Genomic DNA, 72,089 nt, shown 5'->3' with positions numbered 1-72,089 from the left:
TCTGATTCAGTGGCTGGTTCCAATGAGGTTTATTCACTGCGCAGTGGAGAGAAATCATCACAGCGAGTTGAAGATTAGGGTCAGCTCTAGTCAGAAGATATATCTTGGGTCATAGGAAACAAAGCGCTAACCAAAAGGGCTATGCTAATTGAGATAAAGCAACAAAGGGCAACACACAACCAAGATGATGTTGTTCTGCTCTTAAGTTATAAGACCATTTGTTTAGACAATTTACACTAAAAGTATGAAGCCACCTAAACATGTAAAATAAGGCCCACGCTACAAAATACTTTAGTTCCCCTTTGATTGAATATTGTAGCACAAAGTAGAAAGCCTAGACTTCATATTTGCAATGTATCCATTGGGAGGCATCTCGAAGACGTCATGGGCTAAGGAACCACTTGTGCAAGCATTAGACAGCCATGATCTGTTTGTATTTTGAGATGGTCACAATATTAGATAATGTAATCTAACTGCATGGAAGTCGTAGCTAATGTATGGTATTGGTCTTGTAAGCCCTGCATGTCAAGAGCCATGCTCCACATGGCCATGAAGCATGTGTAGACGTTGAAATGCTGTTTTTTCTTTTTGGGCCTTGACATTGGTCCACGGGGAATAAAAACACAAATTGCCATGCCCAGTGCTCTTCCTCCCCCAGCCTTTGTTCAGTCATTAGATTCACGCATTAGTTTTCTCATTCCTTCTCCGACTTGCAGGTGCTGTTTTGATGACATTTCCTGGATTTGATGTCCAGGTTCCCTCCTCGGTCCGGTCAGATCCCTCAGGAATGCGACACAAAGAGGAAAGTGGGTCAGTGTCTTCATGTCCCTTGTTGTTGATGATAGCGACAGGCTCGGCTCGGTCTCGGCGTCCCTCCCTCTGCCCGTGTGCTGTTGCAGGCTGGTAATGACTGTAATGGAGGTGCTGGTAATGAATGGGCGCCCTCTCCATCTGCAGCACCTGCCTCCCTCCTCACACAGAGATAATTCAGAGCAGGGAGGCGCCCATTGTTCACACGCAACGATTGATGAGATTGTCAGCCAGCCTGTCCACACAGCGGGGGGTAAATAAACATCCACACCTTTTATCAAAGTGCACACACACGTACTTTCATGGAAATTTGCTCCATGTAGCAATTTCAAATCACAAACACATGGTACGCAATATTGTGTGTGTTTTCTTTCTGCTGCAGTTCAGTGCAATTAAATCAAATAATTACCATAACTGTATATCACAAATATTATTGCCTTTTACAAACAGAATAACCATGATGCATCACCTGCTATTAAAGGGAATAGCCCAATGGTTTGTAATGAATCCCAGTAGGCAGTTTGTTTCCATTTATTCATTTGAAATACTTTTTTTCTGAAGCAATCCAAGACGCAGAGAGGCCTTCCAGGAGAACAGAAAGGGGACCAAGACCAGATCTTTGAGGTTCCCCAGTGGTAACATAAAGATCATGTCACTTTGAACAATTCCTGAACTGAATAATCAATGATGTAGAGATTAAACTAGCTGGATGTCTAGTTCAGATAGGATGCACAGGAGGATGTCAACAGCAGCTGCAACTGTGACCTCAGGGTTTCTATCACTGACAGCAGAGCAGTTTCAGAAAGATGGCCGCTGTTGAAACAAGACTGATTGAGTCAAGTGGTGTCGTGGCTGGGATAAGCAGTACAACAGGATAATACAAAAAGATAAAAAAGCAGCCAATGGATGCAGAGCTGCTGTAAATCAATGAGTCAGTCACAAAAATGAGGTGCTGGTCTTACATGAGTCTGACAGGCCGGTAGCAGGCAACAGTTCTCACAAAAAAGAAAACGCTACAGGTACTTTACGTTTGCTTTGAAGCAAAGGCAAAATCATCCAAATAACGTTGATGAGAAAGAACATGAGAGGTATAGTGGGAAGTGATGTGGGAGCCGAAGAAAAAGCTGGGGATAAGATTGAGAGCTTCCAGCCCAATTAAAACTAAAAACCAACCCAATTTAATAAAAACCAGTCCAAATCATAACCTTGGCAGAAAACCTGTGTAAAACTGCAAAACCATTACATGCAATAGAAAACAGATCATCAGGGAAGCAAAGCTTCATACCTTCATCAAATAACCAAAGATAAAATGTTAGATAAATATGCTACCACAACCCAAAAAGACTGCAGTTAGAAAAATACAAACATGGTGAAATGCACCCATGGCGTCGTGGCGAAACCACAATAACGTGATCGAATCCTGCCATGAAATGTGAGCAACAAAAAAAACACAACTTATTAAATTATTTATTACTAATTATGGAGGAATGAAACTGCCAAAAGCAAACATAAATGAACACAAATTATAAATAAATGAATATGCCATGATAATGACGTCATAGTAAATAGTTCCTCCCTTATTCATACAATTGAATACAACTTATGTCAATCAAATGGGTAATCAATGAGTGAGTGGAAACAACAAAAGCTTACTTTTGACCATAAAATGACAGCTTGTTTGGTGTTCAAAACCCTGCCAAACTTTTGACAGAAACAGCAGTAGAAACATCTACCAGCCCAACGCTATTTTCTCCAGGCTGGACAGGGGCGGTGCAGAAGACAAAAACAGTCTTAGAACATATCAAGGTTTCACTGTATCTGTTATTCCTCATTTATTATCATTTACAACGACCCTTAAGAAATACAACTGTTTTTCCTGGTTAAACAAGCATCTTATAAATTTACATAAAATTATGTCCTAATATGGCAAAGCACTTGGAGTGTTTTTTTTTATATCACCTTTCTTAGTCTTCTATAATTCAATATTTTTCAAATTACAGTTTTACAGCATAATTCAATATCAGAGATAAGCAAATACGCATGAAATAATAGCCTTTAATTTCCAGTGAAACCACTTAGGAGTACCATTGTCTGGTACCATGGAAACCAGTGAGACTTGTCTCCAGTTTTCGCCATGAGATGGGGAGTGGGTTGGCCTCTTCAACAGTAGCAGCCTGCTGAAATCTACTGGGGAACGAACTCGTGATCATGGCCATGAATGTCAGAAAGATGACTTGAAGGAATATCGCCTATCATATACAGTACACATCCAACAGTAGCAGTAGTTTTGACATATTTTGCTCTGGAGCTATGTGTTGCATAGAAAGACGAGCCTACTTCTACAGGCCATAAAAAACAATTAAATAAAAAAGCATAATTTGCAATCTGTTGGATCATGCACAAAGAAGCCCGCAGCACATCCTGGATGTTACAACCCTATGGTGCACACCTCACTCACCTATAGACCACACATTACTACAGATTCACCGACCTGCAGATCAAATATAACATTCTCTTTCCTGAAGCATCACCACATCTCATCTCAAGGTGTAAAATAGGACAATGCATTGACAGTAAAACGTGTCAACTTGTGCTTCAGATGCTGCTAGTGTGTGGGATCCATAGAAAACCGTTGGCACTTTTATTTTGACAGGTGTCGCACACTGGAACGTAATCAGTATGCACAGGTGGCGTTTGGAGATGTTCAGTCTCTCCTACACTTGTGTAAGTCTAGTGTGTCTCGCAAAGGGGGGTTATCTATTACATCCCTTTCGGCACAGTCATTATTTATGTGTATGTTGATATAAAGATTGTTTTAAAAAATTGTTATATTTTTTCAATTTTTTATTGTTGTGGTTATGCTAATATTTTAGTTTTTGTATATTGTACACATATTTGATCATTTTGTACTTTGATGTTGAAGCAGAAATGTTCCTAAAACTTTCATCACAATAAAGTGTCTGAGTTGAATTTTAATTGAATTATTCAAGCTTGAGGGTGTATTAATATTTCAAAATTGTTGCGGAGAAAGGCAGGGATAACTGTAATGTTATATCTTACAATGGTTTGATTTAGTAAATGCCTCTGGAAAATGATTCCAACTACCCCAATGAAGTCGGTGTCTCTTAAATAAGACATGCATGCACATTCTGATTGTGTATAGTTTGATGTACACAGACAATGTTGGTTCAGGCTCCAGCTGTACAATGGACAGTATGAGTGGCTCACTGAATACTGACTGAATATTGTCAATGAGTCACTTGGGTTAGAACAGGACAATTCGATTGGATTTCTTGGTGGCCAGATTAAAAAAAAAAGTGCAAAGGGTCTGGTCACTTCATTTTCCATGTCAGAACTGTAGAGCCAGGAATTGAAATGTGTTCATAAAAAAATTCATTTGACTTTCTTAATCCCCCCTGCTTAAACAGCCTGCCCTATCTGAGGTGACATACTGTATGCTTGTATGGCTGTTTCTTACAGGAAGATATGATATCTTTATTTCATTACTTTTTACCACTTGTATGTTTAAAAAAAAAAAAAAAAGGTTGCTAAAGGGCAGAACTCCTCTCATATGCTGCCAATTAAAAAAGCCAGAGTTAGAACATTCATGGCAATCCACCGTGATATGCCTGACAAAAATAATGTGTTATATTTGACATCCCTTAACAGGGAAACAGATTGGTTATGTTCTGCTCATTTGCATTAATAATTCAAACAGATTCTCAAATAAAGGAAACAAATGGCTATTTTAAAGCACAAATAACGAGCCTCAGGCTATGAACTGCTAATCTGTGTTTAAAATGGTAAAATACTTCCTAGATGATGCCTACACATCTCTGTATTTATGTTGTTTTACTTCCTTATTTTAGGATTCTTTTGATTCTGATTCATCATTTCCTGTCTCCATTTGGTGTACTGATATGACTCAATGTGTTGATTGATGGTTGGATAAATAAGTAATAGATGGATGAAGAAACAGATGGATAAAGGAACAGATAATGGATGGATGGATGGAGGAACAAATATATGGATTAGTAAAACAGACCGATAAATTGATAAAGAAACAGATACATGAAACAGATAGATGGGTTAGGGATCAGATATGGATGGATGAAGGAACAGAGATTGATGAGCAAGGGAACAGATAGATGGATGGATGAGGAACAGATACGTGTATGGATGAGGGAACAGATAGATGATAAATGAGGGAACAGATAGATGAATGGATGAGGGAACAGGTACGTGGATGGATGAGGGAACAGATGGATGGATGAGGGCACAGATGGATGGATGAGGGCATAGATACGTGTATGGATGAGGGAACAGATACGTGAATTGATGAAGGAACAGATACATGGATGGATTATGGAACAGATGAATGGATGAGGGAACAGATACGTGGATAGATTAGGGAACATATAGATGATAGATGAGGGAACAGATAGATGGATGGATCAGGGAACAGATAGATGGATGGATGAGGTAACAGATATGTGGATAGATGAGGGAACAGATAGATGAATGGATGAGGGAACAGATAGATGAATGGATGAGGGAACAGATAGATAAATGGATGAGGGAACAGATAGGTGATAGGTGAGGGAACAGATAGATGGATAGATGAGGGAACAGATAGATGGATAGATCAGGGAACAGATAGATGAATGGATGAGGGAACAGATAGATGGATAGATCAGGGAACAGATAGATGAATGGATGAGGGAACAGATAGATAAATGGATGAGGGAACAGATACGTGGATAGATTAGGGAACAGATACGTGGATAGATCAGGGAACAGATAGATGATAGATGAGGGAACAGATAGACGGATTAGGGAATTGATAGATGGACAGATTAGGGAACAGATTGATGGATAGATTAGGGAACAGATAGATGATAGATGAGGGAACAGATAGATGGATAGATCAGGGAACAGATAGATGGATGGATGAGGGAACAGATATGTGGATGGATGAGGGAACAGATACGTGGATAGATGAGGGAACAGATACATGAATTGATGAAGGAACAGATACATGGATGGATTATGGAACAGATGGATGGATGAGGGAACAGATACGTGAATGGATGAAGGAATAGTTGATGATGGGTGATAGACCAGATAGATGGAAAGATGAGGGAACAGATAGATGGTGGATTCATCCGTGGAGGCAGGAGTTTGTCAGACTCGGTCGTTCTAACCAGAACAGACAGACACAAACAACATTTTGTGGCTGTTTTTATCGTGCCGTCCCATTTCTTGGTAAATGTCAGTGACAGAGTTCCAGATTGGGATGAGCTGCCCACGCTGCTCGTTCTGTAATTAGAGAGGAAGAACAGGACGAGAGTGTGGAGGAGAGAGGAGAGTGAGAACAAATCAGTACTTCATTTAACAGCTGTGGTGCGTTTGTGTGCGTGTGTGCTGCTTTGTGTACATGTGTGGACATTTGCATCTGCATGCATGCTGCTCCAATTACAACACCTATGCTTTAAAACACAATCAGCGACACTCCTCTTCCCTCTCATTACCTGAATCTGTTTTGTTTTTTTCAGGCAGCTTTTCAGGGACATTGCAAAATTACCCAAACACACATGTACCTCATCAAAAAGTCCTCCCACTCCATCCTTCAGCAGCTAAATTCATGCACACGCCTGTACATATAGACACTCAGAAACACACCGTTCTTCTTTGTTTTCTGGGCTGTGCTCTCTTTGTTGGAACCTCTTTTGTTCATGGTTCAGTAACAGCACAATGCCATGCTAACCCAGCAAGTTGTTTACCAGGACGCAGAATACAGACATTTCGTAAAGCTCCCACTGACAAACAAGGAAGCATCTGTTTATACCTGTTGAATACAATCGCTCTGTGTAGTTATCAGCCTCAGTTATGACCAATAAATAATGACTTTATTCCAGTAGAGCAGCGTTTTTTGCACCACAGTCCTCTGAGAAATTCATTATTTAGACAACAATCTGCAGAGGCTGAAGGAAACTGATGTCCCTGTGTAGGAGGCGTAAATTCAACAGAAGCAATCTACACCACCTTAAACGTAATTATCAGAGGAGGAGGAAACATTCATTTACTGCGTTACTCTTCTTTGCTCCGAAACAGTAAACGGTTTAACAATAGTAAGAAAGCTTAACAGAAGGGGAATCCTGTAGCCAGTCCCTGACCTCCAGAGTGTCAGTAAAAGATTTCTGTTCCTGCTTGAAGAATTTCTATTTCATTCGATCAACGAGCAAAATGCACCGAGCTGTCTGAATAGGATGTTTTCATCGTGTGGTAAAGCCATGAGAATAGCAGAGCACATCAGTGATTTAGCGCCACGCAGCATTGACCTGGACAGAACAGGCGAGCGGCGCGAGCACAGATACAAGTGGTCCTTGACAGTAAAATAGCTCTGAGCCACTTGATGACTGGCTCACCTCTGCTCCCAGTTCAGCACAGTCAACATCAAACCAGTCACACAAGTATCAATGGGCACCGCTGTGGGGAGAGAACAATGTGTAATCTTTCCTATTTTACATTTTGCTCTGGGTCGAAAATGCATAAAATTTAAAGTCAATCTCTGTCATGTTAAAGCTGTTCAGAACAGCAGTGAACTTTGGATTGTACCACAGGATTAAAGAACTTAATTTCTTCTTCGAGGACAGCAGTCAGCTAACTCACTCTCTCTCTCTTAAGCCGCAGTTTCAATAGAAAGAACTCTTTTGTGCCAGGAACAACTTTTAAGGGAATCAAAAGTTCTCTCAGCTCTTTGTTGTCTGTGTTTCCATCGCTAAAAGAACAGGTTACACCCATGACGTTTATTTTTAAGGTTAAATGTCTTAAATCATCTTGTTTTAACTTAACCCATCACCAGCAATACATGATAATGAGTTTTTCTTGTTTATCATCATACATCTTGAATATTGCAGACATCAAACATCGCATCCACAGTTTGTTTGTTTATTTATTGTATGTATTATTTATTTGATAGGGACAGATACAATATACATAGACAAACTGAAAACAGCCATCCAATGCAAGTATCCCACACCAGGGGTCACAGTATACCTGCATCTGCCAGCAGGTAAAATGTACCTGCTATTAGAATGTATTCATTTTCAAGGTAAAATGTTCATTTATTTATCACAACATAGCAGCTTTGTGTGGTCGCAGCAGCTTTGAGTGGTCGCAAAGACTAGAAAAGCGCTATATAAGTACAGTCCATTTACTGTCCATTTAAGTTGTATAATAAAATGCTAGATGTGGTGTCTTTGTTCAGCTTACAAAATGACAACATGACAATGAAATATATAACAATAAACTTTATAAAGCACTTTGTGAATGAGGTGCTTCACAGAAAACAAACCAAAGAGCAGCAGACAGTCCAGAGAGCTCCTCACCATCAGACTCACCTTCACTCGAGGTGCTGAGTAAATCTAAGGCCTGATTTACATTCATGCATCTCTTCCTCTTATCCATGTTGAATTGGAGAAAATCTGGCTTTATGTTGACATTTGTTAACAATAGGGGGCGCTACTGAACACACACACACAAGAAAAGTCAAAGACTGGGGTAGGAATATTTCCTGGAAAAACAGTGACATTCAATATAAAGACGGGTGCGGGTAAATTTTACCCGTTGGTGGTTCTAGTGTTATAGCGTCTGCTAGTTTGCAACACCTGTCTCATGAAGGGCTTTTAGGAAACTGAGAGGTTACTAAGAGAAAAGTTAGAAAGAACATGTATTAAATACAAGATGATACAATTAAGCACACATTTAAAAACATTACATTTAAAAGCTAGACATGAGTGTAGGTTTGTTGTTGAATAAACCAGGACTTGGTAACTCTTTTAAAAGTGTTGTGCAGCAAATTTCAAGTGATCAGGTAGCAAGTTCCAAGACTGTGTTCTTTTCACTGAAAATGCTGTCTGAGCAAAAGATGTATTGCAGAATGGCACCTTACAATTGCCACTAAAAGCTGCCATGGTGGATTTGCCAAAACTCACAAGCAACTCACTTCACAGGGAGGCTTAGGAGAAAGTCCATTCAAACATTTAAACCTTTAAGCCGACCTTCCGTTTGAAAGACGACCGACTCTACCACTGAGCCACAGCCACGATGTCAAGCAATTTCTTAACTTAAAGCAGGTAAGCTTAGCCATCTTTTTAGCATGACTTTTAAAATGTAACAGAGAATCTAAAATAATCCCTAAATACCTCATCTCTGGTACTGGTACTTGTTCAATGAGCTCACCTTTAATTTTAACATTCAAGGATTGTTGCAGGAAGCTTTTTGATGGAAAAACAGAGATTTTGTTTTCTTAGTGTTTAGTGTTAAACAAGAATCATCAAGCCAGGCTTTTTCTACGTTTTTTGGTAGCTTACCTGCAACAGCATCACAGGTTTTGCCAGATAAATGGACGACTGTGTCGTCAGCATACATCTGGAGACCAATATCAAGGCATATTTCTGGAAGGTCGTTAACATACAAACTGAAAAAGATGGGACCTAAATTACTTCCTTTAGGGATTCCTGTTTCAATTTTCTGCATGTAGTGAGAGACACAAAGAAATGTGAAAAAAAACTCATTTTTAATATTAAGATATTTCTGAAAAGGTCTCGGGCAGTGACTCCCAAAGTGTAGGCTGCAGCCCCCTGCTGGGACTTGATGGTACTGCATGTGGACCGCAAGAAGTCAGTAACATAATTTTTGGATTTTACATTTAATTTTTGACAATTTGCACTTATTTTATTGCTGAACACATTTACATTTAAGTGGATGGGTTATAAGTTTGCACTGCTTTGTTGTATAGGTCAACATTCACGTAGAAGTCTTCTGTTTATGAAATAAAAATGTTAGGGGAAATACATCACCTTGTTCTTATGTGTTGGTCTGAGTTGTGAAATAAAGGTTTGGGTGGTTTTAGGAATGGCTGATCTTTGCTATAACACGGATATTTACGTGAAGGGAAAGCATATTTTCTGATCCATGATGACAGAACATGGTTTTTCTGAAGCCTAATATGTTACAGATGTAAGAGTGCTGGTCAGATAAAGGCTCCTACTGGTATTACAGACCTGTAAACCTTCCCACAAACATCACTGCACTTCATATTTTTTTTAAAAATATGAGAAAAGTTCTTTAGTGGGTTCAATTTTAGGATGTAAATTTATACAGATGGAATCTGGAGTTGGGATTTTACATCTCTAAATAGAATCCCTAAAAATCTTGTGTGGATACTGTCTGTGTCTCCGCCTTGGATGGTGCCATACTTAGTGCACGCTTGTCTGCTATCTGATGGTATGATTTATCTTCATTTCAGTTTAAATATAGACTCTTAATTGAAGAAGGTCTATTCACACAGGTGATGGTCTTTATCAGGAGCTGTCAGCAGACGTTCTGCACCGAAGGGTTAACTGCTGCTTCATTCCACAGCGGCCCTGCTCTTTGACCCCGCTGTCTCTCTCTTAATGAAGCCACAGGCAAGAAGCACTACACGCACTGTCAATGAGAGTACCCATGCAGCCATCACTCACTCGCCCCGCTCACCCACGCTATTCATTCAGTTTGGCTCTAGCTCATCCCTCCTCGACTTCCTCTCTCGTCCTGTCAGTATGATTGAAGTAGCAGCATTTGTGTCTTTATCATGCTGCCCTGACAGACGCCTCTGGCTCACTACTACTACAAATACTACACACACACACACACACACACACACACACACACACACACACACACAATCATATACATACATTGGAGCTGCGTTTGTAGAGATGAAATATTCCTTTAAACTTCCATGTGATTGTTCTCAGATGCAGTTGGATGTAAACACGCGCCCACAGGCACAACTTGAAATACACAGCTTTCTTCTCAGGGATGTGTTGTTATGTTAATCCACCAAAACACATCCGACTGTATGTATGAACGTGTGTAAGATCTGCAGGCTGGAATAACTTTACGGGTGTACGCGAGAGTAAACATATACATGTTACTTAAATGACATACACAAGAAAAACTATCTCTAAATCTAAAAAAAAAACCCTCCAAAATGCCGTGTTTACTTTTGTGATTTTTTAACACAGAGAACCTGATGGCTTCAGGGAGTCAATAAAACAGCTTCATCTCTCCAAATGGCCTGTGGCCCCGGTGACAACAAAAGTGGATCTAATGTACTCGCTTTGCAGTTCCTTCTCTGACAGGCTGCAGTGGTCCGCCTGCTCTGATGCTTTGTGTGACTCTTCAACTCTTCAGCCCCAGAGTCCACTTAAGCCGCTTTACCCGCTAACACCCGGCTTTTTTGCTTAATGGGAAAGGCTACAATCTGCATTCAGACCCGGGTCAAATGACTCTGCAGTAGACCCGGGTAATTATCTTCTTGGCTTCTCAGCATTGAACACAAAACCCATGTCGACAAGCTAATCTCCGCCCCCTTTCCGGCACGATGCTATGCTCCTTCAGTAACTTCTGCGACTCCTTGTCATCTCAGCTACAACTTCCAACCATCTCCGTACAAGCAACAATTGCTCTGTGGTCCAGTTCTGATGCTCACGTGCACATTGTGGGCGCTTTCAGCGTTGGACAGGGGTCAGCATGGGCACCCTGACTGGTCTGCAGCTGCACAGCCCCATACACAACAGACTGTGATGCTCTGTGTGTTCTGACACCTTTCTATCAGAACCAGCTTTAACTTTGTCAGCAGTTTGAGCTACAGTAGCTCTTCTGTTGGATCGGACCACACGGGTCAGCCTTGGCTGCCCATGACCCTGCCGCTGGTTCACCTGTTTTCCTTCCTTGGAGCACTTTTGGTCGGTCCTGACCACTGCAGAGCGGGAACACCGCACAAGAGCTGCAGGTTTGGAGATGCTCTGACCCAGTCATCTAGCCGCCACAGTTTGGCCCTTGTCAAAGTCGCTCACATCTTCACACTTGCCCATTTTTCCTGCTTCCAACACATTAACTTTAAGGACAAAATGTTCACTTGCATACAACATATCTCACCAACTGACAGGAGCCATCGTTATGAGATAATCAATGTTATTCACTCGACCTGCCAGTGGTCACAATGGTATGGTTGATTGGTGATCACACATCCATTCGTAGTTCAGAAACTACTCTAATCATTCACACAACAGCTATACCTTTGGGATAAATTTGAGGGTCAGTGTCTCGCCCAAGGTCACTTTGACACAGAGGGGGGATCGAAACAACCACTGAGCCACAGCTGCCGCACGGATTAGTAGCTGTGTTAGATAATATTTGTGTTTTTGCATTTGAGAGAAGAATAGAATTTGCATGTAAGTAAGAAACTTATAATCACCCAGCAAAAGTTCTGTTTCATAAACTACAGATCAAGACCACGCTTTTTAGAAAACTGCTGAGTTATTTCACTTTCAGATCCAGTGTAAATGTTGGAGAAATAAAAACACAGCTCTCCAGGTGTGAGCTTCCTTAAAAACAATCTAAAAAATTGCTCGCCTGATTCGAGCAGCATGGGCTCCGGACATGTGGCTGCATCCAGTGAGCAGATAAAGAAATCAACAGAGAAGCTTTCAAAGAGAAGCACTACAGGAGCAAAAGCAAACGGTCACCCAGCTTTTTGAGTGGGAGGTGGGCGGGTGAGTGGGTGAGTGGGAGAATGATGGTGTCTGTGAACAGTACAGTTTTAACACAAGCTTTACATCTGAGCGAAATATTTAGCGGCCGAGTCCTTCAGTATTCCAATGTTGGTTGTTTTTGAAGCATCCTACCATCCAGGCAGACGATCAGTTTGTTTCACTCTCAGGAGAAAGTGATATTCACTCTGTGAAGACTGTTTAAAACTGTAAATCTATCTAAGTGAACTTATTGTGTCCTGGAAGTTACATCATAACGTGACCTAAAAGTTCTCTGCTTTGGTGTGTTGTGTTGTGGTGACACTTTGAGGGCTGAGCCTCAAGGACACAAGGTCCATCCCCCTGTACTAGAGTCTGAAAGGTGATAAAAAGTTGGCTTAATTACGGTAAAATACTAAAACCCTTGCAATCGGGACTCAATTTGAGGTTTTACCAACCACAGAAGTCTCAACATAGCACAGTATAAAGACTGATAATGTCAGTCGGGGTGGTGCTCTGTGGCTGCCACCAAGGAGACCACCATATTATTCTAACTGTCAGTATGATTTGTTTTCTAAACCTCAAGTAGTTTTTGTGCCCAAACCAAACAGGCGGTTTTGCATAAACAAAACAAATAAAAACTAATTGAAACTGATGTTAAAAATACACTACCTTATGTGTCTGTATGAGAAGTCAAAGAAGGTGTCACATGGCATCGGTATTGATGATTATCTTTGGACATTGTTTATCCTCTATACTAATATGTGTCGCAGCATCAGAGAGGATAGAACCATTGTAAAGTATGCAGATGATTCCGTTATTGTCAGTATTTTGTGAAACAATGAGACCAGCCATGGCTCGGTCATCACTGACTTTATTGAACTGTGTGAAGAACCGTTCCTTCAAATGAATATCTCCAAAACCAAAGACATGGTAATCAACTCCCGGAGACTCGCCCACACGCCGGAAGTCACAACTATGACGGGTCAAACAGTGGAGTGTGTCCAAACTTACAAATATCTTGGAACAATAATTGACAGTAAACTGAACTTGGAAGCTAACTGTGAAGCTGTGTGTAAAAAGAGACACCAGCGCTTGTTCTGCTTGAGAAAACTGTCCTCTTTTCACACTGACAGAACCCTGGTGATCTTATTTTATCGTGCTTTTATTGAATCTATTTTATCATTTTGCTTGGTGTCAAAGTTTGGGAACCTGTCGCTAAAAAACAGAAACAGTCTTTCCCAAATTGTGAAATGGTCAAGTAGGCTGACTGGAGAGTCACAGCTGAACCCAGAATCCCTGTACAGCAGACAGGTACAGAGGATGGCTGGCTCCACTTTAAATGACCACTCCCACCCTTTAAATGGGGATTTTCAGCTTCTTCCTTCTGGATGAAGGTGTAGGTCACCAGCCTGTAAAACCAAGCAGTACAAAAATACCTTTGTCCCATCAGCCACCAGTGACATCAACAAGTTTAAGCAATATCCTGTACTATTGATGCACTATGTATGGATGTCTTCAGATTTTATCTTCTTCTCATCATATCTTGTCTGATGACACTTTCCATTTTATCTTGCTTTTATTTACCTGGTTTTTACTAAGGTTGTATCTTTTACCTGGTATATTATTCTTCTTATATTTATCTTGTTTTTACTCAGGGTTTCCCTTTTAGTCTTGAGCACTGTTGTCTGTTCTGAGCTGTCTGTTGTGTGTTTGTAAAAGGAGGCCGGCTCACTCACTGCACACCTAATCTACCTACGGGTACAAATAAAGTAACCTAAACATTCATAGTAATACACGCAAAATATTGTGCATAACTTGTTGTAATATATCTAAATAACTGTTGTATGAGGATCAATGCATCAAATGACCACAAAGACACAAATATTTACAATAAATAGACACACAATTATCACAAAGAGACACAATGACGAAGTCTGGAAGCGTGATTTCATGTCTGTAGTTTGCAGCAGTTTGCTGTCTCTGTCTGGCTTCAGTGTAGGAGGGGTGGAGCCCTTTTCATGTGTCCAGCACTGTCGTCTCAATGCTATAACCCCTCGATTCCACAGGATCCCTCACCAATGTGCGCCGCGGTCCGTCTCCGGCGAGTCCCAGAAGCGTCTCTCCGCTCTGGTCCGCTAAAGATACGCGCTGGGTCTATTTTTGACGGAGGCCGCTTCAAACATGCTTTAAGCTGAACAGAGCAGATCGTTCCAAACAGGAAGTCACACATGAAAACAGCATACAGCATCCGGTCATTTCAAAATAAAGATCTTGTGATCTCGCGAATACAGCTGCTTGGGCCAGCGCTCCGCTGCGCTGCGGACTACACGCGCTTCCTGTGGGCGAGGGCTCGCGCTGTTGACGGACCAGAAAGGCGGCGCAGACGGAACGCGAGGGGTAAGCTCTTAGGAGTTACAGCAGCTGCAGGTATTTATTGATACTATTTCACATGTAAGTTGTTTATTTGGCCTTCATTTTTTTACGTTTAAGAAACAACAGAAATATAAATAATGCACAGTTTTTATTTGCCTAGAACCTGAATGTTAAATTTGAGCCTGAACATATTCTTGCTCAAATGTTCCTCTATTCCAAAGTTTCTGCCGTTCACTCTGATTGTTTCTTGCATTCAGAGTTTGCTGTTCAGGAGCCAACTTTCAAATGAGTTGTCGGAGTCACAACATGTCTCCTCATTGTTCATCTCCTGCAGTTGGTTTCCAAACAATCTCAGTACAATGGCGTCCAGCAGACGACACATAAGAAGAGCTTGTGCCTGTTGTGCTGCAGTGGAATCATACATGGATGAATAAATGAAGCTATCTCAGGCATGTTTGCAGCCCCTCAGTTATTGTACGGAATAATGAAGTGACCTGAAACCAACTGCTGCCTGAACGCTGGGAAATGTAAACACGTACGATTTGCTTCACAATATGATCAGCACACACGGTACACATAATATAGCTGTGAGGCTTAGTGAGCGAGGGCTTAAAATATGCAAAACCATCATTATGGTCCTTCAACGATAATGCTTGTTGCTTGCAATTACTTGCTTCACAAGTATTTCAATCTGAAATGAGGGCTCTGCCACTGATATGTGCTCTGGATGCTGGCTTGTGCTTCAAACGAACATTTGTCCCCTGGGCATTAGTGGGAGCAAATCTTACCCGTACAGACAGGAAGTCAGTCAGAACAGGAGACGCAGAGAGGAACTCAATCTATATAATGACGACATCGCACCAAATGTTGGGAGACGTTCATGATTTTTGTATTAATTTAAATGGCAAAGAATATTTATATCTGTTCTGTAATAAAGAGCTAAAACCAGATGATGCTTATTACACAACCTGCCTCCATGTGGCAGTAATCACTGTTACATTATGTACCCCAGCTAAAGCTGACAGGTTTGAACTCCCTGCAGGGCCTGTCTGACACCGTGATCAGTGTCCTGACGCCTGGGTACTTTGAGTTTAAGGGAAAAATCCTCTGAAACACCTCAATGTGTCGAGCACAGTACGAGCGCTCCTGCTGCAAGTCTGCTTTGCAGTGAATAACTCTGTGTATAAAAAAAACACTTTCTTGCTACAAACACTTGTGAACAACACAACACTATTGGCCAATAGCCAGCCAGAGTGAAGATTAACAGGTGAAGTCTATCAATCAGGTGTCAGGTATGAGAACCTGTCGTCGCCTCCCCCCCGTCTCTGTGAAAACAAACACCACGGCTGTGTTCGAAATGCTGTACTATATACTACATACAATATACTACATGCTATATACTACATGCTATATACTACGTAGTATACACTACATGCTATATACTACATGCTACATACTGCGTTCGACGGTAGTATGTAGTGTGGATGAGTACTGGAAATTTTCTCCAAATCAGTACGACATCCGGGTGTTTTTGGCACACTGCACATTTTGCTTTTGTTTGCATACTACATGCTACATTTTGTCCAAATCAGTACGTACTGCTAGGACAGTATGGCATTTCGAACACACCATATGTGAGACGGCAGATGACACAGAGAGATCGACGGAGAAGTTTCACAAGACTGAGAAACTAAAGAGACAATTTCCAGTAAAGCTAAACGCTAGTAATAAGCACAATATTCTTTCCTCCATCAGCCGGTTAGAAATGAACCATCAGATCAAAAAGGTTAAAGGTTAAATCCATTTAAAGGATTAAAGTTGAACTTCATGTTAAACTTTATTACAAGGTAATTACTGCTGTGAAATTAATTTTTTCCTATTGAGCTCCTTGTATGTGTCCATTTCTATTTTTACACTGTTTTCAATACAAGTCAAATTTAGTTTAAGACTTTAAACTGTCTGCTCCTAATATTACCCACCATTAATGCTCTGAAGTCAAACCTATCTCAACTAGCCTATTTTGAAAGTGATATACTTCACTATTGTGGTCTGCTAGATCACTACATATAACCAGTGTTACACAAGTATGACCAAGAAAACATTTTCAGTTCAAGCCTTGTTCAGCCACAGGTCCTGCCGTCACTGGTTCCTCCTGATGCATCCGCTGCCTCCCTGATCCCTGACCAGGACCTCTGAGTCTTTTCATGGTGTTGCACTCACTGGTACGTATGAACATTGATAGAATAGGTTGTGTGAAAAGAGAGGAAACAGGCCTAGTTTTAACACAACCAAACAATGGGTCAAATGTATGATGTCAGGATGTTGGGGTTAAGGGAGTTTATATGCAGTTCCACCATCTAACAAACATTTCTGCTCCCGAACTAAAGGCCGGATCGTGCTTGTCCATGTCAGCTTGTTCTCACTCTCGAATCTTCAAAAACTGCACGCAACTCTTCAAAAAATGCCTTGTAGGCACCCATCTGATGTGATTCGAGCTTATTTATTGTTTTGTGTGAAGTTAGGTGACATAGTATTAAAAGTCCTCCTGGGGTGGCTGTTGGCAGGTGGGTCAAAGAAACACTGGACTGCAGGAGAGCCAGATGTGATTTCTGTCTAACACTATTATTCTTTTCAAAGTTAGCTCACACGTTAGCTAGGTTAGCCATAACGTATTAGTGACATCACGTACGGTAGCGCAGTTAAGTAACAAATAATGTACACCCGTGCTTTACAATATTTTTCTCATAAACATAGCCAGGTCTTTTTGGTGCCTGAAGATAACCAAACTGTTTCACTATTTTAATCACATGTTGAATAATACTTTTATTATTGCTAGCCTCATTAAGGAGCTGTGAAGGCGCAAAATTGACCCCAGGGAGATACCTAGATGGTCATAATCGGAAGCGTAGTGCCACTGACCAAGCTGACGGGCCGTCCATGTATTCTTCAGTGAACATACACGGGTGTTTTATGGTCCACAAGCCTGTTTTATACCTGCATGGATTCAAGATATGAAGGTGTTAACATCCCATTTCCAACAGGAAGTTGAACCAACCAGTCCTCCTAAACAGGAAGTATGAATGACAAAATATGGTCTGGTCTGAGTCAACCACACTTTGACAAAGGATGGAAGATACATCTATTTACATACACTTTAATGCTTAAAGTAATAATTTTCATGTAAATAAATGTCTGTTAGTCACTGTCTATCGCCGAATGAGGTAACACAATGGTGACAGAGCCTATGGCCCACTGATGAAAGCCTTTGCATTTGCCCATAATGTGTTTGTCCATAATCACAAGCGACGCCCAGTTAGTGACGTGTTTTCCATCAGCCAGCAGTGTTTGGTCTGCCAGAGAGGGTAGGCTGAGCTAAGCGGCTGCTTTTCCGGTCTCTGCAAGTGTTGGCTGAAGAAAAAAAGAAAAGATGGACGACTACAGATACAACTTCAAAAATAAGTGAAAATCCAAAGAAAAAGAAACAAATTCGACGGCCAGATGAAGGCAAACAAAAAAAGGAAAGCGACCGTCAGCGAGGAAAATCAAGAGTTACAACCGTGACAAAGGGAGCCAGCCATAGATGTCTAGTTAATTTGTCCTCCCACAATTGCCGGATATTGCCATCAGACGGCATCCAAGAGAACGAGATTGTCACACCATATTATGAAAATGAAAATAGTACCAAATCTGTCACCAAGGTGCTGATTTTAAAGAAAATCATAAATGAGGACTCTCGTGGAGTGTAAGGCAAGAAAATGTTCCCATTTTAAGTTGAAAGTCTTTCTGTGTGTTTAAGTTTACTGAATTACTGGATCAAGGAGTATCAGGTGCTATAAAGGTTATCTACTTTCATTGGGATGCTTGGCAGCTGCCAGTTCATCAGTATCGATGGTTAATTCATGGCACAGAGATGGTTTTGAATGGAATAACAGCTTTTCATTTCATGAAGGCCATCACTCATGTTTATATGTTTCTGCAGTGACACAGGCTGTGCAGGGTTCAGGGTGACTCTTATGTCCACTGCTGCCTGGTATTATCTGTGAAGTGTGTTTAGTGCTGCAAACTGAAAGGGCTTTCATTGAGCTAAAGGGTTGTGGGTGGTGGCCTTCATGTTCTGTCTTTTGTGTTGTCGTGTTATTAATGCAGCATCTACCTTTGGTTAATTACATGACTGGTTACCACAATGGTCACAGAGCAACGCTTATGCTTTGTAAATGTGTAATTGGTTTCAAAAGACAATGACATACATGGAATTAAGTGTAGGATTAAATGACTAAATGAAGGTTTTTAAAGCTTCTGAAAGTTGGCTTGAAACACTAAAATGAATGCATGATATCAAAGTCAAATGAAGCATCCACAAATGAGTAAAAGTTAACACTATGCATCTTTTGTTCTGCAGTGCTAAATGATGGATCTGTATCGTTAGCTAGTGCTATGTTATTGCAAAACACCCCCCGCTTACACTCAACAACCTAAAGCTATAGCTGCTGTGTGACTTTTCTTAATAGGTTTGCTGAATAAATTGAATATTTTTTTATAATAAACATCAAAGCAAAACAGGTTAAACGCAAATGCAATATCAAAGTTTACAGAAACAGTATTTTGAAATGTGTATGAAAACTAAGTCTGCCCCGAACCTGGGCGTCACAACTGATGACCAGCTCACCTTTAAGGTTTATGTGGCCCCGATTGCTCGGTCATGTCAATTTGCCCTGTACAACATGAGGAAGATCAGACCCTACCTTACTGAGCATGCAACACAACTGCTGGTACAGGCTCTCATGATATCACGCACTGATTACTGCAGCTCCCTACTGGCAGGCCTTCCTGCATGCACATTCAAACCTCTGCAGATGATCCAGAACGCAGCAGAGCGATTGGTCTTCAATCAACCCAAAACAGCACAAGTCACTCCACTGCTCATATCCCTCAACTGGCTCCCAGTCGCGCTTGCATCAAGATCAAACCCTATTGCTTGCGCCCTCATCCAGGTCTACACTCTGTCCCGATGAAAAGCACCTGGTGCTCCCATCACAACAGGGCCCTAAGTCTAGCTAACTAGACTCTTCTCCTCAGTCGTCCCCCGGTGGTGGAACGAGCTACCAAACTCCATTCGGTCCGCAGAGTCCCTTTCACCTTTAAGAAGAAGCTAAAGACCCAGCTCTTTATGAACACTTCTGACCTTAATGATATTGATGCTATTGATGATGATGACATCGAGGACGTAGTTTATGCTGACTAGGCTTTTCATGATGATGATAATGACTACACTGATCTTGTTGATGTTGCTGCTGATGATGATTATTATAATTTAAAAAAAAAGGAATGTGCATGACCTGGAGGAATGACAACCTCCACACACTACACTTACTTTATAAACTCTTACTATTATTGACATAAGAGCCTACATTACCCCATCACAAGGCTTCCAGTAACTTTAAACCTTAGCCCCAGGAGTGGCTTCACAAAGCTTAATAGAGATGTAGGTGTGTAATGTGTACATGTCAGCTCTTCTGGGAGAATCTGCAACCTACGATAACATTATAACATAACACTTTTTTTTTTTCAGAGATGTATTCATGTATATTTGCAGAGCAATAGTTTGTGCATTACACCAAGCTGGCGAGAGCAGTTGTTAAAACATCCCCACACTGGAAGATATTTCCCTTCTTCCTCTCCTTCTGAGGATATTTGATTTACACACACACAAATCTACCACATCTCTCTCCTCCCGCTATAAAGACAGACGATATCAGCGCATATATCAATGTAATCAAAAATAATATGCTGTCTCAGGGTGAGAAATCAAATTTCCTGAGGCGCACAGAGGGGTTCATTTCCCAGCACTGCCACTTCACCGCAGTCCAGCCGGTCACAGCTGCAGGCTGGAGGACACAACAGCAAGACTTTATCAAGGCCAAATACACACAAAGTCATTACAAGTCCGACAGGATGGCCCTCCTGCAACACAGTGGTTATCGGTGGGAATCAATGACAACTACGTGTACCAATTCCCTCCGCTTTATTTAATCCACTTCCTCTATAACCCCTCCCCTTGCCATTAAAGCTCCTGCCACAGCAGCGATCTCATCACCTTAGACTAATCGTGTAATCTTCCAATACAGCCTCTGATATCAATGAGAGCTCAGTTATATTCATAAAAAATCCATTACTGGTCGCCTCATTCCTCACTGACCAACAAAATTGGAGAAATCAGTATAGTAGTGCAAATTGTATTAACTCACCATGGGCAAACGAATTATGGGCTGAATACAGTTGGAGGCATCCCATTATGTACACGACACAAGTGGAGGTTTCCATTACTGAAGCTGTCTGCCTGTCGAGACCATCGTTCACGGAGAGTAAAGAGAACACCCAGATTTACAGGGTTATTCAGAGGGTTATCAGCTCAGTGAACTGTGTAGTATCTCTTTAAAGGAGCCAGATATTCTGCAGTGGACGGGTTCAGTATGCAGGAATGTCGTGCAGGTGGGATCAGACATGTCTCTTTTCAGTATGAAAGCAAAGTGAGATCATTCCGGGTCAGGGTTTGTGGCTGCGTTGCACAATCACAGAGATTTGTTGCTTTATGTTATTAAACTCTGATATAGATTTTGAATGTTGGCGTGCTGAAGTTTGTAAAATGTCATAAATGCAGGATGATTATATAATGTTCAATATTTAGAGGGAGTTTATAATCTGTCCACGAGCTGCAATATTGTAAGCCTGATAAAATAAATACTGAAAATACATTTTGCTGTTTAACGAAACTTTGTGGATTAAATCCAGAGGTGGAAGTAACAAATTACAAGTGCTCACGTTACTGTGTTTGAGCTTTTTCGTGTACTTTTTCGAGTGTTTTTCAAAGTCAGTAATTTTACTTTTACTTAAGTATGTTTCAAATGAAGCAAAGCTACTCGCTACATTTGTACATCCATCCGTGACTGAGTAAAATATTTATCTACGGATATCACAAGCTAGAAAGAAAAACTGACTTGGACCAGACACCAATCAAATGCATTACGTTAAAAACCGGCCAATCAGATCAAAGTGTCGTGCATCGCATCAGAACAGTGGTGCTGGAATCTAAAGCAAAGAAGGAGAGCTGGGCTGCAACTCCCCGGTCCTGACGCATAACGTGAGTGAACCATCAATGGGACAAAAGAGAGTTTGGAGGAAACGCCACCTTTGACACACTGAAGGTTTTGTTTTTGTTTAAAAAGAAACAGCCGTTAGATCGCTCTCGTCAAAGCCACCAGACTCCATTAACAAAAACAGTGATTTTACCTCGCAGAACACGAGACTTGCTTGTCTATCTCTGCCTCGTTACATGTTAGTTTAGAACCAAACTAACCCTCAAAAACACCACACAACCACGCAAACAAACTGACCTATCGAGGCCATCAGCAACTCCGTGTTCTGCGAGGAAAAATGACAGTGGACAATGTTTTTGTCAATGGAGTCTGGTGGCTATGAAGAGAAGGATATAACTGCTGTTTCCGGCCCCGGGTTTAACTCCCACACTCGGCCCTTTGCCGAGTGTCATCCCCACTCTCTCTTCCCTTGTTATTGACACTATCCACTGTCCTCTCTGTCAATGAATGCATAAAAGGCCCAAAAAACAATCTTAAAAAAAAAAGTTGCATTATAACTGGGAGCTACAGATTACACAACAATCTTTCATAACCTGCTTTATGAAGCCATTCATGGCACTAGTTGGAACCTATTACATTAACTACATAAGCCTTTACATTGTTCCAACTGTGCAATCAATTCCTCTCTTCCTTTTCAGTTCATCGATATGATGCATGTGTCAGGTAACATTGGCTAAATGTGTTTATTATAAAGATGTATTTTCAGTCACATAAATAAATAGAGAAATATGAATAAAATCTGACTCCAATAACATTTCTGACATTTTATAGAGTTAAAGACTTTAGTTATAGACATTTCGAATAAAGGATGTAATTTCTAAACATGAATTATAGACAGTGTTTTGCTGGACTGCTACCTGATGGTGCTATCTTCTAATCAACATGCATTTAAACCATAGACTGTATAAAAAGATGGACGACATGACAGCTCCCTAAAAGTGAAGCCAAACCCTCTCTATCGCCCCCTGCTGACTGGCTGCAGTATAGCTCATAAAGCCCGCCTCCTCCATGTTAACAGATGGGACATGAGTCAAAATATGAAATCAAAATACACGCCAAATACATTTTTAGGAAACATGGTTTCTGTCATTATAGTTAGTTCTTATCATGCTGATTTATGTCCAAGTGTTCATTTTTCTGACAAGTTTATTTTTAATTAGTTATTTGATGCTGTCAAAAGGGGGTGTGACCTCATGATTGACAGATCTGTTGACAAATGGGGCTCCTGCAGCGTTCTGTTCCCGAGCAGCAGAGTAGAGGAGGAACGGCTGGAGGAGACGTAACTAACACTAACACTACAGTCATTGAACTTTCCATAAGTGTGAATATCTGCTTCAGAGCAACACAAGAAGCTGCTCTGCTGCAGACTGAGCCCAGCTGAGGCTCCAACACATTAAAGTGCAATGAGAGGAGGGGGAGGGAACATCATGACAACGATACCCAAACTAAAAAACTTGCCCTCCAGCCCGTCTTTGAGTCTTAAAATGTTTTTCAATAGTAATTTACATTATCGTCAGTAATCTCACTGTCACTATCACTGTCCAATATTAATCAAGGACTGAAAAAACTTTAAACCAGCTCAGGGTGAACATATTGCTGTATTGATATTGTGTCTGTCATGTTAGTTTCCTTTCAAACAGTTCTTGTTATGTGTTTAGCTCTGGATGGACTCACTGTTTCTGTGCTCAGACTGCTCACACAGCTTGGCAGTAGGAAGCAGTCAGGAAACTCCACCAGGCCTCGGCTAAAAAATGGCGTCTGGCTTAAAGAAGGATTTCTATATTTTAATAACGACAGCAGACACATAAACCTGTATATGTTAAAACATTTGTAGAATACAGTGAATGCCTCAAATTTCAAGTGTGACAGCAGCTTCAAAGAACTGTTAAATCCTTCACATATGAGACTGTGTGTAAAATCGAACACAGCAAATAACAGGCATTATGTAGAGTAATGTATGATTTTATTCTATGGCATGGCTCATCTGACTATAATTTCAACACACCAGAGCAGCCATATAATTTATGATGTTTAAGTAAAATGTACAGACAATCCGGCAACCTCCACGCTAACAATCGTCCTGATTTGTGTTATTTCAAAGCAATGTCCTGATTGTTTGATGGTTCTAAAGATGATCTCTCCAGATGTTCCTGTGGTGTGAGGGATGGTAAGATCTGCTCTGAAGAACGTTGTGGATTTCAAATCGTAAATATTAAACATGTTCAATATGTTTAGGAGAAATGACCGGATGCTCTATGCTGTGGATTGTCACGTGGAACCAAACGACTGCGAAGCAAGCTGACTGAAGGAGAAAGCACAACAACCGCAGCCATGGCAACAAAAGCAAACGTGAAGCATAACTTAACTCTTCCTGCCCGTCTTCCGCCATGTTTGTTTACTCTAAAGTCTTTTTTGACAGCGACAGATTTAGTGAGATTTCCAAAGGCCTGGAACCCACAGGATCCGTGTCGCTGCGTTCCGTGTGCGCCGCGGATCATGTCCGTCAGAGGGCGTGCATCCTACCCCACAGGAGATGTTTCTGGACCTCAGCGCAGCAGAGTGCTGGCCCAAGCAGCTAGATTAGCGAGATCACATTATTGCGCGGGAATTGTAAAATTACGTGATAACATCAATGCTTAGACAGAACAATGCACAAACAACAGTTCAGTTAACGCCTCCGAGGTTGATTATCGGCTCATTTGGAGATCATTCCGTGATTTTTGTGCTTCTATGGGTGAGTAAACTACTTAATAAAAAACTACTTAAAAACGGGAGTCTGTACATGGTGTTTTATTTTGAAATGACCGGACGCTTCGGAGACAGAACGCGACGCATGCTGTGGAAGGACAAGCATTGACTAGAGTGGGCGCGATCAACTCTGCAGGTCGCAGTGCACATGAAATGCGATGGACACAGATCCTGTGGTGTATAGCCATTGGTGTGTGGTGTGCTGTTTGGGTCATGTCGTTGCTCTCCACAGACTACAGGAACAAAACTGTTCAATCTATCATTATCTGTCGTCACGTGTGGGCTCTCTCACATTTTAAAAATCTTTTAGTGTGGGCCAGCCTTAAATTCTATACCAAAAGCTAATTCATTAGCTCGCTAAATAGATAGTTTCACAGTATTTCCCATAGAATAATTTTCCATTTGCAGTAGAATCTGACTGGAGTTATTTATTTACCAGACTAGAGGAGCTAAAAGAGCAAGTGGAACGTAGTGGGCACATATGACAAGAGGTTTATTTCTGCTGTAAAGACATTTTCACATGGGGCTCTATGGGGACTGACTCACTGCTGGAGACAGCCTCAAGTGGACACTCGAGGAACTGCAGCTTTTGGCACTGTTGCATTGCCCTAATCTTTAAGGTTGCCACTTCTTTTACACTCATTTACTTGTATTTGGTGGATGAGGAATCAGCAGGAAGCAGTGCCCATTAGGACAGAAAGTAAAGTAAAACAGAAAGAGAGTCTGGTTGTTCTTTTGCTGAACTGAACCTTTTTTTAAAAGCGTGTTGTCTCTGTAACGCTCAGTCTGCTTTGATGTCTTCCCTCTGCCTCCTTTTATTCCTTCCTATAACGTCTGCTCCATCCTCCTCCCTCTCACTCTACACCACTCTCACTCTTTCTAAGAGTTCACTCTCCATCTACTTCAACTCAACTTTCCCACCTCCCTCCATCCGTCTATCTCTCTCCCTCTCATCCCCTCAGCCTCCCTCTTGCTGGGATGTGGTTGGCATGGCAACGTAGGCCTCCTCTGCTGGAGTGGTACTCAGGCTAAATGGCTAGAATTGGAAGTAAAGTGTGTGTGCGTGTGTGTGTGTGTGTGTGTTTCCGAGTGTTCAAAAGCACAAGCTTACTCGTGTTCCTGCAGGGGATCTGGTGCGGTATGAAAGAGTTTGCATTATGCTGCAGAGAATAAAGAAGCAGACAGAGGAGTTCTGGACTGTTTGCCAGGTTATGCAAAGAACTGGCCTGGAAGCGAGCCTCTTCCTCCACATTCACATTTAAAACTGCTCACTTCTACTTCTCTTTCCCTCTTTACCTTCTTAACCCCCACCACCCCCACATCTCCCCCTTCAGCTATCCTTTCATGCTACGTGCTGATGTGCCCCTGCTCCATGCAGAGAGGTAACTATAGTGATGCCATTTTTTCTCCTAAGGTTGTGTGATGATGAGAAACGTGTATGTAGGCCACCTTCACCTTCAGTGCGCTCATACCTGTGACTGGTTGTATTTTCTGTCTTCAGATTTTCACACATTCAGATCGAGTAAGTGCTCTTATTTGAGCACCTCAGACGGCAGCAGAGCCGCCTGTAACGTAACACAACCACTGTTTTATAAAGAGGTTTGGCAAAGTCCACTGCCAGTCATCACCGGAGCAGAGACTGGAGTCTGGAGCACACCGTCCTGCATCACGCTGCCCTCTGCTTCTAACGCTCTTCTTCGTTTCCATCACAGCAAGTCTGTTGTGACTTTACAGAGACAGCCTGTTAGACCGTTTCTCATATATTGCTCTGTGCACAATAACGCAGCTGAAAAAGTGTGACATCCTCCGCAAAATTTCTTTGTTTCACTCCAGCCAACTTTATCCTAAAGGCTCATGTTGTGTTGAGTTATAAGGCAAATCGAAGTGTGACTCACTAACAAGAACTTAGAAGATGGAATGAAAGAATAGGAGCTATTTACTAGAGTTTATTTTGACTCAATCCTGCTGCCATAAATAGTCACTGCACCAACCAAATAGGGGTAAAAATAGTACCCATATTTCCACCAAGTCTGTTTTTCATGGCAAGCTTTTAAGAAATTACTGAGCCTTATGTAAAAATAAAACTAAGTCGGGATGAATTGGTGAAGAAGTAGCCAGAGGGTGACCAGTTCATGTCCCGGTCCAGACCCAGTATGGAAATTGGGACTGGTAGCTGAAGAGGTGCTAGTTCCTTTCCTGGGCACTGTCGAGGTTCCCAACTGCTCAGGGTGCTCGTCCGTGTGTCATGTGCGTGTAGCATGTTTCTAATAATAACAGAGTGAAAAATTTGTCCCCTTCAGGGATTTATAAAGTATATCTTCTTCTTCTTTAACAATGCCATCATCCATCACTGACAATGGAGACCTCTTCCATAGTGACATCATTATGTAGAAGCCCCTACCTCCTCAGTTCATTCTTACTTTCATGCCTTTCTTTCTCACCTGTGTTGTTAAATCAGTTTTTCCACACAGTCAGAGAAATTAAAAGTTTGCTCATAAAGCCTCACCACACGAGGCGTCTCGTGCTCTAGCGGTGCAGTGTGTAACATAATGTAACCACTGTTAGGTTAGAACGTGGTTTAGCCGGCTTCCCTGACATTCATCGCTGGAGCAGAGAGCGTGAGATGCTGTCCAGTCTCACGCTGACCAACTGATACACAGGGTGTTGTTACTTTGTGGCCCAGGTTATCATGATTACAGCGTGTCCTGCTGATGCTCCTGCTTTGCTCTGTGTACAAAGACACAGCTAACAAACACAGCACTGCATCCAAGTCCACAAGTCTGCCAGTGTGTTTGACTGATGAGGGGTAAACTTTGATCATAGCAATAATTTGGCATAAAAGCTCATTTCAAAATGTATTGAGAGGATCTATTGATCAAAGCAGTGATTTATTTATGCTGTGGTGCCTGTGGTGAGCAGTTAACTGACACGGCTAACTGAGATATGATGTGCTGGGATGCGTTTCGCACATAAGTAAAAGAAAAAAAAACAAAACACCACCAGTAAAACTTTAATAAAGATTAAAATGAAACTTAATTTAAAAACCGTTAATTTAAAGCTGCTCTGATTAGATAAGTCAGAGAAAGTTGTCCTTTATCATCTTTGTTGGGGTTCATTAATTATCTCCGTCTTTGTTGCTGAGCAGTCATTGATTTCTTTGTGACATCACCTGTCAATCAAACGTCATTAGCAGCACCGTGATGTCTCATTCCAGCTGATGTCCTTTAGATGAACTCTGAGTTTCCGGCATCAGCAGCGCTGCAGCTGCTCACGTCACACGTTCACTGCAAAATTATTGAGTTTATTCTATGACACAATTTCAATACATGTGGTTTATTAAATGGGCTAACCTTTCAGCTTAGGCTGTACAGATTCTAAGAACATGAAGCACATTAAAAAATAATCCAGGAAATGACATCTCAAGTAGAAGAAATAGAAATGTCTTCACTTCAGACCATTTCTCTTGCAGAGTTAAATGTGTGCATCTCTCCTCTAATCGGTGCGACTTGCACGTATACCATGACGTGATCTGAGCATGTGCAGGGTGTTTCTGTTCATCCTGTCTGTCTGCTGCTTCATGTGATCATGTTTTATGCACTTATTTGTTTTAAATAAGGAAAAATTGCACAAAAGCAAACAAAGCATAGCTCATAGATTGATCAGTAAATCAAGACAACGTTCCTGATTTGAAATATCTCACTTGGAAGGTGCAGCACTTCTGAAACAACTGCCTCTCCCCGCTGGTTTTCTCCCAGTGCTTTTGGCAGTGGCTTCAGAAGATGTAGGTGTTTAACAATGTCAACAAAGTAGCCAGAAGTTGTGCAATTTTTCTGAAGCCAGTGTTTTGTTACGGCCTTCACGCTTGCTGCGAGGAAGGTCTCATCTCTGCTCAGCCCATCGGGGATAAGGCAAAGATAGAGGGATGTGAATGTTGTACTGATTTTCGAGAGCATTGTTGTCAATTCCTTCCACAAAGGCGGAGCAGAGGGACAAGATGAGACACAATGTGCATGATCAGCATGTGTATTTTAGACGTCAGATAGATCAGGGAGGGCTCCAGTCCGTGCTGGGTCGTTCTCATGTCTGTAAAGATGCTACCAGAGAAGAACAGACGTCTCCTGTGAAGTCAAACAAAGAATTACTGCTGTTATTTCATGCACACTGTCAATACTGATTGATAATAATCAGGTATCAATGATTCATGAGGTATTCTTTTTTTAATCATTGGTCACTTTCTCTTTCACACTCAGATTTGCACACACACACAAGTAGAGCAGAGAGATGTGTGGGTGTGTTTCTGTTCCGCGTTTGTCCAGTAGGTGGGAGTAGCACTCTGTGTGTGAGCCTCCAGCTCCTCTCATGCAAACACAGCGCTCAGTATTCAGGCTGGATGACCCGTGAGTCCGTCCAGCAGCTGAGATGAGCACACACACACGCACACACACTGACTCTCACCTTATTATCCCCTCACACACCCACAGCCCTCTCTTCACGTCTGAGCGGCAACATGCAACATTTAAGGCATTTTGGACTCATGTTTCCTGTTTATCATCATTTTCAGTAGCAGCACTGTACGCTGTTGTGCTGGTCGGTGCATTGCATAGGTCTCCATGGTAATAATCACAGCATGTGTGCTTGTTGCTGTTGACAATAAACATAACTCTCCACGGGAGGCTGACTGTTTCAGCCTAATGAACAGGACGTACCGGCTGTCAGGCACCATCCACTAACAGTCACATTTAGAGGGAGTGAAGCTGTCCACTGGGAGGCTTAAAATAATGCACATTATGCTCATAATATACACACAGCCTCCCAAAGGAAGCCAGGTAATGTGCAAGAGAACAGCTTTACCTCGCCAAAAACACTGTAAACCACTGAATCTGCTGGCTGCAGACCTCCAGTGTGTGCTGCCTGTGCGCACAAGCGTGTGTGTGCGCCTCATGGAGTTGAGCCTGCACGCCTATTAAATGCAAAAACCAGTTCTTTTCTTTGTTTGAACAAAAACAGGATTTTTCTTTCTTCCTCCTCCTGTCCCTCAGTCTCTCTCCTCTCTCTGTCTCCTTCCTCCTCCTTTCTTCCCGCAGAATAATCCCACATCCTTTTGAGTGACAGTCGCAATTTCCTATTAAATCTCTGGAATCCTCTCAGCTGTCATTAAAATTCTTGCCATCCTTTGGGGAGGCGGGGGCGGAGCGGGAGAAGTGGGACAAAAGGGACAAACATGAAAGAGAAAGCAGGGGTACAGATTTGCCTTTGATTTTCACCAATAAGCGGCTGATGTAATAAGATATAAAACCGCCGTGCTAATGAGGCTGGGAGACAAAGGCTCACAGATAGACGGGGACGTGGAGAATGAGCGCTACGTCTCAGGCTTCCTGCGTGACTAATATTATTTCAGATTCCCAGCCTCATCTGGAAAATGATTACTCTGTACCTGTGTTTCAAGCTGATTCTTATCTCCCCGTCAGCTCTCACCATGTTTCATACTTTTTCCTATATTTCCAAGCTCTGCATGGCTCTGTGTCTTTCCACCAGCAGTCTGATAATATGTCTTATTACATGACAAAGGCTGCACAGATATTAATCCTGTATAGGATATATCCTGTGCGGCTGCAGGATTCAGTGTAGGGAGGCTCATCACAAACTGCAGCTGCACAGAGGACATCATTAAAACTATAATATATTATCATTGATAGAAACGTACATCTGGTAAATGGGAGAAAATATGTTTAAACAGCTACAATTGTAAATATTTAGCTACAACACAAACATACTCGTCTGTATATCAGACTAAAGATTAAAGTACATTTTAAAACTGACAAGAGGTTTAATATAACAAATGTCGTAAAATACTAGCAGGATGGAAACTTCGCCTCTGCTCAAACACTCTGAGTTCACACTGACGTAAAGAACCAGAGTTAATCCAACAAAGAGATTCTGATTCAGGACAGCTGTGCCGATGACTGCCATTTGTAGTTAAAGCCAAAGAACCTCGACGGCGGTGCTGGGGCTGTGATTCGGCTCCTAAAGGGTGAGGAGTGCATAGATTGGGTCCAGACCTGGTTTAGCCTTGAATGTGATCAGTAATGATTTATGATAAACTCTGAAATTGACTGCTAGCTAATGAAGGACGGCTGACGTAATGGATAAATGGAGTGGTTATGATTTACAGTCTACAGTCTCCACGTCAGCAGAGGACAATAAAGACATCATTATTGGTGATACCGTCTTGGAACGAATATGCATTTTTTTTTGTTGACATGCATCTGAAAAAGTGAGATTGTCTTATGTTCGGGGTCTACACTTTTAAAGGCCAATGTACATTCACAACAGTAGGCGGCGCCACTTATCCGTAAAGTTAAATTAACAACAACATGATGCCAATTTTACAGTAATTGTTGCCCCAAATCGTAAAATGGTGAGCCCACAAAGATCACTGTGGTTCTGAGTAGCACGGCTAGCCGCAATGCTCCTACCCCGTCCTCCTGCGCTCTAAGCGGGCTTAGCCCAGCTCTCTGCACCTTGGTTAGGCTCCTGGGAGCCCCCAGGACAAGGCCTGCCCTCCCCGGCCTGGAAAAACGCCGCAACAGGCCGCTGCTAACAGTCTTAACTAACAGATGCTAACAGAGAAAATTTTACCGTGGTCCTCAAAGCGGCCGCTTCCCAGAGACTGACATGACAGTGTGTGAGTGTGTTAGTGATGAACTTTGTGTTGGTCTGAGGTTAACGTTCACACGTATGGAAACGTCAATGACTGTAGTGATTGTTTTAATTGCGTTTCCTCTCGCCGTTCCTACTTTACTCTGCTAATCCATAACTGATCAGCTGATCAACTAATTAAAAATAAACTTGTCAGAAAAATGAACACTTGGATGTAAATCAGCATGATAAGAACTAACTATAATGACAGAAACCATGTTTGAGTAAAAATTATTTGACGTGTATTTTGATTTTATAGCTTGACTCATGTCCCATCTGTTAACATGGAGGAGGCGGGCTTTATGAGCTATACTGCAGCCAGTCAGCAGGGGGCGATAGAGAGGGTTTGGCTTCACTTTTAGGGAGCTGTCATGTAGGCCATCTTTTAATACAGTCTATGCTGATTACAGACTGCTCTATAGACCTCACCTCGATGGTTTATGATTTATTTAATTTAAATGTGAAAATGTAAAAGATATAGAAAACATAATTTTATTTAAAAGGTGAAATAAAATTGTTTTCTATATAGAAACAAATTTGCTCTTCAAAAAGAGTGGGCCGTCTTATAATCAGACGGTATTTCGCATACTTACACGTGCGTACTAGCTATTAGATAAAACTGATTTTACAAAATGAGATCCTTTTTTTAATCCAGATTTGCTCTCCCTCTACATCCCTCTGCTGGCCCACAGTGTTTTCCTATTAAAGCAAAGGGGGAACATGCATCATACTGTGCATGATGACAACAGTTAGAGCGCTATGTCTTTAGTCTGGTGTTATGTTTTATCCAGCAGTGAGTCTCTGCAAATACAGAATAATGCCAGCCTTACCTTTAATATACTGACTACCTCATACAGCACTGTATGCTGCTGCTAAGTGGCCGTCACTGTGTGTCCAAACACTCACATTTTTATATAAATCTCTCAGGCTGGTTCCTCATCTGTGCACATTCCTGTTTAAAAATCTAAATCAGTACCGAGCTTTCACACGGCTCTACAGATGTTCCACAGATTAAAATTAGAATTAGGGAAAAAAAACTTTTACATGACACCTGAATTTGACAAGAACAATTAAGGAGTGCATTTGTGCATGCAGGTGGTCGGAGGTCAAAAAAGACCTTTGATTTGATCCGTTTTTAGGTTAAGAAAACTTGCAGACACCAAACTAAACCCTGACTGATGAGACAGAGATGTAACACTGAGATAACTCAATTAACAACCGTGCAAACACACCCCAACAAAGCCATCATTTCTCTTCATGGACTCAGCCATTTGCAATCAGCGTGAACTGTATTCAATTAGCGTCTCTGCAAGCATCCCTCCTCTTGTGAATTAAATGACACAAATCCATATTCAATGTTTTGTAATGATTTAATGACGAGGGCTTTGCGTGCCGCATGCCATCTCGCGTTGCAATTGACCCACTCAATTAGTCTCACATTCAGCCCCGCAAATCTCCACATCAAAAGACGGAGAGGGGGTGTCGACAGCGAAAAAACAAAACAACAAGCACGAATGCAATCCCCATTCTGATACGTCTCTCTCGTCTAAATGAAAAATCACACAGTGATGTGTAAGTGATTTCGCAGCGGGCTCAGTCGTTGGGATAGGCAGTGCAGGAGGAACAGCTGAGTGATTAAATGGAGTTGGGACGGTCTTGGCAGCTCGCCTCGCCCTCCTGCACCCCACTCCTCTCCTAAACCCTCTTTCCTTTTACCCCCTCTTCTCCACCCTTCCCCTCCATCATGCTGTAGTTTTTGTCCTCAGTTAGCTCCCTCTCCCAGCTCATTACCCCGTCGCTTTTCCTTCCCCTCACCTGTTCCTGGCGTTTCCCGGCATCATGAGGCGGCGCCCCGGCCGCTCAGTGTCGTGGAGGGGAGCTAATAATCCATAATTTACAATAACACTCGTTAATAATTAAGGGAATTGGAGCGTTCAGAGAACTCCAGCGCAATTACCCCCAATGCCAACGCTGCGGCTGCGAGGGCTCGCTCTGCGGTTTAGCTGCTTTATTACAAAGCTGCAGCATCGAGCGGTGGAGGGGAGCGCAAGGGAAGCCAGCGGGAAGCGGCCCGAGATTGACCTGCAGGGTGTACGGCGGCATGATGAGCAGTGGGATTACGGCCTGTTAGAGCAGTAGACTGTGTGCTTTATCTATGCACAAGCCTGCTATCTGTGTTCACGGCAGGCGGAGGGGGAGATAAAGAGGAGGCACGCGCTCGTTGTGGCTTCATGTGACAAGCAGATTGTCGGGATCGTAGATCTGTTGGAGCATTTAACCCAGGGCGCTGCAGTGACATAACAAATAAAATTTGACAGGCACAGTTGAAGGGGGTCCTTGAGCGAAATTTGATAGGCAGACAGAAAGGGTGGGGTGGTGGTGGGGGGGGTCCTTCAGCATGAGCTTGACAGGCAAACAGAGAGGGCACCTAAAGAGAGGAAAGCTTACCTATCAGGGGCTTTGTGCTGGCTCCTATGAGCACAGTACTGGAGCCTGTGTGGAGCAATCAGTGCAGCCGTATTGGACTAATTAAGTCTCTTAACGAGCTTTGCTAACGAGGACCCAGTGACAGAGCTCTCCACCGCACGAAAGCGACAGGAAACCGAGAAACGTCACCTCCACTTTCCTCTCCTGCGTCTGTGAGAATGACACCTGAACCCTGGGAAGCAACTGAAGGCTGCTGAGTGGCCTCTTTTCCCTGACTCACCGGGGTCGGGGTTCAAGCGTGCCTCCCGTAGTCCATCTCCTTATCCCCTGTGGCAACCCCCGGCAACCCTCTCAGCCTGGCTGCTCGACTGGCTGGGGAGTGAATTGAGGCGGGTTTGGCAGACCTCCAGGTCAAAAGGTTTGACTTGAATATCCAGCCAGATTCGCTACGCTTAATTACCTCGTTTTTTTTTCCTATAATCACATTTGACACACTAACTCTCCACCCCCCACGCCCCCCCTCCTGCTTTTGCCCAGCTCTGCAGCATGCTGTGTACCCTCAGACATATCTGTAAGCCATCCTCAGTGGAGACCATAACTAAGAGAAGGTTATTACTGTCCGCATAATTAGGATGGGATGCACCATTTATAGGAGGCCAATGACATTTAATACATATAAATCAGACGGCCCAAGTTTCAAAAGCCTTGTAATTTGTGTGTACGAGCTGCACCACATCACTCAGCTGTATCAGCACTGCAGAATAAATTGCTTACACAAGGCCAAAGTGCCTCGCTCGTACTTAGAAAGGAAAGGTTTAAAATGAGCATTGTTTCCGTGCCTCGGTCCCATCCGGATGGCTCAGGATGCAGCGTCATTTGAATGCAAACCCCGGAGATGGAAAGAAGGGGGGGTAGGAGGGGGGAGTGGAGGGAGGGGGAGACATTAGAGCAAGGAAGAAAGAGGCAAACGGGAGAGGGAGGGAAACAAATGTGAGAGCTGTCGTGCATGAAATTAAAAGATACCTCCAAAAATACTCCCGCCTGCGATGCTTTATGGCAGGCCCTCCTGGAAGTCTCTCTGTCTCTCTTTCTGTTTGTCTGCGGGGGAAGGCAGACGTGAGCTGGTGTAACCTTTAAGGAACGTCCAAATCGATAAAGCTCTCCAGTTCCCCACATCTCAGCACTGCTGTTGCCTCCAGCTAAAGGCTCGGGCTGGGGAACCTGGGATATGGGATATTTGCTCTGCCACTTGTTTTGCTTTGAACTCCCTGCTATTGTTGAGGAAAACCTTTGCAGGGACTTTTCTCCCACAATCCCTCTGTCCTTGTTTTTGGTTTGTACTCCCTAGGCAGACTGCCTTTAGCCAGAGTAGACATACAATCCAGCTCCACGCTCTGACTGAACCACAAGGCCACATAGAAACCCGCCCCAGGAGCTGGCTTTGACTCCAACAGTCTGAGCCGTACTGGATTTTAGAGACTGATAGTGTCATTGATTTTTTAGAGTTAAAAACCATCTGATCCTGGCTGGTTCCACTTGGTGGTTTCCCCCTATATTAACACTTTGTTAAAGCAGTGTAACGCCCTGGCTTAGCAAAGGAGGCCGGGTAATATGAAGTTACGTGCAGGAGAAGAATCTTTACAGAAATGCCATGCAACTACAGGGTCAGTGAGATAAGCCTCAGGGCCATCAATGCTTTCAATTTCAACACACATAACAGTGCAAAGTCAACACAGTTGGTGCTGTAGGTACTAGGGATGCACGATACTGTCAGCACATCGGTATCTGCAGATAATGGCTTTCAAATCGTTTTTCAAGTCATTTTTTAGCCGATATTTTCCGCTGATAAAAAATGCTTTAATTCTGCCTAAATGCTCGATGACTCCCGAAAAATCCCCACTGCAGACCCTTGCTGTAGCCTGACATGCACCTCGCAAGAAATGCAACCACACACCCTGGCATGGGCTCTTTTTGGTCCGCTTGTTAGCTTCAGAGGACTCTGTGATCGTAGCTAGCTGCTGCGCCCTGTTGGCTTCCACCATAAGCTCAAACTTCAAAGGTGACTGCCAGAATCAGTGTTTATTGGTGTATTAGGTTTGCACATGCATTGCACTGCAGTAGCTGAAGTCTAAGTAATTGTTTTTCTCCTTTAATTAGCTCCAACTCCAACGTGATCCGCTGACTCACGGATGCATCTAATTTTGCATGTTTGTCCTTTTCCACAAGATACTTGTATGCTTCAGGAATGTATGTATAACTTCTTTTTACAGTAACTGACAAAAGTGGTGCAGCTTGAATATTTAATCGAGTTCAAATAAATATAATTAATTTAAAAAAACAAATTAAAACAATTGAATAATGTAGTTATATTATAAATAAAGCTCAACACAGTGTCAGAGAAACACCTCTGCAAACTAGTGTTTTAGCTTACCTGCAGAGCGACACACAAACACCGGCCGACAAGTACAAATGCTCACAAGAGAGTAGGTCACATATGTAGGCTACAGTGTCGTCTGTGCAGGATACAACACACATGAATACATCAGGCTTTAGTTTATAAACAGTGTTCAGAGGATTTAATCATCATGTGGATTCGAAATTCAGATGTGGACAGATGGACAGGTGTGAACACGCATTCAAACCACCGGACCATGGTCCTCCAGAAAAGACAGGTCTGTTTCCAAATGAACCACGGCCCGGTTCGATCCAGGTGAGAACATACACAGACACAAACCAAAACACAGTGCATTGTGGGTTGTTAACGGATGTTGACACTTGCAGAGACAGCCACGCAGCAAGATGAGTAGAGGACAGACGAGGGGGAGCGACGAGGTGAAAGCTCTGATAGAAATATGAGCTGACCAAACAATTTCACAAATGCTTGTCGAAGAACACGAAGGTGTTTAAAGTGTTCAGTGAAAAACTAAAGAGAGTGGAGCTGATCGATCTGTGGAACAATGTTAAAAGCAAATTGTGATTGAGGGGTGTGCTCTCTCTCTTTACTAGAGGGAGTTTTCCATGTGGAAATTCTGACCAATCAGAGAGCAGTTTCCTCGCTCATTAAAGCTTTTGGTCCGCTGGTAAAAGCTGCCGTGTGAACACAAACCAAACTCGAGGCAAGATGCAACTTTGTAACAATTTGGTCTTTGATTCGGATCAAACAAACGGACTTCAGGTGTGAAAGCAGCCGCAGCCTTGAATTACTCCTTTTATTCTTTTACTTGCTGCATTAATTTAACCAAATAGGTTGCTCACTCCTCATGAGTAATAAACACATTTAAATGAACTCAAGTTTGCTTTAAATTCTTTCAGAGCTTTCAGCTGAACCAAAAAGTATTTCTCGATGAATGGAAATGTTGGCTCAGTTGTCACTAAAGTGTGAACCTCAGCCACCTGACGACAGGTGGTAGTTTAAGTTTAAGTTACTACAACTTGAGCAGTTCATGTTGGACTGTATGTAGACAATAGATCACTTCTGACACTAAAGAAAATGTCTTATGAAGACAAAACTGAGCTGAACATTACAGTGAATAAACTGGTCCTTACTCTCTGTTAGACAAACCTTGTAATGGTCTAAAATAGATCTGACATTCCTGTACAGTCATCGTGCTTACCGCAGACCACTGTGGGCATGTCTGTGATAGTTTAAAATTGTTCAATAATATCAGGATGGCAGATTTATCAGCTGGGCTCTGCTGCCTACCTGCAGCTGCTCACCAGTTCAGTGTGCACTGAGTAAGGATGTGAGCACAGTCTGCCTTGAAGCAGCTGAGCTTTATTTCCCCCCTGCAGAGGACCGAAACACACATAAAAGCAGAATGTTGTCTCAGGCTCTCTGAGGGGGGAATTGCTATTCATCGACACAGACCTTTGATTACTGTCAGGGGAGGACTCTATTCAGTGAGACAGGTGTATGGGAGGGACAGATGCACTAAAGGGACACGCGGGGGGGGCTTAGGAAACAAGAAAACAGCAAACACCTTTCAGAAGCCGCTTGTAGCTCCATGACATCAACTCATTCAAGCTCAAACCCAAATATCCCCCGTCGATGAGCAAAGAGGGAGAGAAAATCAATGTTTCATGAGTAATTCACATCTGACTGATCGTGGGTTTGCCACATCACAGTGCTCAGGGCTTAACTAGTTCAAACAGCTTATACTGGTTGGCTCTATCTGAAAAGGCACATTCACGTTCAGCTTGTCAGCTCTGATATCGTGTTGCCTTCAGGTGAAATTCTGTCCGGAACAAAATAAATCGATGATTCGTCCAAAGTCCAAAGCTGTGTTTGATAGGAAGGCCCACGCTTCAGTGACAGAACAAATATTACATTCTTCTTGCACTATCCACTTCTTGTTAGGGATTGGCTCTGAATGAATGAAGTTACATGGGTCTTGCACACACTGACATCTGCACATTTGGACTGTTATTGTTTAGACGCGGTCCAGTCAGCGCGGCGGAAAGAGCCTTGGTTTTATTATCAGATGCTGAGAAGTTGTTTGTTGCATCATTTGTACATTTTTTTTATTTTCTGACTTTAATGTGCAATTCTCAAAAACCCTGAAATGTTCTTTTTTCCAATTAAAAATCGTGTTTTTAGTGTTTAGTTTTCGTATTAAATTCAAACACGAAAAGCGTCTGGTCATGATCCAGGCAAACAAAAAGCCCTGTTCCCGAGTATGCTGAATATTCATTGTGTTTTAATCCCTTTTGAGTATTCAAATAAGCAAAGACAGATAATCAACGGAAACATAAAATAACTCTCAAGGTTGGGAATACAGGCAGCAGGGGAAGAAGGTAAATGCAAACAGAAAAAGTCAAGGGTTTATGGTTCATAAGACAAGCTTCAAGCAGTCCAAACACATGCTCGTTAGGCTCACTGGTGACTCTAAATTGCCCGTAGGTGTGAATGTGAGCGTCTCTATGGCCCATCACACACCTGATATTAACATGTGTCCTGGGTGATCCGATCACAAGTGGTCAGCTTCACACTTTGCATTTCAATGCGTCTCCAAATGCGTCTTCAGTGACCACTTGTGATCGGATCTCACTTTCCCGCTCTGATGCAAATGAACACGGAGCCTCGCTCACCTTAATAAGACTTTAAAAACATCAAACACACAGCTGTGATGAGAGCTGAGACTCGCAGCGCAGAGAGGGGAGAGCTGCTCACAGAGGGAGGGAGGGAGCGGGAGAGTAGGACTAAGTGATGACGTTAACTTCGGTCATGAAGCCTGATGCTCCTCTAACAGCTCTGTGTTTATCAGTGAAATATATGAACTACACAGCACATGGACATATGACAGCATGTGGAGAGGAGTTTATACTTTATAGTAACTGTGCGCGGAAATACGGACAGATCGCGACGTTATTGAGTCAGGTACAGAGCATGAGAAACACACAGATCTGGGTCCTCTGATAACTGCAAGTGGATCACTTTACTTACTTTAAAAACCTGCAGCCTCCTGACTGAATAAACACAGACATGATCTGTCTGTATTTCCATGCACACTGTAAATTTACGTTTCCATGTGCTGGAGTGACATGAGAAACAAATAAAAATTAGATTTTTAAGAGACACAGCAGAGAAATGTTAAATCAGACAGGAATGAAAGCTTTCCCGTATCCACATGATCATTGCCGTGGATACAGAGAGAGTGGGAGGTGCTTAATGTGACCCAGGACGCATGTGCGTACACACTCCCACATGTATGTGGCTAAATGCGTCCCAGACCACCTCTGAGGCCTGAGTCTTCAATCCGTCCTGGGAGCGTTCACACCTGTAGTTAAGGCTGTCCACTTGTGATCCGATCACTAAAACCACATGTTGATACCAGGTGTGTTAAGGGCCTCTGTGTCAGCCCTGTGATTGGTGACCTGTCCAGGTGTAACCCCGCCTCTCGCGACCCCGAACAGAATACGAGGTATAGATAAAAAATGGATGGATGGTGTCGTGTCTTTTTATCACCTGTCTTTGAGTACAATGAGAGATGAAGAAGTTTTTCTTGTTGTTCAGTAAATACACCTTTTCTCTGCTGGGTATTAAACTTCTGTCAGTTTGTCCTCAACAGAGAAATCATTCATATTGTTGAAAACTAAAGATGGGATAAAGCTGGTCTTACCTGGTGCTGTGGTTGTGCTCTGATTGATAACATGATCACGTGTTAACATGTTGATGTTGTTAATCGTGTTGTTTTGCTAATTGGCACTAAACACAAAGTAGAGCTGAGGCTCATGGGAAGCAATTAGATTTGAGCTTTTTTTAGTGTTGAGCATTGTTTGTATTGTTCATAATTTAAAGTATTGAACAGCTGAAATTGTGACCTGATGACGGAGCTAAAATAGGACGATTCATCATCAGTCCATCCTGCAGGGTTTACCAATAAGGTCTTTTGCTCTCCTCATCTGATGCTCACAGTTACAGTATATGTGTGAGAAGAGGTCATGAGGTTGGCTGAATCTTTTCTTTATAACTGTGTGTGTTTGTGTAAGCGATGAGTAACTGGCCCTTTGAAGTGTCAGCTCATTTCCTCTCAGAGCAGCAGGAGGAAGAGGTCCATCCACGCTGCATGTTCCCGTCATGCGGAGGACACACTGTGCGTCACCTTCGCTAACACAAGCTGCTGTTACATGAACACTGTCTTTCCTTCCTGAAATCACTCCAAGTGAAGATTTCAGGTAATTGTTTACATGTGAGCTGATCTGTAATGTGTTTACCAGCATATTTGGGCCACACGTACACAGCTATCTTTAAAGTTTTGTCCTTTCGTCGTTTATGGTCACTGAAAACAGATCTTTTGTAAAACTCCGGCCAGGGTGAAGACTTTTAGAAACTGTAGACTTTTTGGCTCTTGGCGTCAGGCTGTGCGTCGTTATCTCCATGGTGACGCTCCACAAATGAAGCCACATTCCTTGCAAAATGACAGACTTGACATAAACAGTGATGCTTAACAGGACTTTTTACATGTTTACACATATATGTACAGTTACTTGTCTACTATATTGATATTTTTTCAGACTTTTGATTGGCCGTGATTCTTCTTCTTCCTCTTCTTTGCATGACCGGGTTATATCGCCACCTTTTGGCTTGGCATTCTTATGACAGCGTTTCTGTTGTGTTTTTGCGTTTTCGTTTGGACGGGGATTTTTTGGGGAAACAAAGGAGGCAAAAACACCCGTGTACGTGTCGACATGGCCTAAATAACAGCCATGTGACATTCACAGAAGTGATGAACACATGATAACTGCATCTTTCTAACATCACCAGAAACATCTTGTTGGCACGTTTTCTCCTCCTGTCGTATCTGTATATTAACTTCTACTTGACTTCTTCTATCTCCATCTCTGCTCATGGATCCATTCAGATACGTCGTACAATCAAGTATCTGTCAAATGTGTTCATATTTTGTACACTGTTTGCTTTTTTCTGTACTCACAGCATCTTTTGCATGTCTGTCCGACCTGAGACAAGGATCCCACCTCTGTTGTTCTATGTTTTCCCTGTTAACCCTTACATATTGTTCTATACCTGCACAGTATGGTCCGGGTCAAGTTGGACCCAGCCCAAGAAGTGTCTATACCAAATCTGACATAAACAAATAGGTGATACATTGTTAATGTTTCAGAGAGCAGGGAGAGTGTATGTTTTAGGTTTTCATCCCATTTCATTCCCTCTATTTACTGCAGCCATCCTGCCTGCAGCCTGACATGGAAGTGAGGACCGACTGATCTGGTCTCCCTTGCAGCCTGCTCCTCTCCCTCAGGGTCTTCTTCATCTGATAGGCTGTAATCAGAGTCTTCCTCTGTGTTGTCCTCCTGCTCGGACACTTCCTCCTCCAAATCACTGTCAGCCTGCTCGTCTCTGGAGATCAGATCAATGACGTCTTGGACAATAAATCTTGCTGCCATAACCTCAGTCACTGAAGTGGCAGCTCTGGTACCTTTAACAGTCTTATGACAGCCTCCCCCGCTTAGCCGGGAACTGAAGGGTTTTATTTGTTTATTTTGAGGTTTGTAACATTGCAGGTTGTTATGCTTGCAAGTGCAGATCTCGCAACAGTGCCAAGGCACCCTATGACCTCCTGACCATAGAGTTTATTTGGTATAGCACCTTTCACAGAGCAAGTCACAAAGTGCTTCACAAAACACCAAAACATCAACAATATATTACAAAAGTAATGACAATCATAAAATAAAAATTAACAGAGGAAGACTGCAAATGTGCAAAATGACATGAGATGATCAAAGGCTAATTTAAAAAGGTGAGTCTTAAGCTCCTTTTTAAAAGAGTCAGTAGAAACTGCAGAGCGTATTTGCATAGGTAGAGCGTTCCAAAGTGTTGGAGCTACAACTTTGAAGGTACGATCACCTTTTGTTTTCAGTTAGAAACGAGAGACGACAGGTACCTGAGGGATCTGCAGGGGACGTAGGGATGGAGCAGGTCTGAGATGTACACAGGCGTCTGATCATGCAGGGCTTTGTAAATGAAGACAAGGACCTTAAAATTAATTGAGAATTTTACTGGAAGTCAATGTCGGGAAAATAAGATTGGTGTAATGTGACTTGACATTGCTGGACCTAGGACACAGCCTTGCAGCAGTGTTTTGGACCAAGTGTAGATGGTCAAGGGAGGACTTAGTCGCAAAGCGAGTATTCGCCTCGCGTTACGGCGTCCGGAGAATCTCGATGTTGATAGGCTTTGGCAACACCACGTGGCACGAATTCGCAGAGGAAGTTAAATGTTTTCATCTCACATAAATTTACACCCGACGCGAGACCGTGACACGTCAAAGACCAACAGGTGCCTGTCTCGGTGGAAACCTGGGTAAATGTGGGGAAACGCTCCTGACAGTGTCAAGGTCCCCCTTGAACTCACTACTGTCACCGAAGTCTCTTACTAAAGTAAAATATACACAGACATGGCATGTACAGTTTCACTGTTTCAAGAGTCCCTAAAATCACCACTGTCCTTGAGTTGACCCACACAGTATGTAAGGGTTAACATTTTAATGTGTTCTTTTTTCCCTTCCTCCCTGCACAGTGCCCTTTCTCGAACGCTTGAGATGCTCTACATGCTCACTAGTTGTCCAGATTAGATTCTTGTGCCCATCTGGTCACTAGTGGGAAATGTTTTCTGCAAAGTAAGACACCAATTAAAACTTCAGAAGGAATCCAAAGAAGTCTGGTGAACAGCAGAGGGTGAGCGCGTCAACTCACCCACGATAACTCACCCTCCACACCACCTCCTCCTCCCACGGCACACACTGAGGACGGAGCTCTTGCCAGTATCTCATGACCTTCTTGCATTGTTACAGTACAGGTTAATACTGTGATTGTTTGAATCGTGTCAGGCTGAAACGTCAAAATGTTTAAAATCATCTGTTTATGGTGATCTCACGATAACACAGGGCATACAAGCACTTCACACAGTTTGCTTGTGAGGCTGTACGTTGAGCTATTTCCCATGTTCACTGTCTGAACTCAGAGTGTTAGCATGCTTATATTTGCTAAATGGTACAAGTAAGTAAAATGTTAATGTTGACATGATAATGACGCCAGGGGAACGTGAATGTTTGCACCAATTTTCATGCCAACCCGCGCAAGTCAGCCAAGCAGCTAATGTATATTCCTATGACACTATTACATGACAGTACAATGTGAAAGCGGTTGCCTTAGTGATGATGTCGACAACAGCCGCTCAGGGAAAAACATCCGAGTGTGAGAAACAAGAAATGCAGCTAATACATCACCGCACTGAGTGAGAGGAGGACGTTTAAAACAGGCCGTAGAAAATGGCTCCAGCGGTGCCGGCTGATCTCTCTCAGAGCCGGCGTGTCAGGGCGACGAGCCCCTGACTTCCATCTTCAGATGGAGTGGCTCCCAGTGGAAGTTCAGGGCAACAGGCGTCCGGCCGATCGATGGCCGAGGAGGGATATGAAGTATGGGCTCACATCTGATGATAAATCTATCTCTCTGGGCGATATGAAGTATGCACACGCCACACCTGATGTATATGAGTGTGCGGGCTTGACGCCCAGGCAGAGAGATTGATTAAATGGCTCTTTTGCCTCTGTGTGTGTGTGTGTGTGCGCGTGCTTGTGTGTGTGTGTTTGTGATGCGCACTGATACACGCACACAAACACAGCCTTGTCATTTTGACTGAAAGCTTCAGGCTGTTGGGCTGAAATCACGTCTCTCTAAAATTGAAAACATCCTTAACTCAGGGGACCTCTCCTTCCTCCTCCTCCTCCTCCTCTCTCTCTCTCTTTGTTGCAGGAGAGCAGCAGTATCTCCAGACGCCACAACGCCCACTGGGAGCTGTTGTCTGGACAGGGATTTCATTTTCATCCATGGACATGTTTTGAGCCTCCCATAGATTCGGCCCACATAAACACACACACACACAAGTGTGCGCACACACACGCTCACATAGGGAGGCTTTATTTCTAAACCCTCCTCGCGCTGCAGGACGTCTAATGAGGGTGTTATCAAATGGACAAAAGGTCCAGGCCTGATTCACAAGACATGTTGTCACCTATGGAAAGCTGCTGAAAGGCCCAGGACATGAGATCAGTGCATGACACACGGCCCCATTCACATTCTAGATTTATCATACTTTTGTTCTGACAAATCTGAACGCATGACATCTGTTGCATGCATGTCCTTCCTGAAGACATGGAGGTTTCTAAAGCCGTTTTCCCACTGGTCAAAAAAACAGCCAACAAGCTTTTTTGCACAGTGGGAAAAGCTACAATCGGCTTTCAGACCCAGGTAATTATCGCCTCGGCTCCAATCGGCATTGATTGAAACACAAAACCTGTGTCGACACGCTAATCTCTGCCCTCTCTCCAACGCGATGCTATGCTCTGTCTGTAACTTCTGAGCCTCCTCGTCATCTCAGCTACAAATTCCGCCCGTCTCCGTCCAAGCAGCGCTCTAACATCGCCGAGTTTGACAAACAGACTGAATGAGTAATAGATACAATAAAGACCAAACTACTGTAACATCCTCACTGTTTACTAACCCTGTTTCAGGCGCGTTTGTGACGTCAGACGGTGACGCAGGAACAGAGACAATCGACATTTATAAGTGGTTCTTCCCGTGTCTGAAAAACCTGCGTCAACACGCTAAATTTAGGTGGGAAAGAGGCGATAGAGACGTAGAGAGGTCTGAAGATAGAGGGTCTAAAGATCTTTCAGTCACGTGTTATTTTGATGCTTGCCCCGACTATCTGGATATGACAACTACTTTTGGGTTAATGACTGCTACCAGTTCTCACTCACAGTTTGATTCATAAAACAAACCTGGCCAGCAGCCCTTGGCTTCAAAATATGATGATCTAGATACTTCTGTAGTGTCGGTTTGAACTTGCAGGGCGCTGTGGTCAAGATAGCAATAAAACATTTACATTGTCCAGTCAGGCTTCCAAAGTAAGGCTTTGGACACAACAATCACAACCCTGTGGGAATCATAGACACAGCCTGTTTATGATCAGGCACCAAAACTTCATGGTTCAGTTAGTAATGCAGGAGCCTTTCCCGGCTGTCATTGGGCAGGAAGCAGACACATGGACAGGTCACCTGTCAATCACAGGGCTGACACATAGAGACAGACCTCTCACGCTCACATTCACACCTACAGGCAATTTAGAGTCACCACTGAACCTAACGAGCATGTCTTTGGACTGTGGGAGGAAGCCAGAGTACCCAGAGGGAACCCACGCATGCACGGGGAGAACATGCATTATGTACCATATTTAAAATCACGACTGGACGTTTGTTTTGTATTTACTGTATGAAAGGTATCTTAAAAGTATGTCAACTGTTGGTTGAGGAGGAATTGAACCCCGGTCTCCTTGATAAAAATCTTATGTTTGTTAGATCCATCCATCACACCAGACTTAAGACTACATCAACTGACTTCAGTGGCACATCAGAACAATAAGCCGGAGTTCCTTTTTGGAGCCCATTAAATCAAGAGCTTTCCTCAAAGTTGGCTCTTGACTTCCTTGCTTGAATACAAACTCTGATACATTTATTTTTCTTCGTAAGCCGTCTATGAAGGGATGTAAACTCCAGTCTGCTGCATGAAAGACGTGTGCAACACCCCTCCATCCGTCTGAGCTCCACCTGCTTAACCTCGGCCTCGCTACATGAAGGATGCACTGCTTCCTGTGATGGACGTGGTCAGTCGATACAAATCATTAGGAGCAGAAATGTACAATATTAATGCGACTCCTGTCGATACCAAAACCCAGCTCATACACCATGAGTGTATTGTTCTCCTCATGCAAAGCTCCAGCTCGCTCTCCTGCACAAAGAACACACACACCAGCTCCAGAACTATGAAACGACTTTCTAATTACGTTGTCAGCGCTGTCAGCTGAGTACTGGGGAGTTAAATATTAGTGGCTTTGCTACAGCTCAGATACACTTTGTCCCTGTCAGAGAGGGACGACAGAGCATGTGGTCTAATTACTGACAAAACAGTTGTAAGAGTAAGCACAAGAGAGCGACATGGATTAAACATCAAAGTCCGGCTTCACTCCAAACCTTTGCCTGTCAGACGCTCTCCTGACGGGCTGATGAAAGCTGCTCCACAAGGCCCAACCCAAAGCAGTATCTGCGTTCTGGATGGATTACATCACTGATCTCACCTATTGATGAGCTCTCACAATGTCTGCAAGGAAGAGCCACAATCCAGATATTTGATTAGAAGCAATCCACTGCACGTCGTTATGCAGGCTCTGGAGGCTTAAGAGATGTTTCCCTCAGGTGCTGGTGGAGACTAAAACAGAGCTAAAAGAGAGAGTATGTGAACAATGTGGCTCTGTACGACTATGTGCTAAGACGTCACAGCGTGATTGGCTCTCTGAGTTACTCTGGACTCTGAGTACCAACATAGATGACAACCTGGTGGCTCGTGTCCTCACATTAGCAGCTGCGGTGGCTAGTTATGAAGTTGTCCTCCCCCGCAGTGATTAGGCCGTGTAATGTCACCCTGCTGCAGGAGCTGTTGGTGCAGAGAAGTGTTTGCTGACCTGCTGAAGAGAAGAAGTAAAGTCAGCTCGGCCCGGCTGGAGATCCGACCCAGAAGTTATGTAGTGCTGTGGGCGGGGGTTTCATACACGTGAGCCAGTTATACTTTAGAACATTTACTTTTCCTTTTTTTGTCTTAACTGCTAAAGTTCTGTGTTTCTAAGTGCTGCTGTGATTCGCTGCAGATCAGCAGCATGGCTCTGATAGTGCAGCTGCAGCTTAGACTGACATTACTTCGCTTTTCTAAAGATCTCAAAGATGCTGCATGTCTGTTTTTATCCGTGCTGTTCAAACAAAGTGTCTCCTGTTCACCATATAGATTAAACTGACCTCAGACGGCTCTGGCTAGCTGCACTGAATAAAAAAAAATCACAACTCCACATTTACACTGATTGTTTTTCAAAAGATGAAAAAACACTGCAAAGTAATCTCGATAGTTACTTGCTGAAGAGCACTGCTTTATCCAACGATCAGGAAAGACAGCTCTAAATTTAAACAATGAAACACCAAGTTTTCCCTCTCTCTGTCGGCCCGTCTCATCAGCAGAGCCTCTGTGTTCTCTGTTTCATAACAGTCTCCTCTTCTCACCTCTAAAGTCGTGTTTTTTCAGTTGTTTCCAATTTTATTTTCTTGTACTTTTTCTTTCTTCTATGACCTAAACAGCTGATCTGACAGCACAAACACAAACAGTCAGACAGTATATAATGATGGACGACGTATCTCCAGACTCTCATTGTACAAAAGTGAAGCCAAAGTACCCCTGAGGCGGGCGCTGCCATCATGCGATGGTGACGTCATTTGGAGCCAGAGCTGCGCTGTAGAGATCTGCTGGTGGATCCGCGGTAGCCACTTCAGCTAACCAAAACACACACTTAACTTAAAGAGAAAAAAAAAACATCAAAGATCCGTCACGTCGGTGTGTTTTACCAGCAGAACAGCTTCTCGTGTTGGTCTGAAGCAGATATTCATGGTGATGGAAAGTTCAGTGACTGTAGTGTTAGTGTTAGTTACATCTCCTCTCAACATTCCTCCTCTAGTCTGCTGCTCTGGAACAGAACGCTGCAGGAGCCCCATTTGTCAACAGAGCTGCCAATCATGAGGTCACACCCCCTTTTTACAGCTTCAAATAACGAATTAAAAGTAAACTTGTCAGAAAAATGAACACTTGGACATAAATCAGCATGATAAGAACTAACTATAATGACAGAAACCATGTTTGAGAAAAATGTATTTGACGTGTATTTAGATTTTATAGTTTGACTCATGTCCCATCTGTTAACATGGAGGAGGTGGGCTTTATGACCTATACTGCAGCCAGTCAGCAGGGGGGCGATAGAGAGGGTTTGGCTTCACTTTAAGGAAGCTGTCATGTCGGCCATCTTTTTATACAGGGTATGGATTCAAACTATAGTGCAGTGTAAAACTTAACGTTCAGTTCAAATGATATTAAGGTGGAAGTTTTTTTATAAGTGGTTGAACTACATTTTGCTCCAAACCCCGTCCACAGAAGTCCATAGCTTTGCTTCTGTGTCATACAGCCCCACTCCAAAAAATCCGAACTGTCCCTTTAAGAAAAGTTCATGTGTGAGTTAAGCGCTCCTCAGTGAAGCCTGCACTAAACGAACTGTACACGCTGATCTAAAAGAAAGCCTTTAATATCCTAATCATCCTTCAACTTCTCCACAAACTCGATGATTACACTCGGCTCTGCTGCTCTGCATGAGACACAGGATATTGGAAAAGCTCCGCCATGATTTACAGTCTTTTCAAAGAGCCGGCGTATCTCTGTGATAAATCCTCGGAGAGTATGAGTGAGAGGGTGCTGTGCTTTTACTCCAGGCTACAATGAAAACAGACCTCGCGATACATCAATAACTGCACTGAGGCAGCTGAATATTTCAGGGAAATTACTGCGATGTCTTAATATTCAGAGAGAAACGTCAGGATGAGAGTTAGAGAAAGTGAGTTAACTTGTGCTCACTACTCTTTCTTGTTTTTCCACATTTCCTCCCTCGTCTCTCAGCAGAACCTTTCGTCGGTCCTCACCTCTCGGGTCAAACTGCTTGTTTTCGCCTGCCCGGTGATAAAAACAGATCTGGAGTCAAGATTAGCAGCTTTAAAGGTTTGCAAAAAGGAGCAGGTGTTGACAGTATCGGAATAAAAGACAGGTTTATCTTCAGCGACGATCAGGTGCAGTTGTTTCCCTGCTTTACACCTCATATACATAACAGTCACTGCTTTGAGGCGTCAGGGTGAGAAATGTTCCCCCATCCCCTGGTGTGGTTCACGTTGAGACCGAAGCAGAAGGTCACTCTTTTCTGTCTGATGGACGTCTAACACAGAAACCGCCCTGCCTGGTGGTCAGGCCGAGGCCCCTGAGGATTGTGGGAAAGAGGAGGATAATAATGTGGGGGGGTAGATAATGCAGTGGCCCTATTGGGAAAAAAACTCGCTGACATTTGGAGCTGGTCTCTGGTGTCTCTATTGAAAGAAAAAGTGTGTTAATGTGTGTATGACATTGATTCCCCTGGTTGCTCTGTGTGTCGGGCAGTGTGTGGGAATCTGTGTGGGTGCAGGTGGACTTTTGAAGGCTGATTGATGAAGCTGACGTCAGATTCTTTGTGGCTGAGTAATAAAGATTTAAATTCTGCATTATACAACAGTTACCTCCAACCACGTAATCTGATTGGATAAGAGGCATTCCATGAGTGCAGATATACATCAGTGGGACTTTTAACTCTGTGTATCACTCCACCTCAGCCAGGCGTTATGAATACTATTAATTAACATTACAGCAGACTGTGTGTGTCTACACTAATCAAGCTAGTACCTCTGAATCACACAGCAGACTCTTATTTCACTGGTAGATGATAAATTAAAACATACAGATAAATGAACCGTTAAATTCAGTGTATTAGACGCACTTTTAAAATAAAAAGCAGAGAGGTATTTTATTGTGTTAGGGTATTTTACACAGACAATGGCGCTATAATCTAGCTAAAGTTTCATCACGGACATGCGGCATCATGATCACCAGCGCAGCCGCCATCCTCACAACAATAGCAACCTATCAGAAGTCGCAATAGCATTAACATCTCTAAAGACGTTAATAATTAAATAAATAACCACAAAAATGATAAACTACATGTTGTCATTTACAGATAAACATATAAGCTTTGTTTACATTTAGTTTTTTTTTGTCCAAACTTTATTGCACACTAAGGGCCCGCTCAGACAGAACGCATTTTGCAGGCGTAAGACGCGAGGCGCGCAGTACTGCCTTTTTGTGGAAGTAGCACCCGATCAGACAGAGCGCGTTTTAGCATCTGGGGGCGGCTTTTTTTCCACTACTGTTGTTAAGGCAACCACCGAATCATTAGCTGTCATTAACCTAACCGTTACATTGTAAACTGACAGAAGGCCCGCCTCTCCTTTCATCCGATTGGACAATGAGAAAAAACGCCCATGACGTCGGGCGTTTTTCTGCTTTGAGTTGAAATTTTTTCAACTCCAGGCGCTCGGAGCGTTTCCTCAAAAAAGCGAGGCGCTCTGCAAAACAAAAGCAGCGCGCATAAAGCCTCTCATTGAAAACAATGACATAAAAGCTGCCCCTAGCTGCTAAAACGCGTCCTGTCTGATCGGGCCCTAAAGTAGCCGCTTTATGGCAACTTTTAGACACAAAGTAGGAGTGCAGGAGAATGTTTGGGTTGCTTGGCAACAAAAGTCCAGTTTTGGTTAAGTTGTGGAACTAGTTGAGTTAGTAGAGAAAACATAACTTATCATGCTTATTAGTGCTTGAGTTCATTAGCGAGTTTTTTTTTTACACCATTTTGAAACATCAGTCTCTTCAAAGCCACCAGACTCCATTGACTAAAACAGTAATTTTAAGTCGCAGATGTTCTCATGACCCAAAACCATGTGATCTCTCTGGCCTGAAATAATCTCTGAACGATGGCGGTGATCCAAGCGCAGTGCACCGAGGAGAAGGAACGTATCCTGATAAAACGTGACTCTGTCAAGTGAATGTGTGGAGAACATCTGTCAGGTAAAAATAATTGACTGCAAACTAAAAACACTTTTGAGATGGTTTATTGCCGTGAAATTTGTCAGTGAGCAGATTTGTATCAGATCGTTTGAGCTAGCTTAAGTTGCTATGCTGCCCTACAAAGGCAAAAGACCTTAACTCACCAGAGTGTAGAACTGAGAAAAATTACTTTAAAGTAATTTTGTTGTCCAGCCAGATTAATTGTAGACAGACTATTGGAACTGTGGCAATTCTTTTTTTAAAACATGAGGTTATTTATCAACAAAAAAATGTTGAGCTCAAACTTGACCTTTGACCCTTTTTTGGAAGTTAAGGTTCTCTGCCTTTGCATTGTCTGCAAATATAAAGGGGTCATGCCAAGGCAAAAGGCCTTAACTTCCATTTGATCTCTCTCGTGGTTGCTGATCAATTAAAAAAAATCATGATATGTTGAAATCTAGTTATAAAGGCCCTGTTAAGCTTAACATAATATAAACAAATATAATATAATGTAAATGAGAATGAATTAATGTGTACTTAAAGTAAAGGGTAACTGTGTGATTGCCACCCATCTGTATGTGTATATATTTAGATTAGCGTAAAATGTTATACACCTGCATGCCCTGTTCTTAATATTATTGTTTTGTGACTTTCAATTCATGTGCAACTTTTAATTCTTATAATAATAATAATAATAATAATAATAATAAATACACGTTTTTTAAACAAACTTTTGACCAAAATTTGATTAATCAGTATCAATCTTAACAACAATTTAATCATTGTACAAGTTATATAATTATTCTATACCAGGAAAGTGAGACTCTGTGTCTCATTAAAATTACCTGTATAAATAAAGGTTTAAAAACAAACAACAAAAAAACACCGCTCCGAGCTGCATAGTCTTACAAGTTGACGGACAGATTGAATTAGCCAATTAGATACGTGTTGTAAATTTATGATCGTATTTGGAGCAACGTGATTTCCTTATTTGACAAACAGAAATTACATTGATCCAACAAAATAGTTTTGTATGTGGGAGGATAGCGTTTTGCAGCCAATACTTCTGCACACAAGACGCATGTTTTGGATTAGGTTGGATAAATGCCAGAATAGGAAGAAGACTCATGTTGTCGATTTAAGTTGTTGAACGCCGGCGAGTGACGTTTGAAACTTATATTGTGGATTTAACTTCTCAGAGGATGGATTTTCATCAGATTACAAGAAAAGGTAGGCTTTCTGTTAAGTTGTATGATGTTAGCGCTGAGCCCTATGTCTATGCGAGTGCACTCGCAGTTTCCTTGGCTGTCAGTGCCGGCGGACCGTGTCTGTGTGTGTGCGTGAGTGTGTGTGTGTGTATGTGTGTGTGTATGAGCGTGTGGCCCTTGTGTGAGTGTGAGAAATGCTTCAATGACAGATATTAATCCATAGATAAAACAACGCATCTCCTGCACTTAACTTTGATGCGCAGCAACACAAAGGCAGAGCACCGTAACTCAGTTGGAATGCTCTGGAATGCAGTGACAAACAAAGCCAAAGAACCGTAACTGATGTTACCGTTTTCTGCTTTGGTTTTTCTGGGGGCTTTGGAAGTTACGGTAAAAACAACACGCTATTTTCTCAAAAAAACAACAATATTGACTCAAGATATTTGTCCACATGATGAAGCAGACGTTTAATGTTCCAAAAATGACAATAACTCATTTTTGACCAAAATTGAAGTTACGGCCTTTTGCCTTTGCACGGCAGTATGGTAACGCCGTAGTCGCGACTGGAATGGAGTAGTACAGAGAGATAGGCCTGTTGCCCTGTGTCTCGTCATGTTGCTTGTTGATGTTTACGTCATCTGTTGATGTAAAAGTTGATACGTGTGTCACCACATTTACACAGCTGCTGGCTGAAGCAATCTACTGGAGCAACTAAATGGTTTAAATGTTTTAGTTACGTCCAATCACTACAAATAAATGGTGGCATATTATCTGCATACTTCCTGTATTGTTTATCATGTTTATATATGTAAATGAAAATCCTGGTAATGATCTTAAATGAAATCAAATGAGGTCAGTGTCCTGCAGCATCTCTCACAAAGCCCTGTGCTGTCTTACTGGTGAATAAAATCCACCTGAAGTATCCGTCTGGGTTTGGTGTGGACACGTGAAAATCCAAAGAGAGTGCACGTGTTTGTCTCTGCGTGCGTGTGTGTGAACAGGAACAAAGTCAATGTAAATAGGAGCGATGGCAAAGATAAATTCCTGTCATAATCTGAGCTTACCTCGGGGTCGTCTTTCTTCTTCCTGCAGATAGGGAAACTCTGTGGAGTTCCTTATCACACAGCCTGAGATAACAGGCTCCAGTACAAAGCAATGATCCCGTCTGTTTGCTGACAAGCGAAGAAGCTTCAATCCCCGCTGAGGAATCCCACCTTGTTCTGGGACAGAGAGCCGACGATAGAGACAATATAGAGAGCATGGAGAGCTCATTTACATGAAGAGCTCTGACAGATAGAGACGCTGAGGAGGGAACGACAAATACACCCAAGTTTGAGTCAAAAATGAGCTCTGCATCTACTGTACCTGCGCCTCCCTCTTATCCCTGTACTCCCCCCTCTGCTCTGGCATCAGTTCACAGATGACACAGTTTGTCTAATAATGAAGCAGCAGAATAATCGCGTGTGCAGCACGAGCTGAAGGAGCTGTCACATTAACCTTTTCACAATATCGTGTTTGCTTTGAATGTTTTCTCTGCCTTTGATTTTCTCAAACCTACTTCCTCACCAGCTTCACACTTCCTTACACACTCACTGTTTACTGAAGCATACTGCATCATCATGCAATTATAAGTTTATGAAAGTTTACTTTGGCAAACTAAGGATGGTTTCACTTTAACAAGGTTTTTCTGAGAGTGACTGAGAGGAAGAATAAAGGCTGAAACAAATGATTATTTTCATGTCACATTAAATTAGCAGTAAAGGCCGATTCAGATCAAGGATATAAGTTCAGATGTGGAGCTACTTACTTTGCTGGTCTAATCGGCCACTTTACAGCAATACAACCAGGAGCCAAGTGCACCAGCTGGGCGTAAAAAAATAGGTCTTATCTCTTAGCTACGACCGACTCCTTAATTGGAATTTACACCTAGTGCACCAAACCTAACCTAACCGGTCGCAGCTGCGCCCGGTCTTATGATGTTCCACACAGTAGAATCTGTATGCAGGTATGTGGATTTCCCGGAAGGCAAGTGTTCTGTTTGAACTACGCTTATAGTCCGAGTAATATTGACCAATCACGTATCAGCAGGCTGCGGCGTATGCAGGAAAGCAGGATAGAGCAAAAGCAGGCGGAATGTAATCCGCTGTAATGCCATCCCGGCTCCCATCAGCGTGACCTGACGATGATTTAGCTTCTTATTATTCTCTATAAACAGACATCTGCATGCTAACAAGTAACAATCTGTTCTAGATCTAAAATTTAACTTGAGATGAATGACTTACTTACTTAATTACGCTGTGTCACGAAAGCCGTTCAGCGTTCAGATTTCCCGACTTCCTCGAATGCATCAGATCGATCCGACCTCCATTCAACAAACGAGCATTTTAAAAGTTTTCTTCTCCTCTTGAGGACAGACCTGACAAAGCTTGAATTTTTACTTCTTACAAATCTGCATCATGATGTTGAAATTTCAGCAAAGGTAAGACCCGTTAATAACGAGTAAATCACAAGAACACAGTTCTGTCTGTAACAATGCAGCACGCGGGAAAGGAAGTCTTGACGAGAAGTCGATTATCGCTTACCGCCCAGCACGTTCACCGGTGTCCCCAGAGGCTGTATCGTCTCAGACTATAGCAGATGGAATCCGAGATGCCAAGCAACACACGTCTCCACTAGCTAATTTCTCTCTTCAAATGATCAACATAAGATCTGGATAACAAAACAAAAGTAAAGAAAAATTAATCTTACGGATAGTGAAATGAGGAAACATTAATAATAAAGCATGCTGTTGTCCGATGTGCATTTATCATGTCTCCCTCCGTCTGCTCTGAAAGGCCCTACTGGCACAAAATCTGAGCTCCATCAGCACCTGCAGGGTGGGGACAGCGCCGTGTTTCTGTCCGACACATGCCGTAGCTGACGCGCTGCCACTGTGTTTTTCTTTTAGGTTTTGTGACTGTTACTTTTACCGTTTGTTTTACCGTGGATTTAAGTCTGACTTTAAGTCTGACTTTCTAAACGTACACCCGGGTGCAGAACAAACAGGGCTTAAGTCTAACGGTCAAGATTTCAAAGCTCTCCTTTGGTGCTTAAACGGCATTTCCATTCTTATGTGGATAAGAAGAACAGGACAAGATAGTTGACTCCCTCAATTCCTGAAGCAGTTCCCCTTGTTGAGCTGCTGATGCCATCTCTATGGAGCCGGGAATACTAACAAGAAAGAAAGAAACAAATGCTACCAAAGACTGTGTGTAAGACGTGAGTGTAGCCACCATGACGTCACTGACATTTGGAAAGCCGTTGAGTTCAGCAATATGGCCATCGCCAGCGTGATTTTACAGAGCTAGAAATGACCATATTTGGACGTAAGGAGGGAGGGGTTACCAAGCAACAAAGTAAACAGTCTATGTTCAGCGCTAATTTATTAGCTGGCTAGATAGCGAACTAGAAAGTTTCCGACAGAATTAGATTTTATACGTGCTGTTAGCTGACCAGAGTTGTTTATTTATTCGCCAGGTAAAGACGCTAAAGGAGATTGTTGAATGTAGCAAACTCGCTATTTGCTAGCCCACATTCTGGGTAGGAGATCAAAAGACAGATGAAGTACCCCTCCAGGTAAAGAACTTCGGACCTCCGTCTTCTCTGCAGGAAAAGCCAACAACAATCCTGACTCCACAAAGAAATCACGAGCTAACAAGCCAGGTATGGTGAGCACAGACACAGCTAGCTGCTCATCAGTGCTAACATACAAATAAAATAATAGTATAATTTGACTGAGTGTAAAAACAGTGTGTCTGACTTGGATGGTCTGTTAGTCCAATGAAGCACGCAGCGAGACAGATTATTTGTCATGAACAAATCTCCAAAAGGCTCCAACAGCACAAACACGGCCCAGAGGTTACGTTCAGTGACTGAATTAGCTGAGGGGACACCTCAACAGCTCCCAGCTGTCACTCAAACAGGCCACGCCCCTAATGATGCATACTTCATGCATCAGTTTATATCAGTTTATAGCTATAGATATATTTGTTTTTAACCTTCAAGAGATCTGTGATAACTTGATCAATAATAATGTACCTGTAAGTGTGTGTGTGTGTTTGTGTGAATGTGTGTGTGAGAATATTTATGGCTGTCTGATGTCACCATATGGTTTCTGCAGGTTTACCTCCTGTGAGGTTGATCTCTTGTAAGCTTGAGTGTTATGAATATCTTTGTGAGTGTGAGTGTGTGTGTGTGTGTGTGTGTGTGTGTGTGTGTGTGTTAGACAGCGACAGTGGTGTTGTGTGAAACAGGAGTGTGTGTTCTGCCATATGGCATGAATTCAGGTATGTCACGCACAACTCTGTGTATGTGTGGGCTTGTACGGTGATTAAGTGTACTTACACCTGCTTTGTTTGTGTGCGCGCGTGTGTGTGTGTGTCTGTGCCGCACTGGTCGGGCCATCTGTACCTCCACCACTTCAAAGGAGCCCCCGCCTGAGAGGAACCTCGCAGACAAATGAATTATTGAGTCGATTTGAAGACATTTGCCATCGAGCGTTTTGTTCTGCGGTGGAACTCGCAGCCTTTCAGGAAGTGCAGGATGTGTTCCTCCCTTTAGATCAAGGTCTTTGCCTCTTCTGCTTCCCCTGCACGCACACACACACACACACACACACATGTACATCCTTTGCCTCCTGCCTTAAACTCTACTTTAGCTGTGATATTAGAAAAATCACTTTTGCCTGCTTTAAGTCGGCCCTCCCTCTCCCCCGCTCTTCTCATCCTTTTTCATGTCTAAGGGCGCCGAGCTGCCGTACCAAAGATTGTGAAACCGTTTAAAAAGAAGAAACAAAAGAAGAAGAAGAAACACCTTTACACTCCACTCACTCATGAGGGTAAAAAAAGGATTTGGGGTGTTATTAAATGCGTGGGCGGAGTGCAGACTGACGAGCAGGCCTACTGGCTTTAACATGGTTTGATTTCAGTGTTTCTGTTTGAACTTTAGCTCCTCTGGTGGATTCTCTTGTGTTTAATGCTTTAAAAATAAATCAACACGAAGAAAAACAGAAAGACTTGGACTTAAACATGTTTTATTCCTGCCATTTAAACTCACATAAGCAGAGTAAGATGTGGCTACATTTGTACAAACTCGGGGTTGATCAGGCAGGGCTGTAAAAGCTCAACGGGTCATAACACTTAACTGAAAATAAAGTCAAACGGTTGTGTAGAGTGATGCAGTTTTAAGCAACATTAAATATTTTAGCATCACATCAATTACTTTACAAACTAAACCTAAACCGTCTTGTTACAGGACCATAGAAGGCTGAGATAAGATTCAATGTACAGAGTGACTATTAACCTTTAATTGGCTATAATCAGTATATATGATGCACTTGCGTTCTTCTGAGCTGCAAGGTGAATAACGAACCTGACAGATATAAAATAGGGGTCAGCAGGGCACAGCAGCACATTTTCCCCCCCAGGGGCCTCAATACAATTAGATTAGACATAAATATTTCAGCATAAATGTGTGCTGCTTTGATCTGAAGGCACTGAGACACTTTACACTGTATCTATAATTTACAGGGGACATGTAAAGAATCAATAGATGTTAGGAATCTGAGGTTTCAGGTCTATTCAGAAACTGGCGCTGGAGCTTTTCTGTTCAAGCTGAAGGTGAAAATGAACTTTAAACCTCCTGTTAGGCTAACATACATGAGAAGTGCTTTAATAAAGGCACAGAAAGTAACTAAATAGCTATGATTCTGTGACATCTCAATCCACTGATGAATACAACGAGATGCATTCAAGAAATGATATCAAAGAAGAAGACACTTTTTAAATCTCTGAGGGGAAATTCAAGGTTTTCTCTCTGTTATTGTTGGGAACATACTACACACACAAAGGCCCGACATACACACACGCACAAACAGGAGCCTGTGAACATGCATTTAAGGAGAGATGTCAGAGTGAGGGGGCTGCACATGGACGAGCGCTCCAAGCCGTTGGGGTTTCAGTGCTTCTCGACAGCTACCAGCCCCAATTTCCATGATTGGTCCGTACTGGGACTCGAACCGGCAACCGCCCAGTTCCCAAACCAAGTCCCTCAATTTTTTTTTCTTTCCACTCAGCAAAACTATTTTTCCCTCCTGTTCTCAAGTCATAAACACAAAAGAAAACAATTAATATCAGACTTCAAAAATCGATCACCAGATTGTTTACTTCCTGACTGTCCTCTCACAGCTTTACACACCAATAAATGCACCATTTTTTCATTGGTTGTATCTAAAATTCAGAATGAGCTTTGAATCTGAGAGACAAGAATTTACACTGATCAGCAAGTTAACGTGTGTTGGAAGCAGGAAAAATGGGCGAGTGTAAGGATGTGTGACTGTGATTGCCCTTAGATGACTGGGTCAGAGGATCTCCGGACCTCGCAGCTCTTGTGGGGTGTTCCTGGTCCGCAGTGGTCAGGACCTACCAAAAGTGGTCTAAGGAAGGAAAACTGGTGAACCAGCGACAGGGTTACGGGCGGACAAGGCTGTGTGTGGTGAGTGAAGGCTGGCCCGTGTGGTCCGATCCAACAGAAGAGCTACTGAAGCTCAAACTGCTGAACAAGTTAAAGCTGGTTCTGATAGAAAGGTGTCAGAACACTCAGAGCATCACAGTTTGTTGTGTATGGGGCTGTGTAGCTGCAGACCGGTCAGGGTGCCCATTCTGACCCCTGTCCACCGCTGAAAGCGCCTACAATGGACACGTGAGCACCAGAACTGGACCACGGAGCGATGGAAGAAGGAGGCCTGGTCTGATGTTTTCTTTTACATCATGTGGATGGCTGGGTGCGTGTGCGTCTCTTACCTGGGGAAGAAATGGCACCAGGATGCATTATGGGAAGAAGGTGAGCCGGTGGAGGCAGTGATGCTTTGGGCAACGTTCTGCTGGGAAACCTTGGGTCCTGCCATTCATGTGGATGTTACTTTGACACCACCTACCTAAACATTGTTGGAGACCAAGTACACCCCTACATGGAAACAGTATTCCCTGATGGCAGTGGCCTCTTTCAGCAGGATAACGCGCCCTGCCACACTGCAGACATGGTTCAGGAATGGTTTAAGAAACACGACGACGAGTTCAAGGTGTTGACTTGGCCTCCAAATTCCCCAGATCTCAATCCAATCGAGCGTCTGTGGGATGTGCTGGAAAAACAAGTTTGATCCATGGAGGCCCCACCTCGCAACTTACAGGACTGCTAACGTCTTGGTGCCAGATACCTCAGCACACCTTCAGAGGTCTAGTGGAGTCCATGCCTCGACGGGTCAGGGCTGTTTTGGCAGCAAAAGGGGACCTACACAATATTAGGCAGGTTGTCATAATGTTATGGCTGATGGCTGTTTTGATATAAATGCAAAATATTGGTCAGATGAGTTAAAATGGTGTAACAGGTATCTGAATCTGCTAACAGGTCCTCAGCTGTCACTGCAGAGGAGCGTGGTGACACATGGAGCTGTGGCTGTGACTCAGGTAGTACAGTACAGTAATAAACACAGTTTACTGTAGCAGCACAGATGTTTAATGAGCACTAATGGCCGTTTTAGTGCCCCTCCATTTCCCTTTCCCTTAGTGATAATAGTTTGGGTGAACCATCACAGACAACACTACCACAGATGTTGAGACGCATCCACACCAGCGAGCTGTGACACACACACACACACACACACACACACGGGTGGGAGCCCATTAAAGAGGCTGTCAGGCTGAGTTACGAGGGCTTCACTCACTCATGTGATGTGACAGTGTTGCTTGGTTATGAGCGCTTAGGGAGGATTTACTGTCGCTCCTCCCGCTCCATCACACAGTCTCCAGCAGGCCCGGCATCACAATTCAAAGAAGAGCTCCGATAATTAATGTATGCGTGTGTGTTTCTGTGTACTGTGCGTCTATTAGTTTGTGTGTGTGTGTGGGAGTGAGGATTACCTGTTATATGAAATGTGTTATTTGAAAGGAAAGTGCAGCCTGTTAGTGAAGACACACATTCATTTTCTAGTAGTGATTGTTGTGGTGCAAATGAACTGCCAATGAAATCATCATTTATTTGTCAAGTCAAGTCGAGTCCTTAGTTTAGGCAAGTCAAGTCACTTTTTTTCCACCCACAGCACTCTTACCTGTAGTATCCGGTTTATAAAGAGGAAAGACAAGGTGTTAGCAGCTCGTCTAATAATGATATTATTATTATTATTATCAGACTAAAGAAGTAGCGGACTCGTTGCTTGCTCGCCCGGTGAGAGAGCGGCTAGCCGACACATAACGGGAAACATAAAAGAACCAGTCACTTCATCACTACGGTCCGCTGTAATCTCTCCGGGGAAAAGTCAACAACTCCTGACTCCTATTTCCTGACCGACGGATAAATAAATGTTTGATAAACACTGCACAGGCTAACAAGCAGCTAAAGCGAGCACAGTATACCTGCTACTTAGTGCTAAAAATATTTCAATACAGTAACACTAACATTTAACTCACTGAAAAGCTGGAGCTCAGACTTCTTGCACAGCCATAAAGTTCCATAAATCCCACAGAGAGATAATTTGTCCTCTAAAGGCTCCAACAACACAAACAGGTGAAGTTAAGCTCAGTGACTGTGTGTCTGTGTTGACGTCTAGCAGACAGCCAGCAGGATCCACCTGTCAATCAAGTGACCCCGCCCCTATGATTTATGGCTTAATATAATTAAAAATCTCTTGAGATTAAAAATCTCTTTTTCAAGAGTGCCCTGGCCAAGACAGTCAGCAGCACATTAACAAAGTTTCAGACAAACAGTGAGCAGCCATACATCCACACATAACACAGAATACGTGACCATAATACAATAAAAGACATGGAAGAACAAGTGAAACCAGTCAGACTTTGTCCACAATCATAAATATCTCAAGCAGCACATCTACAGCCAGATGTGTCTGCCTCCAAGTTATTCAAGAGCACCTTAAAAGCTGAGACCAGTTCCTTCAGTTCCAGGTCTTTTTGTAATTCATCCCATGTAAAGGGAGCAGCAAACTTTAACGCCTTTCTCCCCAGTTCAGTTCTCACCTTTGGGACAGACAGTAAGAAAAGGTCCTGGGACCGAAGACTGTAAGCTCCTGCACTCTTCTGACTGATGTGGTTTAGAAGGTTCGAGGGAAGCATACCTAAAATAGACTAAATAGAATTGTAAATAAGAATGCGGCAGTGTTTTAGCAGACTATCCAACACGTGCGTACAGCAAACAGTGATGAGCGAAGGCTTTAAACTTGGTGATGAACCTCAGGGCTCCATGGTACACAGTGCCCAGAGCATGTGAGCTTTGAGAAGAGGCATGCATGTGTAAAACATCCCCATAGTACACTGAAAAGTAGAGATTTTATTTTTGACTTTAGTTTTATCTGCATTTAAAACAAGCTTGAGATTATAAACATTTTGTTAAAAGCAGGTTGTAACTGGGAGAGAGCCTGATCTGGACAGGACAGCCTTTTTTCACACACAGGGACACACACGTGGGAAAGGGGTACAAGAGTAATATGGGAGGTAGAGCCTTCGATTAACAGGCCCCCCTACTCTGGAATAATCTACCAGTCAGGGTCCGGGAGGCAGACACCCTCGCTACGTTTAAGAGCAGACTGAAAGCTTTCCTCTTTGATAAAGCTTATAGTTCGAGCTGCTACATATTGATTGTTTACGGTTACAGTGAGTCATCTTGTAAGATCTAAATCTATTCTCATTATCGCTCTGTGGATAGTTATTAGTCTGGATTTATTTAGCTGATATACATTAAGTAAATACTGAGCCATATTACTGATACTCCTTTTTCTCAATTAACAGGAAATAAAAGAGATTTCAGATACAAAGTAAATGACAGGGCAGGGCTTTGTCTTGGTTCTTTTCCTCCATAGAATAATTAAAGGAGCTGTATGTCATTAGTTACCCCCTCTGACTTTCAAATGACACAATCTCAGAACTCATTGGTTACAGATGGACAATGATTCAGCCTCTGGTGGTGACGGGAAATACTTTGGAGATTCAAGTGTGGTTATATATCAAGACAACCAATACTAGATATCTGGGCCAAGACTTCCTCTTCTGCTCGCTTTTCATTGTTTACAGTTTACCTGGCAACCTGGAAGAGAACTGGATTGTTTTCTGCACTCGTATGCAGATTTCTGTTCTTCTCAGCTTCTTTGTGTTGGTCTGAAGCAGATGTTCACAGATATAGAAACTTCAATGACTGTAGTGATTGTTTTAGTTGCGTCTCCTCTCACCGTTCCTCCTCCACTCTGCTAATCCGGAAAAGATCGGCTGCAGGAGCCGGATTTGTCAACAGAGCTGTCAATCATCCTTTTGACAGCATCAAATAACTAATTAAAAATTAACACTTGGACATAAATCAGCATGATAAGAACTAACTATAATGACAGAAACCATGTTTGAGAAAAATGTATTTGACGTGTATTTTGATTTTATAGTTTGACTCATGTCCCATCTGTTAACATGGAGGAGGCGGGCTTTATGAGCTATACTGCAGCCAGTCAGCAGGGGGCGATAGAGAGGGTTTGGCTTCACTTTTAGGGAGCTGTCATGTCAGCCATCTTTTTATACAGTCTATGGTAAGATTCATGTGAAGAGGGAGCGACTGCTGTGATGGAAGATGGCAGTTTGATGAAGTTAAAGTTGAAGCTGAAATTCAGGATTGGACACTGGGAGAGTTAAACAGAGACAGAGCATCACAAGTCATGCTGATGGCCTGTGACAGGGGATGATACTCTTTATTTAAACAATTATATGTATGTTTCATTATCATATATTTCTCTCTGCGGTTATATTTTTAAAAATGACCCCGGGGAGTCTTAGATTACAGCTTCCTTATTTCCATAATTACACTGTAATTACATTTAAATAACATATTGTGTATTATTACCCAAAAAGCTGCTGACATGAGGAGAAGAAGAGGCTGTAATGTTTTATTAGTGGTGGTTTATGTTCTGTCTCGTTCGTAATCCCGGTCAAGGTCAGATGAAAGATGGGAGTTGTGTGATTCTTTATTGATCTTCATTGGGAAACTGTCTGTTTTTTTCTATCACACAGCCGCTCGGTGAAGGCAGGTCAAAGGTCACAGTCGGCTTCAGTAGCACAACTGAGATACAGAGCATAGTTTAACCCCTTTTTCATCATTTTTACCAAAAATGAAGAGTCCTTTTTTTTCTGCGACTTGATTTGAAATAAAGACACAAAGAAACCAGTCAACTGTGAAGCATGTACAGCCTGGTTGTCGGTGAATGAATCTGTTAGTGTGTGGTGTGCTGTTTGGGTCATATCGTTGCTCTCCACACACTACAGGAACAAAACTGTTCAATCTATCGTTATCTGTCTTCATGTGTGGGCTCTTTAAACATCATTTAGTGCGGGCCAGGCTTACTAGAATGAGACAGACTTTACGCCCACTGACCTTTGACCTTCTTCCATCAAATTAAAACGTTCCAACAGAAGGTTCTTTGTGACATATTTGAAGAAATTCTCTTAAGGTGTTCCCGACACATTGCGTCAGAGGATTGGGCGGGAATAATGACCAGAGAAATGTTTTTCCAGGACATTTTGATGTCACTCTGAGGTTGACCTTTGACCCACTGGATATAAAATGCCATCACTTCTTCATGTAATCCTATAATTCCATTTGTGTTAAATGTGGAATAATCAGCATGCGAATAAGCATCATGGCCGAACGTTTCTTTGAGAGTTCGCAGTGATCTGGACGTTACCACAAAAATGTGACCCGCCCATCCTAGAGTTTAATTGGACATTTTGTGCCAAATTTGTAGGTGTCCCTGAGATGTAGCGAATGCGATGAATGGCCTGTCATACTGCAAGAACTGATGCTGTCACACATGAACAGCACAGCAGCATGTCATACTTCCTTTTTGAATACCTGTACATGCCTTATGTACAGGAACTTGCATGACGAGGAAACGCTATAACTGAAAATCACATTTAAAAAAGTATAAAGTGGAGAAACCTGAGACAAAAACAAAAACATTTTGTGTCCTTCTATAGTTTAAATCTCCGTAATTATCTTTAAATGTTTCCTCTGGACTCAGCGAGCCTCCGTGTTCCTCTTCATGAAGGAGAGACTCCTTTAATGCACTGATGTTTGCCCGTACTTCTCCAGTGTGTGAGGATTACTGGAATACGTTGGGCTCAGCAACAGGTGATGTAGTTGTCAAATGTTGTGTGCGTGTTGAACACGGTGAATGAGTGATTTTCAGGGACGTTGCTGAATGTGAGATCTCTGAGGTTGCGTCCTTTAAACGTGAACTTTGTTGCACAAAGCGTCTCAGGTTGTTTACTTCCTTGGGCGCTGCGAAGGGGTTGATCCTACAGAAGTCAGCGTGTCACATGCATTCTTTAACACAAAGCATGTATGTTGTGAGTGAGTGCATTCAACCTTGGGAAGAGACACAAACACATTAACATAACAGAAGGTTGTTTTCTGTACAGCAACAGTCCCTCAATATGAAACTGCATCAGCAGCCTCTCTGTCGGAATAAATACTTGTTGCATTTAAATGTCTGTTTACTTTAGATTTTTATTCGTATCATAATACTGTCAATAACAGTAATAACACCAACAGAATTAAGAGTGAGAAATCAGGGGAAGTGGATTTGTATATACTACATAATATATATACATACTGCCTCTGCACTACAATGGCATTTTAGGGCCCTTCAAAAAATAATAAATAAAACGAGCCGGAGGAGAAGAGTAATATTCCAATAAAAAACTTTGCGAGAATAAAATCTCTGATATTTCTGAGATTAAAGTGGGAAATTTGCCAGAAAAACTGGCAAATTTGCACAAATAAACTAGAACATTTGTTAGAAAATAGTCTAGTTTTGTCTGTAATGCAGATTTGTTCCCTTTAAGTATCCGTCATGAGGTCATAGGGTAACTTCCATGTGGTAACCCCTGGGGCAAACTGGGAGCTAAACATTCGTTTTTGGGGCAGAGGGTCACTCAGTCTTTCTCCTCTATGAAGTCTGCTTCTTGTGTGCAGAGAAAACAGGCTGAACATGCTCCGAGCTCCGTGCCGTGCACGCCTGTGTGAGCAGCAGAGCCAACAGGGCAGAGAAGAGAAGCAGGTGAATCGAGAAGGAGGGGGCCGTGAACCACAACCCGCTTTTATTTTTATTTTTTTGGGGGGGTCGCGGATCAAAAAGGTTCCTATTAACACTATTTCACCGGTTTTTGTTTCTCGCAAATTTATGACTTTTGTACGGAAGGCAGGCAATGTGAGTGGGAAGGATGGAAAACCAGGAATCTGTTTTCTTAGTTGCAAAAAAAGACTTTATTCAGGCCGGCCAAACAACAGGAGACAAAAATGATCAGCACAGGAAAACTGGCTCTTCCCACAGCCTCAGTGACAAATACAGACCAACCAGTCTGCTGTTCCCCCTCACCTTTTATAACCTGGTACCTGCTTCCTTGAACAAATCAGGGTGAAGCTCTGTAATCCGGGCCAGGTTGCTTCAGGTGGAATCAAATACTCCTCACCTGTTGTTCAATGAGACTAAACAATGTTTTGACAAAAACACAAATCAAACTTTACCTAATCAAACAGGCTCACCAAAACATACAGATTCTGAAAGAAGTAAATAATCACTTTTCCCCTGTATAAACATGGAAAAAATAGTTCATGAAGAAAATCCATATTAACATCAACACGTCTATCCACCAACACAAAATAAACATTGATCAATGAGCGAGAGGAATGTGCACCTTCCTCTCAGCTTTAATATCAACATTCATTTCAGGTGTGTATTTACAGACTGAGGTCTCCATGACAATGACTTTATCATCTCACAAATTTGCTATTTTTTGCCACTTTTACAGTGTTTTCTCAGAGTATTACTCTTCTGCTCCTCCTTTGTTTTTTTTCCACAGTGGTCCTAAAACAGCGCCGTACTCTGAACCCTTAAGTTATATGTGATAGCGCGTTAACAAAGAACATGAGAAAGTAGTCATTATGTTGGGAATTATTTGTTAGTAATTAAAAATAAATCAGAAGATGAGTAATAAAACATTCATAAATCGTGACATGTTTCTGCCTCTTACGTGAGAGTGTTTGATTTTAACAACAAACAGAATCCATATCCGGACACGCGCTGCTCACTTTGTATCTAACATGTTCAAATATACACCTAAAGGTGATGATGTGTCAATGTGTGTTCAAAGTTATGATCTAAAGTTCACCATTATGATCACCATCCTGTGCTGAGTGGGTTAATGCATTAGGGATTGAGCCTATGAAAGCCTGCAGCACTTACAGTATTCTTTTCTATTATAGGCTTAGTGTGGAGAAGACAGTCATAGACATTAAATACCCTTCACCTTATTTAAATGACAAGTTAACAAAGAAAAGGAAAACTGAACAAACATACCAGATACAGTACAGATGAAGAACAGTGCACCTACACGTGTTGGTATTTAATTCAGCAGAAGCTCTCTCTCGCAGCTCCTTCCTCTCTCTCTGCACAGAACTATTAAAGCTTTTCTTATCGTGATGACCGAATCAGTGATCCCCTTACAACCAAGCTAAAACGTGCAAGCACAGTGGCATCAAAACAGAATGAACCCTTAGAAACGAGTGTTTTGCGAGGCGTTAATCGTGTTGCCGTGTTGTGTGCTTCACCCTCACATATAACACACTCCTCAAGGACGACACATGTACAGAGAACGAATCTGGCAGAGGAGAGCCGCTCAGGACTTCTTTAAACAAACCAGTATTTTTATATCCACTGCCACAGCAAACAACCTCCAACAGCCTTGGGAGCAAATACAAGAAGAAATACACTTCTTTTCACAGCGCACGCGTGTGTGTGCGTGTGTGTGTGTGTGTGTATGTGTGTGCGTTTGTCACAGGGGCACCTCCTGACGCCTCTTAATGTCTGCATTCAGCTTCCACTTCATTCATGTGCATGTTTGTCATCATCGCTCTATTGTTGCTTCTCGATGGATAAAGAGAAATCATTCATTGCGTATTTGGCTGCAGATTAAAAATGTCATGAGAGAATGAAGATGAGCAACATGAAAAAGAATTCTTCAAAAGCCTCGATTTTCGGAGGATGAATAACAGAATAAAACGCTAATGAAACGCCAAAGACGTGTTCTTGACAAGCCCGATCGGGGAGCAGAGTTCAGCGTCACAAACTGAAGCAGCCTTTGTTACTTTCTGTGTGACTTCAGTTCCCCGAGGGGAGCCGTACAGAAGCTTGTTTTCAGCAGGCTGCAGGGAAGCGCACACACATACACACACGCGCGCACGCATGCATTTACTGAAAAGGTTAGCTGTGACACGTTCCTTGGCATTTTGGAGGCAATGAAACCCAATCAAGCAAACACAGCCATGTGTGACCAACATAGCTGCTTGGCCACTGCCCTACACGCTGCTGCCGAGCACAAACAGCTGACGGCTTCCTGAGGTGTCGCGGCTGAAACTCACGCCAGCAGAGAAAGAGACGGAGAGAGAGCCAGAACAACGCAGAAGACGTGAACACAAAGTATTTGAAGTTGTCTGATGAAAGATGGACTTGGCAACTTCACTTGCCGGCAGCTCCAAATGACACCGAGAGATAACTGTTTGAAAAAATGCAGCTTCAATACCCTGAAATCTTGTTAGGTGACTTCAGTGAACTGCACATGGCATGTGAACCAAAGCAGACTTTCTTACAACAGAAGCCAGAGAATGGAGAGAAGCTGCTCGTCTGACACTTGTGAAGTTACCTTCGTATCAACAGAACTCTCTCTCTGCTGATGAGGACCTGTTTTCAATGAGCTTGTATTTTGAATGCACCTTTGGTTGTGTGTCATAGGTTCGGCCATCATTAGCCCTGATCATATTGTACCATAGAGTGTAATAAGTAGTGGAAGTAGTCACCTATTGATTTGTGTAGAGTCACCGTTGCCGTTTTGTTCTTTGGGAGCCAGAAGGGAACATAATTGGACAAGATGGTGGAGCCGGTGAGGAGGAGGGGTTAGAAGTTATAAGCTAGTGCTAGCTGATTTGAATGCACAGAGCACTGCTTTGTAATGCAGGGTGCACACTGCAAGATAATCCCGCCTGATTGGGCCAGATTCAGACAAAAGTGAGCAACGTTTTGATGGTTTGAAAGATTTCAAATCATAAATATTTAACATGTTCAGTATGTCTGATCTGATATCCTGTTGTGTGGGGGGAACCCCAAGCTGAAGGACTGAAGGAGGAAGCACAACAACCGCAGCCATGGCAACAAAAGCAACTGTGAGGCATGTACAGCCCATGTTCACGCCGTCTCCACCACTTCATCCACAGTTTGTTCTTTTTTCTGCCTAAAAACTATCATCGCCAATTCCTCCTGCCCGTCGTCCGCCATGTTTGTTTACTCTAAAGTCTCGTTTGAGCGCCAGAGATTTAGTGAGATTTCCAGCTGTGAGAGTCGGACTCTGGTTGTTGCTGAATGAATCTGTTTGGTGTGCTGTTTGGGACATATCGTTGCTCTCCACACACTACAGGAACAAAACTGTTCTATCTATCGTTATCTGTCGTCATGTGTGGGCTCTTTACACATCTTTTAGTGCGGGCCAGACTTTAGTTTACAAGTTGACTGTGCAGTGGGTGATAAATGCTAAGCCATCACACCACTGTCAAACCTTTTGAATCCAGCTTAGTTCTCACCGTGCTAACATGATGAGTATCAGGGATCATTAGTGATAAATGGCAAACAGAGTGGTGATCAATTTTACAAAGGGTGATTAAATCCAGGCGTTTTTTTATTAAAAAATATCATCTGCCTGTATCAGCTTTAATTAAATCATACACATCTTTATCATTCTGCTTTTAAAGTTTAATTCCAATTTATTCTCCCGTGTGATTAAGAGATGTAAAGTCTGTCAGCTTTAACGGACAGTGTGTGAAATAAGGTCAGCAGACTTCATGGGGAATACTCATCAGAAAGTAGTTCCTTTCTGTTCTCTGTGTGAATTATCACGAGTAACAAGGCCCTTGTTTCCGTTATATACAGATATTTATATAAAAGTAATAGTATGAATAGTCACCACACCAGGTAAGAGGCATTTTCTGACACTTTAAATGTCAGCATTGAACTTGAAATTGTACACATGATGGATGAATGTACAAACACATAAACAAATGGACGGAGGCAACAGTGCACACTTCCCTTTAGCCCAAAGAAGAGAAAAGGGAGACGCAGCAGACATTGATAAATGTTCTCTCGGGCCAGACTATTGTTCAAGGATAAACTCACTGGTACCTGCAGTCTTGAGTCCTTGCAACTTCCTCCAGCCGAAGCTATTCAGCACTCAAGGCTGAGTTGCTGCCAGCAGAAGCACTTCTTGAATTACAATTCTTTCCTTAAAGCAGTTTAGAGTCAGTAGCCAGCCTCAGAAAGCAGTGAATAATCACAGCCAGCTGGACTTCTGGTCCTCTAACAAAGCTCTAAATGGAGGTATAGATACCAAAATATGAAGCTCTTTTCATTCACAGCTGAATGTAACCAAGGGATAATGCTCTGCTTTTCATCACTTCACTTGAATAAGGACAATAAGTCAGCCCAATTCCCGCGAAGAATGCAGATGCTGCCTTGAGATGATCAGGTAGGGATGGGTGTTTAGTCTCTGCTTTGTATGAGAAGTGTCAGGAGATGACTTTAGTATGATTTGGTGATGTATTCATCAAGACTGATTGATTGAACTTATATTTTCGTACTATAGTAGTAAAGTATTTGCCGAAAGGGGGCCCTGGTCGACCAGCCAGCCTGCGCAGAGAGTGTGCGTTGTGTAACCTCTTGCTCGCCTCTTTGTCGTGGCTTTGAGCCGCTGCTCAGGTGGACAGCGTGGCCCAGGCGTAACTGTCTTCAACAAGGCTCCTCTCTTCAGCAGCTGCTCTGAGGTGTTTCGCTTAGCATTCTGCAACATGCCTGTCATAGTTCACCTCACTTTTCTGCACTTTGCGGACCAGCCTTTAATTGTACACGTTCCTCCTACATCTGCTACAACCTCAAGGTTGTTTGCTGCAATTGTAGCTTGTACTCAACAAATGCCATCAGCTTACAGACGCCTTCTCCTTCCACAAACGGCAGCAGATCTCCACTGACTATTTTTACACTAAGCCGGGAAACCTCCGCTCCGGTGACATCACATATACAGCTTAGCTGTCATGCCGATTAGCTTGAATTGTTGAGTGGTTGTTTGCGAAAATTTAAGGTTGCAGAGTTGCACTGCACACTCATGTTACTCACTGTTAGATCGTGTGATGGCTGACTGAAAACACTGAATGCTATCAGGTTGGATTTATCAATCCTGCCACCTTGATCTGTTCAGATTTTCATATATTGAAGCTACAAAACAGTGTCCCATCTGATAAACTTTTACTATCAAACAGGGTTGATCCACATTAATATGTACTATAGTCCAGGTGATACGTGCCAAATTAGAGGTGATATGTACATTTCAAAATAGCATGACACTTGGTACACCTCCATCCATCCATTATCTATACGGCTTATCTAGTTCAGGGGCTGCAGCCAATCCCAGCTGGCGTTGGACAAGAGGTGTGGTTACACCTGGACAGGTTACTAATCAATCACAGGGAGAGAACTTTCACGCTCACACCTACGGGCAAGTTAGAGTCACCAATGAACCTTTCGAGCATGTCTTTGGACTGTGTGAGGAAGCAGGAGTACCCAGAGGGAACCCACGCATGCACTGGGAGAACATCAAACTCCACACAGAAAAGCCCACTACTTCTGAACTAAAGGGACTCTAACTAGCAACCAGTGCTAACGTGTAGCGTGCAGCCTTTTGGTACACCTGTATAGTTGTAAAATACCCTACAAACTGAAAGACTACTGACTTCCTGAACCTGAGTACTCTTTCCTTCCTCTAGAAACAGCACAGTTAAACAGAAAATGTAGTCGTAATAATGTCGACTGTGCTGAAGAAACATGCGGCAGAACTAACGCAGCGAGGGTTCAAAGACAAACGAGGTGTTTTAATTCGGCGGCTCGAGGTGTGATGTGGATCGACAGGGAGGGAATGTATCAGTTTAACGCCCCAGGCGAGGAGGCTAACTAGCAGTTTCATAACCATATACTGATGCAATGGAAGCAATAATGTGGTGCCGTAGATTACAATCCAGCAGAATAATGTAATATAATGAAAAAAATGTGCTTAATATTTCCTCTTAGCCCCTTTTCAATGTTTTCAGAATCGAGGGAATACATTAAGCGGCCAAGCGTGAAACCCAAATGCAATATCGACTCCTGTCCGCAATTTGTCAAATCTGTAAAATATATGGCGGCGTGGAAATATCCAGCGCCACCATTTACGGGGCTTTCATAAAACATATTCTTTGGTAATAGTGTTCTGCAGACAGCCTTATGTATTATTGAACAGTTCTCATTTTCATTCAAAGAACCTGCAAGTCCCTCACGCACACACACAAACATAAACACACATGCACAGACGCACAAAAGCCCTTACAACATTTTGCGAGGGAATTAGTCACCCTGTCCTTTGCAGCCAATTTTCCGCAGCTAGCTGTGGCATTTATCAAAGCCGAGCAGGTAAATGTGCACTCGCCGAGCACTTTTATTGAGCCTTATTTAGTCTGCATTTTTACTGAGTTAACCAAAGCCCCATAAACGCACACGGATACATTACACACACGCACACGTATAACCGAGGTAAGGTCAATCAGAGGTCACAGCTAGTCATACTAAACTGCCTGATGTGAGTATGGATGAGTACATAAGCGAAAACAGGACGATTGTGTTACCTAAATTTCAGTTTCAATGTCACTCGCTGTTTTAAATCCGTCCACTCATTTGTTTTTTTATTCAACGGGACGTGAAGGACACGTCCTCAAACTTCAGCCGTTACTGAATCTGGTTTTAACCGTGTCCTTCTGCCTCCGTCCTAAGACTGAACAGTTCAGCGGTGATTGAATTAAGTTCATATTCAAAAGGAGTT

The sequence above is a fragment of the Semicossyphus pulcher genome, unplaced genomic scaffold (genome assembly GCF_022749685.1).
Source record: "Semicossyphus pulcher isolate SPU_LCO1_2020_fin unplaced genomic scaffold, fSemPul1.0.p SCAF_2, whole genome shotgun sequence".
Taxonomy (NCBI): domain Eukaryota; kingdom Metazoa; phylum Chordata; class Actinopteri; order Labriformes; family Labridae; genus Semicossyphus; species Semicossyphus pulcher.
This window is presented reverse-complemented; position numbering follows the sequence as displayed.